The 72,089-nt window shown below is 42.9% G+C and overlaps 1 long non-coding RNA gene across 3 annotated transcripts; it reads left to right on the top strand.

Moving 5' to 3' along the window:
* The first annotated feature begins 31,983 nt into the window (after positions 1 to 31,983).
* LOC134485046 (uncharacterized) lies at positions 31,984 to 55,662 on the top strand. Of its 3 annotated transcripts, XR_010062930.1 has the most exons (3): positions 31,984 to 42,228; positions 44,123 to 44,245; positions 54,483 to 55,662. It is a non-coding gene; the product is annotated as an uncharacterized LOC134485046 (long non-coding RNA). The 3 variants fall into 3 exon arrangements; XR_010062931.1 differs by lacking the exon at positions 54,483 to 55,662 and having other exon boundaries at positions 31,984 to 41,506; positions 44,123 to 46,880; XR_010062929.1 differs by lacking the exon at positions 54,483 to 55,662 and having other exon boundaries at positions 44,123 to 46,880.
* The last annotated feature ends 16,427 nt before the right edge of the window (positions 55,663 to 72,089 follow it).

The following is a 72,089-nucleotide window of genomic DNA, read 5'->3' as shown; positions in this document are numbered from 1 at the left end:
CACTTATTACAAGGCTTTGCTGGTTATTTATTTTGAAGCTTAATGGAGAATGATGTTACTTTTGACAAAATAAGAATTTGTTCCAAATCGCTGGTGATTAATTGCAATATGTGCAAGGAGCAGTTGCCCCTAGAAGATTGCATGAATCCATAGGCCTCTAGACCTCACCTTGTGGGAACCGTTTCCTTTTGGTGGTGATACCGTCCTGGTAAAGGCATGGGGTAACAGGACAACTCTGAAGCCTGGGGTACACATCAGTCATATTGAGTCCTTGTTCGGAAGAGGAGAAATCTAGAAGAGGGAGAAGAATTGGTGGAAGAATCATACAGTACTTAAAAAGTTAAGACAGAAACGATTTTGCAGAAATGGATACCAGAGACAGAGCTAAGCAACACAGAGCAAACTGGGTAGAACAAAGCACAAAGGTACCTGTCCTTGCCTGCCTGCCGCTTATTTTTTGGATGCTGTCTCCAGGCCTCATTTCTCAGGAGATATACTGTCCTGCCCAGGAGAGTTTTCTTGCTTGATTGAGCACAGGAACACTGCTTCATTTGGATATTCCTAATTTCTTGGACCATCCCTTGAATCCTCTTAGCCAGCCACTGATGGGGAAAGACTCGCCCTCTCCTCATGCACAGAGAGATAATTGGTTGTCTTCTGTGTTCTCATTGATGCTTCTGTTCGGCCTGAGGCTGCTTGTTGAATGAAGGAAGAAGACACTCTGGCATGTATGTTTTGTCCAGGTCATCTGTAGTGGCCTGTGAAGAAAGCCAGTCCCAGTGGTTCTTCTGAAAGCTCTATGACTAGAATATAGACAAAGGCATAAATGAGGCCATGGGGTTGACAAGTCCAATGTGTCAATGGTGGGTTGGCTTCCACTCCTCTGCAGTCCAGTCCTAGAGGGACAGCAGCATAATCATTAAGGGTAGGGAATGGAGCCATTACTAGTCTCACTGTCTGAGCCTGGGTATGAAGCCAGGCATCAGAATAGCCTGTCCTTCCAGTAAGCAGTTGGATGCCATGATCCGCTTAGACTTTCTTTGATGTAAAGAATCTTTATGTCTTGTGTTTTGAATGGAACATGTTGCACTACTTCCAAAATTCCAGGGTGTGGCCTGAGAGGTATCATTTCTTCATAGGGATTTGGGAAATGCTCCCAATCTTCTTTGAAGCAGGGGTGCATTATCATGTCTATGACTGATATTTCTGGGTTTGACTGTTATTAAATGCTAAGCAGGTCATCTAGCTCTCTTGACACCCCACAGTGGTCAAGATGCACACCTGCCACAACCTGTCTTTTCAGCTCTTATATGAAAACATAGGTAACTTTTTCAGGTACCATAAAATGTAAGACTAACATTCATATGTGGTTCTTTGGACCATCATAAGTATAACCCAGGAAGAGTTCAGGGGCATCAAAAGTGTTAGCACTGTAGTACAGGTTCAGCATTTGCTCTGGTTTGTCTTGGGTACTAAGGCCAATGTCGATGATTTTGACTTTATTGTTCTTATCCACCATTTTATTTGTTTTGAAGTCCTGTATTTATTCTGTGCCCCTGACAGTAGATCCAGGCTGCTAACATCTGCATAAGTATTTCCCATGCCTTGTCTTTCACTATGTAGCCATACTTTCAGATACATTAATGAAGACATTGAACCTCACACAGCTCCATGACAAGGTATCTACTTGTTTTCGTCTCAATTATTGAAGATGATGTTGGAGTGGTTAACCACAATTGTCATCATTGCCATGGTCATTATTGGATGGCATAAGTGCTTCTTCATCACAAGGACTTGGAGGCCACTGTAGCAGGACATCCACTGTCTTAGCACCTGCTTTTTCCCCACACCTCCACTGTGCTGACTGTCCAAGCCTATTTTGTGCTGTCTTGCCTGTGAACTTCCTGCCTTTGCAGAAGGAAGTAGGATGCCATGGTCTGGTTATAATTTTGTTCAGTTGAAGTGTCCTTAGTTTCCAGCACTTGGAATCCTATATATTCCATTGCTCTTATACTTACAGGGTCTGGCCTGAGGGGGATCAGTTGCTCATAGGGATTTGGGAACTGCTTCTAGCCTTAGTTGAACTAGGGTTGCATCATGACCACAGTGACTTTTGGCCTATATCTAGGGTTGACTGTCATTACGAGGCTAAGTAGGTCCTTCTGACACCACACCAGAGGCACCACAAACTCCTCCTACAACCTGTCTTCTCAACTCTAGAATGAAGAGAGAGTCAAATGGAAACTTTCTGACTGCCATGAAATATAAAACTCCACCTAAGCGTCAAATTTAGTCCTTTGGAACGACATAAAATTTGCCAAAGAAGAGTTCAGGAACACAAAAAGTATAAGTACTGCAGGGCTGGTTCATCATTTACCCTGATTGGAATGGGATACTAAGGCCAAAGTTGGTAATTTTGACTTTCCCATTGATGTACAACACAATATTCTTTGGCTTTAGGTGCCTGTGAAATATTGTGTGCCCATAGCAGTAGCTCATCACAGCTATTATTTACACAATATTTTGCTGGCCTTGCCTTGCTCTAGGTAGCCATACTTTTGGGTGTATTTGTAAAGCTGTTGCCCTTCAACCAGCTCCATGAATAGATGTATTGTTTTGGTCTAAATTACTTGAAGAATCGAGATGATGTTGGGGTGATCAACCATCATCATCACTTCCATGGTCATTGCTGGCTGGCATTATTTCTTCTCTAATACAAGGACTTTGTTGGACACTGTCACAGGAACACCAGTGTGGTAGAAACTCTGTTGTCAAATCAACTCCACATTCTCAGGGCCTCCAAATTGCAGGGCCTCTCCTGGCACAGGACATACACTTTCCCTGTACTTCTACTCTCACAGAGTCTCAACTTTTCAGGACCTGAACTATTGTAGGACCTTCACTGTTGCAGAAAATTGATTCTCTCAGCAACTAGTATGTTGCAGGACCTCAGCTCGCAGAGAAATTCCACTGCTGCAGGACCTGCAATGTCAATGTAAATCTAGAGTCTCAAGACCTCCACTGTTGCAGGAGCTCCAGTTTTTTAGGATGTCCAATTTTGCAGGGCTATCACTGTCAAAGGACCTCCTCTGTCACAGCCTAGACCTTCAGACTTAACTGTAAAACTAGTGGCATTCAAGTAGCACCATGACAAGGTATTATCTTGCCTCAGACTCAATTACTTGCGTAATTGAAATGAATTTGAAATGAAGTTAGAGTGGTCAAAAATCATCATCGTTACGAGCACTTTGATGTGCACTGTAGCAGGACATCCACTGTTCCAGTGTGGCTTCTGTCCCAGTACCTCCACTATCACTGGACCTCCAGTGTCGTAGGACCTTCTCACTAACAGCGGCTGCATTGTCAGGACCCTCAATTTTCAGGACATCTACTGTCACAGTATGTGTACTGTTGCTGGACTTTCATTGCCATTGCACCTAAACTGTCACAAGGTCATCCAATGTCACAGAGCAGTGTCTCAACACCTCTACTCTCCCAGGACCCCACAGTCCCAGGACCTCCAATAACTCAGGAAATCCAAGTTCCATTACCTCAACTGGCACAGCGTGTCCACCCACTGATGTTGGACTTTCACTGTGGTAGCACCTCAACTATCACATGAAGCCCACTATTGAACGACCTCCACTTTTCAGGACATCTATTTCCTCTGAAACTAGAATTGGCAGGACCTCCTCTGTCACAGTACGTCTACTGTCGAAGCAGTTCCACTATCACAGGACCTCTAGTGCTGCAAGGCTTTCACTATTATAGCATTTCTATTGTCGCCACACCTCTACTTGCTCTCCTACACCTGTACTGTCCCATCACCTCCTAGGTCAAAGATCCTGACTCGTGCATCAATTGAAGTTTTTCAAGACCTCCACTGTAGCAGCATATCCACTGTCCCAGCTGCTACTCCACTGGCAAGGGACCTGAAATGTCTTAGGAACTCCACTGTTACAGGACCTCAACTGATGAAGCACCTCAACTGTCACAGTACCTCCACTCTTGCAGTACCTCCAAAAACTCAGCCACTCCACTGTCACAAGTCTTCCAATTTGAAGGAACTCGACTGTTGCAGCACCTCCACAGTTGTCGAAGCACCATTGATATGGCACTTCCCCTGTCCTGGGACCTCCATAGCTTCTACTCTATATTCTGAGGACCTCAACTGTTGAAGCACATCCACTGTCCCAGGACCTCCATTGACAATGGACCTCATTGTGTCAGTAACACCACTTTTGCTTGGTCTGTCCCTATAACCTCTGGGCTGGCACTAGCTGAGGACAGACTTTCTCCCTACTGAGGCATACCAGGAGAGTAGATTGGCTTCTGTGTTCTTATTGCCATTGTTCTTCTCAGTGAGGCTGATTATTTAGTGTATTCAGGCGACACTGGAGGCATGGATGCATGTTTCTCCAGTGTGGGTGTCATCTGGAGTGGCCTGAAGAGAGAAGGGCAGCACCAGGGGCTCTTATGCCTAATCATGGACCAGTTTATGGCCACAGGGAAACAGAAAGCCATTGGAGGATGATGAGACCAGTGTGCTTAGGGTGGGGTAGCTTCCACTTTTCCTTGAGCCCAAAGGGAATGAATCATTATCATCAAGGGTAGGGAATAACTGAACTCAATATGTGAGCCTCTGTTGTTCAGCCTTGCACCTGGAGAACTTGCCAGGACAGTAAGCAACATGATCCCATGGGTTGATTATACATTGTAATATCTTAGGCTCTGGACTCAATATGTTCCAGGTTGTCCACAATTACAGGGTCTTGTGTGATGGAGCTCAGTCCTCATAGGGATTTGAGAAAGCCTTCCGGTCTTCCTTTAACCAGCGGTACATCATCACATCAGTGACTGTCATCCTATATTTCATGTTGAGTATCATTAAGAGGCTAAGCAGGGGGGCTGGGGATTTAGCTCAGTGGTAGAGCGCTTATCTAGGAAGCGCAAGGCCCTGGGTTCGGTCCCCAGCTCCGAAAAAAAAAGAACCAAAAAAAAAAGTGAATAACAATAGTCAGGTGTGATTGAAAGAGGCTAAGCAGGTTATCCATCTCTTCTAACACCCAACAGGTGGCAGAATACAATTGCCACAACAAGTCTTTTCAAATCTAGTATGAATACAGAGTAAAGATCTTAACTTTTTAAGTACCATGTAAAACTAAGGTCCAAATGTCATTTTGTGGACTATCATAAAGTTTGCTGGGCAAGAGTTCAGGAGTTCCAAAAGACAAAGCACCACAGTGCCAGTTCAGCATTGCCCTGGTTCAACTTGTGTTCTAAGGCGAAGGAAAGTCTACGATTTTAACTTATCCATTTATGTCCAACATAATCTTATATGGTTTGAGTTCCCTGTGTACTATACCATGCTCATGGCATTAGCTCACAGTTGCTCTAATTTGCCTAAATATTTGCCTGACTTTATCCTCCTCTACCTTACCCCCATTTTCTGGTGTTTTCATAAAACTGTTTTCCTTCAATGAGCTCTTACTTGGGGAAATAAGATGCTGTTCAGGTGGTCGACCATCATCATTGTCTCTGCCTTGGTCATGAGTGGCTGGCACCATTGCTTCTTTAGAAGCAGTTTGATGGTCATGGGGCTGCCAGGGAGCTGATGGTGTGGTATTGGGACCTTGGCGTTGCTCCTGTGTCCCATGGTCCTTAAGTCTTTGTATTGACAGTGGAAGTATACCTCCTCAGAGATTCTGCTCAGGTCTAGGGTGTTGTAACTCCTCCTTACTATGTGTAAGCATTGTAGTTAAAAACTACAAATATTCCCTAGAAATAACTTAATAAGAATAGAATAAAAATGATGAAAAAGATGTAGTGAAATTACTATATGTGTTAACTCAAAATGAGCAAAATATCTTGTGGATTGCTCTTTGTATTTTTGCTTTCCCAACAGGGTGGACCTGTAGTGCAATAGATCACATATTCAGATGATGTCAGGTGAAATAGTAATTAGCCAAATAAAGGTTACTTCCTCTGATTGGACAATGGAAGGAAAAGGTAGAGCAGAATGCATTGGAAAAGGGAGAGAAAGAAAAATAGAGATGGAGGATGTGGGCAAGAAGTAGATGGAGGAGGAAGAGGTTGAAAATGGAGCAGACCCCTGTGGCCTGGAGGAGCCACAAGTAGCTAGAGATTTCATAATGGGCAATAGAGTGGTGTAGAGGTGTATTTGTCCAATCTAATCGCACATATTGTCGTTATATTATTGAGTTTTCTGTTCCTTGCATGGGCGTTTTTGGTTTGGAGATTTACCCATGTAAATCTGGTTAGTATAAACCTCTGGTATTTTCATTTCAAATGACTAAGGCAAGTCCTGTGAGAGGAACTTTACCCAGCCTTCTGCAGGCCAGCCAGAGGGTGTGGGTGGGATGAGAAATGCAACAGCACTCCAGGCACTTCAGTTAAAATTTGTTTGGTTAAAGTAGCAAACTAACAGCAGGAACCAAGACAAGATGGCTGCATAGAACTAGCCATGTAGGGTGAACCTAACCACTGATACCAGAGCATAGAATGAATTAGCATGGGTTTAATTTAAAACTACATGCAATAGATGACGTCGAGTGTGGTAGTCAACAATCCACTAGGGAGTTAGGATTCTTGTCCTAGGGATGAGAGAATTAGATTCCTGAATGAGCAGAGATGAGTCAAGTGACTCCAGCACATGGGAATCTAAACACAGGGATAGACAGACCCAAATCAGGCTCTGGGTTCTCCTCCTGTAAAAAGAATCAGTATAATGAATGGCTCCAGGCAGAGAGGGAAAGTAAAGGGTGCCTGCTTTTAATAAAGTTTGGTTTAGTTGTTGCTAATTTGGTTTAATTGGATAGAAGAGGACACAATTTTGGCCTCAGTCACCTGGGGAATTCCTCCTGAGGTTCAGAGCTAACTCAGGGAAAATGGGCCCAGATTATCTGGGAGCTCCTGCTGTGCAGGGAGAAGCTGAGCTAACAGAAAAACTACAACCTGCAAAGCAGACAACAGAGATTGGATGAGGATAAAATCCTCTAGGAAAGTCTCAGTGTCTCACAGGATGCTCCTGTTCTCTCAAAAGTGGGTTCAATATCCTGGCCTGGCAGATTAGAAAAGGCCGGAAAGAAAGGTTTCTACTGTGCTTGTTTGGTTTAGTTACTTTGTTGAGAAGTTAATTTTCAAAATGTGTGTGATTTTGAATTTTCTGGTTATTTTACTATTTTTCTGGGAAAGATGTCAAGCTAAAAATCTTTCTGGTTACTGGCTAAAGGACATGCTAGTTTGGGAGAAAGACCTTATGTTTCTGCTTATAGGAAAAGTAATTAGGCCCTGGACTCCTTCCAGAGTTCTCTGGATCAGAAAGGGCAGAGGGAGCCACCCTGATGAACTAGAAAATTCTAGAGAACCAAACAAGAAAGGTAAAGATTCCTTATGCCATCCTTCACAAGGCATGAGCAAAGACTTATGATTGGTTATTATTAAATTTGGCTCATAAAAAGACTATCTTTTCACATGCTCAAACAAAGAGCAATTTCATCTTGAGTAGTCAAGGTATTTTATGTTAAACTGGTTCACAATCGGCTTAGCAATCGAGCCTTAGGATGCAGAGTAACAAGTGCATAGAAGTAGCCATGGAGGCTGCATGAAACTCTGATGCCTGTGTTTAGCCAGACTTAGTGCTGGGTTATTTTAAAATTGCATGTAGCATAATGTGCTTGAAATGAACTAAAATCAAAGTTAGAAAAATAGAATATATATCATGGAAAGATATCAGGGAAAAGGCTAAAAACAAAAATCCCAAGTAAAATCCAAACAAATAACCAATTTTATATTCTGTTCAGCAGAGTCATGAAGCTCTCTAGAAGGAGACAAGAGAGGATGCAGCTGTTGGGCTATCTCAGGCAAACTCTGCACCAGAGCACCTGTTCAAAGAGATTAGGGCATCATTACTGTACCATGGATGTTTACTGGGAGAATTGAATGAATTAACAGCTGAGTTGTGGAATTCTATAGATCTATAAAATAATCTGCAGTGGATAATACAAAGTTATGAAATATCTTCCAGCTTCTTAATCAGAACTATAAATTTTCAATGTAGCCCATGGATGCTGATGGTAACTGTGATTTCAAGGTCATTTCCAATCATCTATGTTAAGTGTTTTGACTCAAGGAAAGTGGCATTGCCATAGATGAAATCAGTTAAAGGCATATTTATTTCTGCTTTGCCAAGTAACTGGACAAAAGTCAGTTCAAAAAGTTGCCATTATTGAGTGTACTTTTTTCCTCTCAGTTACTTCATGTATTTTCTCACTTATTTAAATTTCCATACATCTATACAGTAAAATATGGTCTTATCAACCCTAACTTCTCTCCTCCAAATTCTAAAAGATTCCTCTCAGAATCCCCCTTTTGACTCTATAGCCCTGGTTAGTCTGGGACTGGCTGTGTAAATCAGATTAGTCTAGAACTCACAGAGGTCCACCTGAATCAGATCCTGGGTTAAAAGTCAGCACCACTAAACCACCCCTCTGTGTGTGTGTGTGTGTGTGTGTGTGTGTGTACAGAAATACACATAAACACATTTTTTGTATCTCATTAAGCCCTGTTAGACCTGGTCAGGCTTGCATACTGTGTGTACAGCTGTTCACTGGGAGTCGTACCAATGGCCTTCCCCCAAGGAAGAATGAATTTCTATCAGCTGCTGTTAACTGCAGCTCCTCATTTGATGCAAGGGCTTATAATTTCTTCTCCCACCCATGCATGATGTGCAGACAAATGCCACATCTGTCATTTTACTCGGTTAACATATACTAATAAAATGTTGTGGTGTTTTCAAATTTATATGTATATATATATATATATGTATGTATATATATTGTGCATGTATAATGACACATCGTATATACTCGTAGTGGCTATTCCTGGTTGTGAACTTGACTATAAGTGGAATGAACTACAACCCAGAATTGTAAAGCTCACCTTTGATCCTGATGTTGAGGCTGGGAGATACAAGTTTCTGAACTGCATCTTGGCATGGAGATCATGAGGCAAATTGGCTAGGAATCTCAGGAGCTTAAGGCAAGGAGGTCTCTGAGTTCAAGGTCACCTGGGACAAAGCAAGTCCCAGATCCAGCTGTGGTTGTATGCACCTTTAACCTGGGACACACCTTCTGCTGGGGATTTACATGAGGACATTGGAAGAAGGAAGAGTCTCTCTTTTTCACCTGCCTGTCTGCCTGCCTTGTGGGACTGAGCCACTGCTAGATCCTTGGACTCCCATTCATACCTGCTGCTGATCATGGTTGGGGAGTTGGACTACAGATTGCAAGTCATCAACAAATTGTCTCTCTGTACAGAGATTACCCATAAGTTCTGTGACTCTAAAGAACCCTATATAAGACAATTCTCTTTTATAATATATAATTTCTATTTATATATTAATGTACAATGTAATTTATTATTTTATTCATAATTTTATTACATACATCCATATATTTATATGTAAATAAAACACAGGTTGTATGCCTATGAAACAGTAACACACTGCATACTTGATGACTGCTGCCTTGTCCCTACTCCCTACTGCAGGGGAGAAAATGGACCAGTCTCAGCAATGAAAAAGGTAAACTAAAATGTTAACTACTGGGTGGAAATACAGATGGTGTGCATATAAAATAACATCTTCTTGATTCCTTCTTTAGAAATTTTTCTTCATTTCTTGAAGTCACTTTTTATGATACATTATTATATGATATACTATCTCACAGTTATTATGGTAAGTTATTTTTATTGTTAGTACAAAAGTATACACATAATGTTGTGCTAATTCCAGTAATGTCCGGGTAAGGCTTCATGCACATGACTGCATTGTATAATATTTCCCTATGTGATCCAAAACTCTTTTGTTGTTATATTATGATCTCTAAGCAGAATATTGATGATCCTGAAATTATATACCATACCTAAGATTTTTCTCAAACATTTCATTAGCTTTCCATAGAATGCTATTGTAAGTGCATTTGACTGTTCAGTTCCAGGGTATGAATTCCAGTAGAGTACTTTCTGGATAATATTTCCTTACAAAATGCTGTTAACTGCTTCCTCCAAGAAGTTAATTTCTTGTTTTAAAATTTATAAATTATGTTTAAATGGAAGATAGAGAAGGCAGATGCTGGATTATTTAGTACCAAGCTGGTTTTCTGTCCTGATGTGGGTAAGGGCTGGTCACTTGTTATGTTTCTCATTCCTTTAGATTTGTAGCTGTTTTAGACTTTATAAATAATCATTTTGAGTATTCCAAGTCCATAGGCATTTTCTGACCCAATTGTCCATTTTACAGGAGTATTTTTCTTAGAAGTTTGGAACCATAAAATAGAAATTTTCCTAACTAGTCAAGATTCCAGGGTATATGTGGGTAGGATTTTGCTCATTTCCTGCTGTGTGATTTCATTGTGCTGTTCTGACCTTGTTTTTGCATAGGGTGCTGGCCGGTATAAACTGGAAATGTATGTTAAGTCGTTGTCCAAGGCAGTGTTGCAGATGTGGCCAGTATTTGTTTTAAAGGAATCAGTGAAGGGCATTCTGCACTCGAGCTTTGTGAAAAAGTGTGCAGATGCTCATGGCTGTGGATGCTGTGTGGTGTGAAGAACACTGCAGTTCATTGAATATGGTGTGAGGAATGCTGCTGTGCACTGACTGTGTGGTGTGAGGAATGCTGCTGTGCACTGACTGTGTGGTGTGAGGAATGCTGCTGTGCACTGACTGTGTGGTGTGAGGAATGCTGCTGTGCACTGACTGTGTGGTGTGAGGAATGCGGCTGTGCACTGACTGTGTGGTGTGAGGAATGCTGCTGTGTACTGACTGTGTGGTGTGAGGAATGCGGCTGTGCACTGACTGTGTGGTGTGAGGAATGCGGCTGTGCACTGACTGTGTGGTGTGAGGAATGCGGCTGTGCACTGACTGTGTGGTGTGAGGAATGCTGCTGTGTACTGACTGTGTGGTGTGAGGGATGCTGCTGTGCACTGACTGTGTGGTGTGAGGAATGCTGCTGTGCATTGATGCTGCCTTTTTTCCCCGCTGTTTTTTTTATTAACTTGATTATTTCTTATTTACATTTCGAGTGTTATTCCCTTTCCCGGTTTCCGGGCAAACATCCCCCTCACTCCTCCCCTTCTTTATTGGTGTTCCCCTCCCCATCCTCCCCACATTGCCACCCTCCCCCAACAATCTAGTTCACTGGGGGTTCAGTCTTAGCAGGACCCAGGGCTTCCCCTTCCATTGGTGCTCTTACTAGGATATTCATTGCTACCTATGAGGTCAGAGTCAGGGTCAGTCCATGTATAGTATTTAGGTAGTGGCTTAGTCCCTGGAAGCTCTAGTTGCTTGGCATTGTTGTTCATATGGGGTCTGGAGCCACTTCAAGATCTTCCAATTCTTTCTCTGATTCCTTCAACGGGGGTCCTATTCTCAGTTCAGTGGTTTGCTGCTGGCATTCGCCTCTGTGTTTGCTGTATTCTGGCTGTGTCTCTCAGGAGCGATCTACATCCGGCTGTCAGCCTGCACTTATTTGCTTCATCCATCTTGTCTAACTGGATGGCTGTATATGTATGGGCCACATGTGGGACAGGCTCTGAATGGGTGTTCCTTCTGTGTCTGTTTTAATCTTTGTCTCTCTATTCCCTGTCAAGTGTATTCTTGTTCCCCTTTTAAAGAAGGAGTGAAGCATTCACATTTTGATCATCTGTCTTGAGTTTCATTTGTTCTAGGCATCTAGGGTAATTCAAGCATTTGGGCTAATAGCCACTTCTCAGTGAGTGCATACCATGTGTGTTTTTCTGTGATTGGGTTACCTCACTCAGGATGATATTTTCCAGTTACACCCGTTTGCCTACGAATTTCATAAAGTCATTGTTTTTGATAGCTGAGTGATATTCCATTGTGTAGATGTACCACGTTTTCTGTATCCGTTCCTCTGTAGAAGGGCATCTGGGTTCTTTCCAGCTTCTGGCTATTATAAATAAAGGCTGCGATGAACATAGTGGAGCACGTGTCTTTTTTATATGTTGGGGCATTTTGGGGGTATATGCCCAAGAGAGGTATAGCTGGATCCTCAGGCAGTTCAATGTCCAATTTTCTGAGGAACCTCCAGACTGATTTCCAGAATGATTGTACCAGTGTGCAATCCCACCAACAATGGAGGAGTGTTCCTCTTTCTCCACATCCTCGCCAGCATCTGCTGTCACCTGAGTTTTTGATCTTAGCCATTCTCACTGGTGTGAGGTGAAATCTCGGGGTTGTTTTGATTTGCATTTCCCTTATGACTAAAATGTTGAACATTTCTTTAGGTGTTTCTCAGCCATTCGGCATTCCTCAACTGTGAATTCTTTGTTTAGCTCTGAACCCCATTTTTAATAGGGTTATTTGTCTCCCTGCGGTCTAATTTCTTGAGTTCTTTGTATATTTTGGATATAAGGCCTCTATCTGTTGTAGGATTGGTAAAGATCTTTTCCCAATCTGTTGGTTGCCGTTTTGTCCTAACCACAGTGTCCTTTGCCTTACAGAAGCTTTGCAGTTTTATGAGATCCCATTTGTCGATTCTTGATCTTAGAGCATAAGCCATTGGTGTTTTGTTCAGGAAATTTTTTCCAGTGCCCATGTGTTCCAGATGCTTCCCTAGTTTTTCTTCTATTAGTTTGAGTGTATCTGGTTTGATATGGAGGTCCTTGATCCACTTGGACTTAAGCTTTGTACAGGGTGATAAGCATGGATCGATCTGCATTCTTCTATATGTTGACCTCCAGTTGAACCAGCACCATTTGCTGGAAATGCTATCTTTTTTCCATTGGATGGTTTTGGCTCCCTTGTCAAAAATCAAGTGCCCACAGGTGTGTGGGTTCATTTCTGGGTCTTCAAATCTGTTCCATTGGTGTATCTGTCTGTCTCTGTACCAATACCATGCAGTTTTTATCAGTATTGCTCTGTAATACTGCTTGAGTTCAGGGATAGTGATTCCCCCTGAAGTCCTTTTATTGTTGATGATAATTTAGCTATCCTGGGTTTTTTGTTATTCCAGATGAATTTGAAAATTGTTCTGTCTAACTCTTTGAAGAATTGTATTGGTATTTTGATGGGGATTGCATTGAATCTGTAGATCGCTTTTGGTAAAATGGCTATTTTTACTATATTAATCCTGCCAATCAATGAGCATGGGAGATCTTTCCATCTTCTGTGGTCTTCTTCAATTTCTTTCTTCAGAGTCTTGAAGTTCTTATTGTACAAATCTTTTACTTGCTTGGTTAAAGTCACACCGAGGTACTTTATATTATTTGGGTCTATTATGAAGGGTGTCGTTTCCCTAATTTCTTTCTTGGCTTGTTTCTCTTTTGTGTAGAGGAAGGCTACTGATTTATTTGATTTAATTTTATACCCAGTCACTTTGCTGAAGTTGTTTATCAGCTTTAGTAGTTCTCTGGTGGAACTTTTGGGATCACTTAAATATACTATCATATCATCTGCAAATAGTGATATTTTGACCTCTTCTTTTCCGATCTGTATCCCTTTGATCTCCTTTTGTTGTCTGATTGCTCTGGCTAGAACTTCAAGAACTATATTGAATAAGTAGGGAGAGAGTGGGCAGTCTTGTCTAGTCCCTGATTTTAGTGGGATTGCTTCAAGTTTCTCTCCATTTAGTTTAATGTTAGCAACTGGTTTGCTGTATATGGCTTTTACTATGTTTAGGTATGGGCCTTGAATTCCTATTCTTTCCAGGACTTTTATCATGAAGGGGTGTTGAATTTTGTCAAATGCTTTCTCAGCATCTTATGAAATGATCATGTGGTTTTGTTCTTTCAGTTTGTTTATATAATGGATCACGTTGATGGTTTTCCGTATATTAAACCATCCCTGCATGCCTGGGATGAAGCCTACTTGATCATGGTGGATGATTGTTTTGATGTGCTCTTGGATTCGGTTTGCAGAATTTTATTGAGTATTTTTGCATCGATATTCATAAGGGAAATTGGTCTGAAGTTCTCTTTCTTTGTTGGGACTTTGTGTGGTTTAGGTATAAGAGTAATTGTGGCTTCATAGAAGGAATTCGGTAGTGATCCATCTGTTTCAATTTTTGGAATAGTTTGGATAATATTGGTATGAGGTCTTCTATGAAGGTCTGATAGAATTCTGCACTAAACCCGTCTGGACCTGGGCTCTTTTTGGTTGGGAGACCTTTAATGACTGCTTCTATTTCCTTAGGCGTTATGGGGTTGTTTAACTGGTTTATCTGTTCCTGATTTAACTTCGGTACCTGGTATCTGTCTAGGAAATTGTCCATTTCCTGCAGATTTTCAAGTTTTGTTGAATATAGGCTTTTATAATAACATCTGATGATTTTTAGAATTTCCTCTGAATCTGTAGTTATGTCTCCCTTTTCATTTCTGATTTTGTTAATTTGGACACACTCTCTGTGTCCTCTCGTTAGTCTGGCTAAGGGTTTATCTATCTTGCTGATTTTCTCAAAGAACCAACTTTTGGTTCTGTTGATTCTTTCTATGGTCCTTTTTGTTTCTATTTGGTTGATTTCAGCTCTGAGCTTGATTATTTCCTGCCTTCTACTCCTCCTGGGTGTATTTGCTTCTTTTTGTTCTAGAGCTTTTAGGTGTGCTGTCAAGCTGCTGACATATGCTCTTTCCTGTTTCTTTCTGCAGGCACTCAGCGCTATGAGTTTTCCTCTATACCACAGCTTTCATTGTGTCCCATAAGTTTGGGTATGTTGTACCTTCATTTTCATTAAATTCTAAAAAGTCTTTAATTTCTTTCTTTATTTCTTCCTTGACAAGGTTATCATTGAATAGAGCATTGTTCAATTTCCACGTATATGTGGGCATTCTTCCTTTATTGTTATTGAAGACAAGTTTTATTCCGTGGTGGTCCGATAGCACGCATGGGATTATTTCTATCTTTCTGTACCTGTTGAGGTCCGTTTTTTGACCAATTATATGGTCAGTTTTGGAGGAAGTGCCATGAGGAGCTGAGAAGAAGGTATATCCTTTTGCTTTAGGATAGAATGTTCTATAAATATCTGTTAAGTCCATTTGGCTCATGACTTCTCTTAGTCTGTCTACGTCTCTGTTTAATTTCTGTTTCCATGATCTGTCCATTGATGAGAGTGGGGGTGTTGAAATCTCCTATTATTGTGTGAGGTGCAATGTGTGTTTTGAGCTTTAGTAAGGTTTCTTTTACGTATGTAGGTGCCGTTGTATTTGGGGCCCAGATATTTAGGATTGAGAGTTCATCTTGGTGGATTTTTTTCTTTGATGAATATGAAGTGTCCTTCCTTATCTTTTTTGATGACTTTTAGTTGAAAATTGATTGTATGTGATATTAGAATGGCTACGCCAGCTTGCTTCTTCCGACCATTTGCTTGGAAAGTTGTTTTCCAGCCTTTCACTCTGAGGTAGTTTCTGTCTTTGTCTCTGAGGTGTGTTTCCTGTAGGCAGCAGAATGCAGGGTCCTCGTTGCGTATCCAGTTTGTTAATCTATGCCTTTTTATTGGGGAGTTGAGGCCACTGATGTTGAGAGATATTAATGAATAGTGATTATTGCTTCCTGTTATATTTATATTTGGATATGAGGTTATGTTTTGTGCTTCTCTTTGTTTTGTTGCCAAGACGATTAGTTTCTTGCTTCTTCTAGGGTATAGCATGCCTCCTTATGTTGGGTTTACCATTTCTTATCCTTTGTAGTGCTGGATTTGTAGAAAGATATTGTGTAAATTTGTTTTTGTCCTGGAATATCTTGGTTTCTCAATCTATGTTAAGTGGGAGTTTTGCAGGATACAGTAACCTGGGCTGACATTTGTGTTCTCTTAGGGTCTGTATGACATCTGTCCAGGATCTTCTGGCTTTCATAGTTTCTGGTGAAAAGTCTGGTGTGATTCTGATAGGTCTGCCTTTATGTGTTACTTGACCTTTTTCCCTTACTGCTTTTAATATTCTTTCTTTATTTTGTGCGTTTGGTGTTTTGACTATTATGTGACAGGAGGTGTTTCTTTTCTGGTCCAATCCATTTGGAGTTCTGTAGGCTTCTTGTATGCCTATGGGTATCTGTTTAGGTTAGGGAAGTTTTCTTCTATGATTTTGTTGAAGATATTTACTGGTCCTTTGTGCTGGGAGTCTTCATTCTCTTCTATACCTATTGTCCTTAGGTTTGATCTTCTCATTGAGTCCTGGATTTCCTGTATGTTTTGGACCAGTAGCTTTTTCCGCTTTACATTATCTTTGACAGTTGAGTCAATGATTTCTATGGAATCTTCTGCTCCTGAGATTCTCTCTTCCATCTCTTGTATTCTGTTGGTGAAGCTTGTATCTACAGCTCCTTGTCTCTTCTTTTGGTTTTCTATATCCAGGGTTGTTTCCATGTGTTCTTTCTTGATTGCTTCTATTTCCATTTTTAATTCCTTCAACTGTTTGATTGTGTTTTCCTGGAATTCTTTCAGGGATTTTTGTGACTCCTCTCTATGGGCTTCTACTTGTTTATTTATATTTTCCTGGAATTCTTTCAGGGATTTTTGCGATTCCTCTCTGTAGGCTTCTACTTGTTTATTAATGTTTTCCTGTGTTTCTCTAAGGGAGTTCTTCACGTCTTTCTTGAAGTCCTCCAGCATCATGATCAAATATGATTTTGAAACTAGATCTTGCTTTTCTGGTGTGTTTGGATATTCCATGTTTGTTTTGATGGGAGAATTGGGCTCCGATGGTGCCATGTAGTCTTGTTTTCTGTTGCTTGGGTTCCTGTGCTTGCCTCTCGCCATCAGTTTATCTCTAGTGTTACTTTGTTCTGCTATTTCTGACAGTGGCTAGACTGTCCTATAAGCCTGTGTGTCAGGAGTGCTGTAGACCTGTTTTCCTGTTTTCTTTCAGCCAGTTATGGGGACAGAGTGTTCTGCCTTCGGGCGTGTAGTTTTTCCTATCTATAGGTCTTCAGCTGTTCCTGTGGGCCTGTGTCTGGAGTTCACCAGGCAGGTCACTTGCAGCAGAAAAGTTGGTCTTACATGTGGTCCTGGGGCTCAAGTTTGCTCGTGGGGTGTTGCTTATGAGCTCTCTGCGGCGGCAGCAACCAGGAAGATCTGCGCTGCCCTTTCTGGGAGCTTCCGTGCACCAGGGTTCCAAATGGAGTTTGGTGTTTTCTCTGGCGTCAGAGATATGTGCAGAGTGCAGTCTCTTCTGGTTTCCCAGGCATGTCTGCCTCTCTGAAGGTTTAGCTCTCCCTCCCATGGGATTTGGGTGCAGAGAACTGTTTATCCCGTCTGTCCCTTCAGGTTCTGGTGGTGTCTCAGACGCAGCGGTCCTGCTGAACCTGGGCCCTCCTCTGCGGGAACCCAGAGGCCTTAAACAGTTTCCTATTGGGCCAGGGATGTGGGCAGGGGTGAGCAGTGTTGGTGGTCTCTTCTGCTCTGCAGCCTCAGGAGTGCCAACCTGACCAGGCAGTGAGGTCTCTCTCCCACAGGGTTTGGGAGCAGAGAGCTGCTGCGTTTCGGGATCCGCGGGTTTGGGACTCTCGGTAAACCCTGGAAGTGCCTGGTCCTGGAGGATTTTTGCCTCTGTGTGTCCTGAGTTCACCAGGCAGGTCTCTTGCAGCAGAAAAGTTGGTCTTACCTGTGGTCCCGAGGCTCAAGTTTGCTCGTGGGGTGCTGCCTATGAGCTCTCCGCAGCGGCAGCAAAAAGTGAAGCTGCCTTTTTTCTTTTCTCCCTACACCCTTCTGGTGGCTCAGGTTTGACAACAAGGTGCCCATGACCAACTCCTCATTGTGGATGAATTAGGTCTGGTTGGACTTTCTCAGGAAAGGTATGACTAATTGGTCACTTAAACGCATCAACTAATTGGTTAGTTTTAGTGTACTGAAGTGATAGTTTGCATTTAATTTTGAAATTTGAATTCAAAAAGAGGTGATGTAAAAGCTCTTTGTGAAGGTAAAAGCTTACCTTCACTATAACCCTATTTCTTAGAGCACATGAATCTCATTTTAGGTTCACTCATAAGAATGTATATTAGTATAGAACATTTTATTAAATAATTATATAAATATGTACACATATACTTAGAGCTTGTAAAATCTTTAAATATCTTAATGTTAATGTTATAGAATAGAATATATTTACCTGTTTTATAATTAATTATCATAAGTGATGTGGACAGGACATAATCTTCTGAAAGTCTGGTTTATTTCCCCAAACAGCAACCAGGCTGAGGAACCTAAGCACAAGTATTCTGAACATAGACTCCTCTATGACAGTGAGCGCTGTTTCTTTATATTTTCTTCCTAGGGCAGCAGAACTCATGACTACAACCAGTTCCATGGTTACACTGGAAGTTGCAAATCAAGGCATCCTCTCTCACTGCCTGTCCACCTTTCTTACCCAGCCATTGTCCTCCATGGTGCAGAGAGGTAAGAGCTAGTGACTCAAGCCAGGTTAGCCAACATATAGTAATCCTGTATTGAGATATGGCTCCTCCTAAAAGTTATCAAAATCTGGGGCTGGAAAGATGGTTCAGTATTTTACAACACCAGTGTTAGCTCACAACTGCCTAAACCTCTAATTTCAGGGGATTTGAAACCTTCTTCTAAGTTCTTTGGACACCAGTCAAGCATTCATGTGCACACATGCTGGGCAAACACTCATACACATAAATTATTTTTATAAAGTGAGACCCTAAAAGTCCCATGTAGTAGCTCCTACCACACCTCTTGCTCAGCTTTTCAAGGAAGAAGTTAGTTGAGACTGAGTGCATGATGCTGAGAAATACTTCTGGATCATGATACAGATCAGATCTGATGGTACGGTTTACTAGATATATTCACAGTCTGTTAGGTGCAGTATTGTGAATCCTCTTCTGCCCCTGACTCAGCTTTTATTTTTACTTTTTATTTTTTTCAGTTTTATTTTTATTACGCTACTCAAGTAAATTAATACTAAATTAATGAATCTGGGAAAATGAGAATTAGTTTAAATTAGTAAATAAGAAAATGTGAAATGTTTTTTATTGAAAGCATAGTGTCAAAATTATAGTTTTTAGCAGGGCATTTAAAATACATGCTTTTTAGAAAACCATTTATTTATTTCCTTTACAATCCTGTCTTCCCAGTAACCCACTGTACAAATCTTCCCTCCATCACACTTTTCCTGAAATGGCAAAGCTTGTTTCAGGGTGTCAACTCCCATGAATGCTTTTTAAAAGATTGTAAAACAGATACCTGAGGAAAAAGTATGCCTTTTATGCAGTTTTAAGCATCTGATTGTTTACTTCTTTACATTTCACAAGAACAGACCCCTCTACATAGACCTGAAATTAGGAGCTAAATTTCAGGAGTGACAATGCCAAAAACAGCATGCATCAGTGTATAGAAACAATCTTTTTATTCCTTTGTAGACACAGGAACAGCTGGCTACTTGGCCAGTGAGCCATAAAGCAGTGTCAGGTCTGGTTATATAACCATTCCCCAGTTTTTGTTACCTCCTCTGTGAGGAAGAAACATGCATGAAATTTTGCTAATATCTCTGGTGAGTCCCTGAAGTAGTATAGCTTCCTCTTTTCTTTTCTCAGCCTCTTACCCCTTCCAAGGAAGAGCTTCAGGAAGTTTTACCTACTTGAGCTCCATTGAGTAGAGGCTGGCAAGGGTCTCTAGTGTGACAGTGATATGTGGATCCAGAGGTCCTCAGTGGAATCTAGCACATGCAGCCAGGAGCACCTGAACCCTTCCTCCAAGTCAGTTGCCCCTGCTTCCACTCTGACCAAGAGTGGTCCTGGCCATTGGGAAACCCCAGCAGAGGTGCTGCCCACCACTGTGACTGTCTCCCAGCCCATATGAACAGACCTCCCTCCACCACCTCCTCTACCACAGGTCCACTACACCAGATATTGGTGGCATTTCAGTGGATTTGCCACTCCCCCCTCCTTCTGCAAACAAGGCAGCATCCCAGTCTGCACAGGTGGCTGGGAAAAAAGAGTGAGGAGCAGCAGTGGTGGTCTGAGATATAGAAGGCCTGTCTGGACAAGGAAGCAGAGAGGAAGCACAGGGAGCAGGAGAGGAAAGGGCGACAGATGCACTCTCATTCCCTGAACTTGCTTCCTTCTCATCTTTGACCACACCGACCAAACCAGGAAATCCTTCCACACTGCAGAGGCCCCAAGAAACAGTCATTCTGGTGTTGTAGTCCCTGCAGCAGCCCCCCACTATTGAGCACAGGGATCTGCAGTTCATAACTATCAGAAAAGAGGAGTTGTCCTCTGGGGAGTCTGTCCCCAGACCCATAAAAATAAGATGTCAGGAAGAAGCTGGAGAAGCAACAGCAAATGCACCTTGTGGATATGCTAAGCAAGGAGATCCATGAGTTGCAAAACAAGGGGGACGGTAGTGCAGAGGAGAGTGACTGCCTGTGGACGCTTATGCTGGAGTGGCAGTTCCAGAAGAGACTTCAGGCCATATTTCTTGCGTTTCTCCCAGGTTCATTTCATAAAACTGTTCAAGAAGCACATTTGATGTTTCCATAGTAGAAATGTATAACAACAATGTTTTTGCCCTTCTGGCCTTAGACAGTTCTACAGTGGTGTCTATGGTTAAGTGCCAGGCAGTGAGAACCCAGGAGTGACATTCAGAGGTACACAGGATAACCAGCAGGTGAGGTGCTCCTGGAGCCCAGTGTCCTGAGTGCAGGTCCTCAACCTTACAGCTGCCCACTCCAGCTGTGCCTGGGATGGAGCCAGTGCTACCAACCTAGGAAGCAGCTCAGGGAGTGTGCTTAGTATGTGCCCCATTGCTTCAGTGCATGACAAGGTTAATCTGCAGGAGTAGCAAGGATTTTAGCCAGCTCTCGTTCTGTATCTGAGGAAGAACATGTCTTTAAGAACATCAAGATGCTCACCTCTAGCACATATCAGCTTTATATATCAAAGATATCATAATAAAGCTGTTTAAAACATAAAAAGTTATAAGGTGGCTCAAGGGTAGGATTACTGACCCTGAGTATTATATCTAATTACACACACACACACACACACACACACACACACACACACACACACACACAGAAAGAGCTACAAAAGTTGGAAAAATAAACGAATCTTAAAAATATATAAATAAATGTATAATTATTAAAATCTATATGAGAGTCAATGTTTATCACCCAGCATTGAGGAAGGGGCTTAGAGAAATGAATTATCCCCCTCCAACCTCAAAAAACATACGCACACACACAGTCAATGACATGTGTAATTATACCAGGAAATACCTTTATTTTATAGAATGTCATAATCGAAAGTAAGAACCATCTTTTTTGTTAAGGGTTGCCAATACATTCTTTTTCCAAGGTGTGTGCAGCTGTGCCAGTCTTGTTCATTATGGTATGGAAGAGGCCCCTGACCTGTGAGCCTAGAGGTGAGCAGGGGATCTTTGCTCCATTCTGAGACTGAGAAAGGCAGGATGCCCACTCAAGGGTCCATGGCAGGGAAGGTTTTCAAGCTATGGATAGTCCTGGAAAAGCCTATACCAGGCACACAGTTAGCAGTGATGTGTTTGCAGGGAGTCCAAGGAACCAGCTTTGTACTGATGCAGGTGGGCAAGCATTTATCATCCACCTCCCACTCTGACAGCAATGAGAGTATTGCTTAAGTTTTATTTCATAGATTTGATCCCTGACCAAAATACCAAAAACTCCACCCCAAAAACTGCACCCTTAATGATGTAGCAAATAGAATAGTGGATGCTAGGCCAGGAACCTTTGACTCTTCTAATACCATTGTGTATTTCTGAGCAAGGAAGGAGAGGTGTCAATGGACAGCAGTCTGTTTCCCCACGAGTACTCTACCACTGAGTTGGTAGCCTTAGCCCTCCTCACCTCTAGAAAAAGGGTGTCACTAAGTTGTCCAAGCTGATCTTAAACTCATGATGTAGACCAGGCTAGCCTTGAAGTTCTGATCCCCCTACCTACGGTGTGTCTTGAGTGTCTGGTATTACAGGCCCGTTTCTCTATGGATTAGTAGCCCATGGAAGAGTCCATGATCCCATGACCCTCTAGTTCTCACCCTGTGGAGCTATTGGCCTAAGGGGGAGATGGAGTCCATCTGAAGGTATGGGTCAACAAGACAACTCTATAGAGTGGGGAACTCATCATTCATATTGGGTCCCTGCTGGGAAGAGGAGAAATCAAGAGGAGGGAGGAGATTGGTGTTGGGGAATCCTCCTCTTCCTCATCTTTCTCCTCCTCCTCCTCCTTCTGCTGCTAATGCTGCTGGTGCTATTGCTGTTTCTCCTGTTGGTGCTGTAGCTTCTGCTGTTGTCTTTTCCTTGGCCATGTGTCTGAAATCACCTCCTGTTTATTCTCAGGACATGACAGAATTTCAAGATGGCACTGTGAGAGAAAAAAAGTCAATTTATTCTAAGCAAAAATCTTATGTGGTAGAATACTTAGATTACCATTTGGAGCTTTGATTGCCTTATTATTTTATTAAATCTTTTAGAAATGTTACATATATATATATATATATATATATATATATATATATATATATATATATGTGTGTGTGTAACAATATATATTATTTGCTAGGTCTTAGGAATGAAAAAATCAGTATGCAAAACAATATGCATGCATGCAGGATTCTGACCATCAACAATAACCCACAAACTAGGTTGTTGATACTTATTCAGTGACAAACCTTGTTATTAATTTTAAGGCTTACTGGAGTGGGATGTTACATTTGAAAACATAAGACTCTGTTCTGCAGCACTTGTGATTGATGACCACATGTGCTAGAACCAGTAGCCCATGGATGAGTCCATGAGCCCATGAATCTCTAGTCCTCACCCTGTGGGAGCTATTGGCCTAAGGGGGAGCTGGAGTCCATCTGAAGGGATGGGTCAACAAGAAAACTCTGTAGAGTGGGGAATTCATATTGAGTCCCTGCTGGGAAGAGGAGAAATCAAGAAGAGGGAGAAGGCTTGGTGTTGCGGAAACCTCATAAAAGATCTTAGAGCAGATACAAGGTAAGAATTGTGGGGAAAATGGAAACCAGAGACAAGAGGAAGGACCAGCATAGAGCAAACTAGAAAGGACAAAGCATGAAGGTACCTGGGCTGTGCCTGCTGCTTGTTATCTGGACTCTCCCTGTGGCTCATTTCTGGGGGGAGATTCTGTTCTGCCCCAGGCGAGGTTTCTTTCTCCTTGGCAAGCAGCAACAAAGCTTTATCAGGGCATTTGCTATATTCCTGGTCCACCCCTTAAAACCTCTGTGCCGGACCCTGCTGGAGATGGCCTTATCCTCTAATGGGGCTCTGTGGGAGAGTAGATTATCTTCTTTTATTTCCTTGTTGCTACTCTTCTCACTGAAGATGTTTGTTGTTTGAATGTATGGGACACTCATGGCACATTTGTGATAGTGGTCCTGTGTAGGTGTTAACGGTAGTGGCCTGAGACGACCAGCCGCAGTGGACCTTCTTCCTCCTTTTGGATGAACCTTCTGGCCATAATGAGATACGTGACCTTGGGAGAATGACACCTGCAAGGTGCCTAGGACTGGCAGGCTTCCACTCCTCTTTCTTTGTAATCTAAAAGCAGCAGCAGGGTCAAGGCTAGGAAATGGGGCTGCAATGGGACTCACTTGCTGTGCCTGGGCTGTGCAGCCATACCCCGGGAGAGCCTGCTGTTGTAGGAAGCAATAAGTTGACATTTCCTCATTATATTTTCTTTTTATTAGGGAGTATTTTATTACAGAGGCTTGAAATCCCATGCATTTCATCGCACCAAAATTTCAGGGTCTGGCCTGAGGGGAAGCAGTTCTTCACAACGAACTGTGAACCCCTTCCCGTGTTCTTTGAACCAGGCGTGTTTCATCACCTCGCTGGCTGTTGGTCTATACATTGGATTTACTGTTAGTAATTGACTAAGGAGGTTCTCCAGGTCTTCTGAAACCCCACAGGGGGCAGGATACACCCCTGCAACAACTTGTTTTTGTAATTCTTGGATGATCACAGAATCAAATGGGAGCTTTCCCACTACCATATAATACAAGACCACTCCTATTGTCCACATATCATTCTTCATCCCGTCATACACTAGTCCAAGGAAGCGTTCTGGGAAACCAAAAGAATACGCACCGCAGTGCTGGTTTAGCATTTGTCCAGGTTGTGTTTCGGTGCTAAGCCCAAAGTCGATGACTTTGACCTTTTTGTTTTTACCAATCATTATATTTTCCACTTTCAGGTCTCGGTGAACAATCCCCTTTCCATGGCAGTAGCTCACTGCTGATAATATCTGTTCAAATATTTGCCGGGCCTCATCCTCCTCTATGTGCCCTGACTCTCTGATGTACTGGTAGAGTTGTTGGCCTTCCACCAGCTCCATTATGAGGTATATTCTAGTTTTGTTTTCAATGACTTGTAAGAGAGAAACAATGTTGGGGTGGTTGATCTTTCTCATTATGTTTTCTTCTGTCATGGCTGGCCGGAACCACTGCTTGTTCTTTCGGAGAACTTTGACCGCCACTCGGGTTCCTGTGAGACGGCGGTGGGCCAGGAGGACCTTGGCATAGCTTCCTTTTCCAATAGTCTTCAGTACTTTATATTGGGAATGAAAGGTTCCCTCCTGAGAGATACTGGGATCGGGACTAGAAGGTGGTAACTCCTCCTCAGTCTCTGTAGGCATTTTATCAGTACTAATGCTACCTAAAAATAACAAACAAATGGAATCAAATAATGAAAAAGATGGAGCAATTCAGGAACTAAAATTACACATGTGGAACCTAAAAGAAACAAACGAAACAAAAAGAAAAAAATAATAACAAAGAAAAGACTAGACTAGAAAAATAGAGTAAAATTATGAACAGGGGGAAATATGAAGAATCATAAGTAAAAGCCACCCAAATAACCAACCCCAAAAGAGAAAGCCAAGAGCACACAAATACTAAATGTAATGATGAAAATAAAAATTGTTATACTACAATAGGATTGGGCGGCCAAAGCTGATCAATACTGTGAATGGATTGTTTGAAGAAAAAGGTCAGATAAAAGAAATGAGAGGAGAAAGACTGAGTATAAGACAAAACAAACAAATGTAAAAAGCCAACACTTAAGGGAAAACTCCATTGAATTTCAGGACCTAGTGATCCACAAAAATCCACAACTCTCCAGAGCAAAATACTGAAAATTAAAATTAACCAACCATAAGGAATAAGGCAGTTAAATATCAGTGAACAGTCAACCTTAAACAAAAAAAGAGTCAAGGTGTCACAAAGGGCAAATTTGTATCAAGTCTAAGCCAATGATTGCTTGTACTCAATAAATAGAGAAACAGAAATAATGTAAAAGGATGAAACTGCAGGACATTGAAAATGGAGATAGAGTGAATCATCCGACTGCAGAACCGTACATAATCAAAGCAATAATATAGCATGTGAGAACATAAAAACCACCACCAAAATGAATCCAGCAATCCATAATAAATAAATAAATAAATAAATAAATAAATAAATAAATAAATAAAACAAAACCACAATAAGGAAATAGTCAGTGGTCTTGAGAATATATGGCCTAATTCTATCTCTTAAACACATAGAAAAAATATCAATCCATAAATAAGCAGCCAGCAGTCTACGTAGGCCTTTAATCTGATATTATGGGGTTGACATATCAAATTCCTGGGAGCCACTGGAGACCCAAGACAGGTACTTGGGCAGCTGCAGGCCAGTGAGAGAGCCTGTCTTGAAAATGAGGTTGAGGACCTGCCTCAGGAACAGGAGCCAGGGTGACTTCTAGCCTCTACACTCTTTTGCACTGAGGTGCAGGTAATATAGATACAAGGGGCAAAAGGGGATAGGCACGTGCGTGCACACACAAACACACACACACACAATCCAATACAACCACACACAGCTCACAAGATACAAACAAGTCGCAGAGGGCTCCACTCCACACCTCCTCTCAAAGCACTCAAAGAAATCCAGGCCTGGCAACAGCTTAACATCTGTTGGCTGGGAAGCCTCACAGTCGCTCCTCATGAGGTCACAATAGGACCTGTCATGACATGGTTGGGAAGGGCTTCAAGGCTCTGGCTTCTGTGGGCTATGGAGAGATTTAAGGCTTTTAGAAATCAAAGCCTGTAAGATTTTTACCTCTCCTCAGTTCTCTGTTTTGAATGTTTGCTATGCCTCCTGCTTCAAAGTCGTCATGTCTACACTCAGGGTGTCACTGTTTCATTGAATTCTGAATGATTAGCCTCAAACTGATGGTACACTGTTAAAAAAATAAAAAAAAAACAAAGCTGTGTTTCTAAACTGACCGATCAAGATGACACTGATTTCATAAATCCTAGGAAAGGCTCTAGGTTATCATCAAACACCTGAGACAAAGATGCAGGGATAGGCAGAGCACTTGCCTCCCAAGGGTAAGGAATTCAGTTTCAATCCCTCAAAACCCCCACGAATGTTGGGTGCATCAGCAAAGCCCATAAGCTCAGCATCTGTGGAGTGGGGATGGGTTGGGGCTTGAAGACAGGTGGTCTGACATGCAGGCGTGAGGACCTGTCAGAGGATGGCCTCTGACAGGACAGGGGGTAGTGGTATGCATGGACACCTAGGCACATAAGGGGGTATGCTAATACAGGCAGACACTTCCTATCACACAGAGGTTGGCATGATGTATAGAAAACCATGTCCATCCTGAGTGTAGGGCTCACTTTAAATGTTAAGGTCCAGTGATGGAACAGGCATGTATGAGGACAAGGAGCTCTGTGCAACCTGGGACCAGAAGGAACAGAGTGGCTATGCTGACACAGTTGAAATGAATTCTCAATCACAGTCTGTGACAGCCAGGTCACAGGACCCAGTCTGCTGTGTTATTTGAGAGCAGCCAGTGCAGCCAGAAGCTAACTATTGAGCACTGACTGGCCCAAGCCCAGAAAGGGTCTCTGTTTCTCAGAGTGCTGGGGGCAGTGCAGTGTGTAGCGCTTTCCTTCTGAAGACTCTTCTGGGGTTTGGAGTCCCCTGTAGAGGACTCTCATGGCTGCAGACACTAAGCCTGGGAGGAAAGATCCTCATCTGTAGAGTTCACTGAAAGGCCTGAGAGCAGAAAAGGAAAGAAACAGCAAAATGTGCCACCTCTGTTCACTGTGGTTCAGCTTCTGCCTTTGCAGCTGAGCTCAGGTGCCCTGGAGTCCTCCCTAGCCTGAGTCAGTGATCTCAAGTTTAAGTCCCTACTTCCTGGTTTGTAGTATCAAACAAAGCACAGTTTCAGGCAAGAAAAGCTGTGAACGCCATCTAGACATTGTTGTCTACATTTGAGGGGGACTGTTGAGCCCCAAAGGGAGCAAGGGTTACAAGGTCAGGTATTATAGGAATGGCCAGGGTTAGAATCCAAGTTCCAATCTCCCTTTGCTCTGGGCAGAGGGTAGGACTGGCAATTGGTTCCTGCTGTGTACATGGGGAGAATCAAAGGGTCTTATGGAATCGCTGGCACAGACCTGCCCAAGCATGGCTTAGGGAGCCTCACATCAACTCAATATTTGATGTGTTCCCAGGTTTGTCTACCACCCTCAGCTGTGTGCCATTTTCCCTGCCTCCTGCAAGGGACTCTAAATATCTTCCTATAAAAGGCGATCAAGGAGGAGTTGCACAAGGACAGGTGGGGCTCTGTGGGGAGGTTCACATGGGCTAACACATTAGAGGGCCACAGTCCCAGGACTGATGCTGGATGGACACTCTCCTCTGACATCCAACAGAGAGATCTTCACAGAGATCAAGAGAAGGCTTCTCTGAATAGCTGTGCAGAGCACCTCCGATTCATGGACTTAGGACTGACACCCATAGGATGCTTTTGAGGAGCCGATTGTGATTCAAGGGCTCATCTGCCTGGGTCCATGTGCCTCTAGAGATGAGCCCAGGACTTGGCTGTGGCTGGTTATGGGGTCAGATCAGAGGATGGGAGGGGGCTTGTCCTTGGCTCCTGGGAGTAGAGCAATTTTTCTTTCCCTGCCCCTACATTTTTTGCTTTTCTTTCCTTGGCATAAGGAGGGACTGGAAGAAGTCTGTCTATGGGGAGTGAGGCTGGCTGGGAAACTGCTCGCTGTTCTACATTGTCATGCAGCTGGGGGCTTGGGGTGGTTGGCAGGATAACCTCTGCACCATTCCAGTCTGCTTCTCTCCACTTTATCCATGCATCCCTGTCCCTGCGCTGGGAGACCTGGATACAAAAGTCCAACCTGTAGCTTCCAGTCCAGGGATGGAGTCACTCAGTGAATGGATTCCAGATGGTTATGTGTAAAGCTGCATCGAACAGGGTAGTTACTGAACATGTGGGTACATGGAGGAGGATACTGCATGCACCCACCCACATTTCATATAAAACCAATCCTCATGATCTGGTACTAATTGTTCTTTTTTATACCTTTCACCATTATTGCTATTCACTGTAATGTGAAGGGTGAATTTTCATTGTTTCACTTCTGCAAAAAGACAGAGTTTAGCATTGGAGACTCCCTACAGCCTGGCTGGAAGGGAGGCCTACACCCATGTGTCCTTCTAGGAAAAAGCTCTTTCATAGGATGCCTCCCTGAGTCCCAGGATGTGTGGAGGGCTCTGAGCCCTATCCAGCGTTGACCTCAGTATATTAACGGGAGCAGAGGCTTCTCTCTGATAGAACAGTACCACCCTCCTGCAAGATGTCTATGATGGTTTGTATATGCTTAGCTCAGGGAGTGGCAATATTAGGAGGCGTGGTCTTGTTAAAGTAGGTGTGTCACTGTGGGCATGGGCTTTAAAACACTTTTCCTATCCACATGCAAGCCAGTCTTCCCCAAGCAGCCTTCAGATGAGTATGTAGACCTCTCACTTACTCTGGCACCATGACTGCCTGGATGCTGCCATGCTCCCAGCTTGATGATACTGGACTGAGTCTCTGAACCTGCAATCCTGTGTCCATTAATGTTGTCCTCATAAGAGCTGCATTTGTCATGGTGTGTCTGTTCTCAGCAGTAAACCCCTAACTGAGACAATGTCAATGTTCCCTGCTCCAGCTTCCTGGCTATAGAAGCTTCACACATGACCGGTATTCTCTTGGGATATGGGCCTAATAGGCTCTAGGCTGTCTGCTTGATCTGAGAGTGTTAGGACATCCTGCTCCTAAGGGCATTGTTACTGTTTCCATGCATTACTGTGAAAACATCAGCAGGCTCCTGCTTTCTTACCCCCCTGAACACAATGCTGCCTTTTCTAGGAGTGGATCCAACATATCTCAGAACCTCCTCAGGAACTATGTGTTTCCCAAGGATTACCTGCACTTGCTTACATACCCCTATTCTGTGTCCTGAAAACTTTTCAAAGCCCATTCATCTGAGACTGGTGAGTTCAGGACAGTAGTCCCAAGTGTCTTGTCCTACGCTGACAGTTCATTCTCATGAGGCATCACTTACCCTTGACAGAGGATTTTTCCAAGGGGCATTGGATGTGCAGGAGAATTGTGTGTGCTGACTCCTGTCAGATCAGCACAGGATACCATAAAGGCCCCATTTGCTCTTGATTTTGGAACTCATGGTCTTGGCACTGACTTGTTGTTATTTAGGTCCCTGTCAGTCCCTAATTGAATTTTAGCATGGGAACCCAGGGCAGTTGTCTTCAAAGATATTCCTAGTATGGGCCACATCTTCACCTTGCCAGACATAAAGCACAACAAAACACCAGGCAGGCAGAGAACCCTCAGGGGCTGGAACTGGAATGTTCAAACACTCTGGCTTGACCTTGGCCAGCACAGATTCAGAGAACATCTTCTATGTAGGAAGATCTCCTTCCCTCTCTCAGAGTTTAGGACATCTAGAGTTAGGCTAAGGTGCTGGCACAATGTGAGCAGAGGCAGCACTCTGGGCTTGTTCAGTGTCAAAGCCTCCCTGCCACCCCTGTATTACAGTCACAACAGCCCATCTCATGAGAATTCTAGGGCTGCTGATATCCTGGATGAATAATCCATGTGCTGCTGCTAGTTTCTTTGCTTCCACATGGACAACTGAGAGAAGGGATTGATTAAGTGTAGGTGAGGAAGCCCTGCAAATATCTACTTGGTGTTACCAAAGACAATGGGTTCTGACTGGCAAGATCTTTGAATTAGATTTTGAAAAATGCCACCTAGGAACAGTTAGTAGGTACTCTCAGGAAGGTGCAGCGTGGTGGGCACTATGGGACAGGATCCCTGAGGCTGCTGCAGAGGGACAGGGTCGTTGGGGCAGGTAAAACTGAGTAGGAAACGTGAGCCAGGAACAACCGGGCAGGGACCCTGGTTCAGTTACAACAGAGCAGGAATCCTGGGGGAGATGCAAGGGGGCATGAGTCCTGGGGAAGGGATCTTGTAGTTGTGGCCCTGTGGCATGTGCAACTGGCAGGGACCCTGGGGCAGGTGCACTGTGACGTGCACCCAGGCTGGAATGTTCAGACAGGTGTGTGTTTGCTTCATGCAGCTGCTGTCTGAAGTAGAGAACACTGGCATCTGCCCCAGAGGGGATTTTGGGAACTCCTTCCAAGAATCCCTTAGCTCCTAACTGAGAAGCTATACATTCCACAGATGGACCTTTATTGAGATGAGCAGATTCTAAGGGAGATGCCTTGAATGAACAGCCAAAGAAAGCAGAAATGAAGAACAAGCAATTGCAGCAGACATGTTCAGTGTGTTTTCAACCTGAAAAGTAGGACTGGAAGAAACTGATTAAGTCAAATCACTTCTCTGTCTGTCCATCCATCCACCCACCTATCCACCCATCCATCCATCCATCCATCCATCCATCCATCCATCCATCCATCCATCCATCCATCCATCCATCCATCCATCCATTTCCCTGAGGGAAGTCAGCTTTTATTTCTGAGAAGGTCAAAACAGCGCTCCCTTGTGGTGACAATGAGGATTGCAGGCAGTGAGATAAGTGGATATTTATTTATTTATTTATTTATTTATTTATTTATTTATTTATTTATTTATTTATTTCATGATCTGCGATAGACTGCCACTTGTGGCCAGTCCCCATCTGCATCAGCTGTACCATAAACCCAGTCTCAGTGTGACACAGAAAAAGCCTAATTGGAAAGTATGTCCTCTCTCTAAGCGACACTGTATAATAACATACTCTGGACTGCAGGTCAGTCAAGGCCTGTGTTTAGGAGACTTGTAGACATTGAATGTCTGTGAGTCTGGACTTAGACTCTGTGGAGGGCTCAGGTCACCTGACTGTCCTGAAGCTTTCCACTGTGATTTATTTCCCTCCTACAGAGCCAGACACCTGAGCAACTGCATTTCCTGGTTATCCCCTAATCCTCTTACACTGTGTAGAGTGTTCAATCTCAGGGAGGGCCTGGGAATCTGAGAGACACCACTGAGCCCCCTGGGCCTGGCTGACTCAACTTGAGGCTACTCTGTGTGTCTTCATTTTGCTCACCATCCAGAGACCTCAAAAGGCAGCAGTGAGCTTGCTGAGAGGCAAGGAGCCCCCATATTGGCCCAAAAGCAACTGTCCTCTTTTACAGGTTCATCCACAGAGCATGTAATTTTGATTGATGCAACATCGGGAAGAATGAATGACATCATCTCCCAAGGGCAAGTGCTGTGCGAGTGGACACTGAGGAGCTGCAGGGATCAGACCCCCTTTCCAGCCTCTCTTGTTCTTCCTTGTGATGGTTCCTGCAGATCTGAAAGATCCAGGCAGTACATGACATGGGTTTGAATATAATCTCATTACACTTTATTCCCTGCTCTGAATCTAAGACCAGGTAATTCCTACGTTTGTATGTTTATTCATTTATTCATTTGATATATGTGTGTGTGTGTGTGTATGTGTGTGTGTGTGTGTGTGTGTGTGTGTGTGTGTGTGTCTGTATACATATATACAATGTCGCTGTCTTTAGAAATACCAGAGAGGGCATCAAATCTCATCAGAGATATTTGTGAGCCACAATGTGGTTGCAGGCATTTAAACTCAGGACTTCTGGAAGAGCAATCAGTTCTCTTAACACTGAGCAATCTTTCCAATTTCCAGTCTAACTTTCTTAATTCCAGTACTGTATTCTTTATTTAGGTTACATCCTGATCCCAGCCACTCTCCCTCCTCCTTTCCCAGTGCCACCTTACAAATCCTTCTCATCATAATGCTCTCCCTTCTCTTTGTAGAAGGGCAGACTCCCTAGGTACCACCCTGCCCTGGGGCATCTACTCCCAACAGTATGAGGCACCCCCTGTCCCACAGATTTACAATCAGGCTGCCCAGGTATGGGGAAGGGTTCCCATGGCAGGCAAGAGAGACTGAGACAGTCCTGGATCTAGTTGTCAGATGACCCACATGGAGACCAACTGCAGATAGCTACACCTGGCCCTGGGGTTGGTTGCACAGGCTCTAGCATACTCCATGGTCCAAGGTATCTGACTATAGGGGACTTCTTGTAGTGTTTTTAACCCCTCTAGTCTGCTCACCACTCTCCCCCACTCTTCCACAAGACTTCCCAAGCTCCATCTGAGGACTGACTGTGGCCTTCAGCTGCTGAGTGAAGCCTCTCCAGAGACAGGTGTGCTACTTTTCTGTCTGCAAGTAAATCAGAGTAACGTAAGTACTGTCAGAGGTTGTCTCTGTCACATGAGATGGATCTCACTTTGGGGCAGTCATTGATTGGTTGGTCCCTCAATATCTGCTTTACCTTTATCTCTGCACACTAATTGGCAAAACAGATTTTGAGTTGAAGGTGTTGTGAGTGCATTGATGTCCTCTTCCTCTTCTAGAAGTTCTTTCTTGCTACAGGAGGTGGCCATTTCCATCTTCTGCTCCAGTAGGAATCTAAGCTAGAGTCACCCCCATAGACTCCCCCATCCTCTCCCTTACCAGGCATCCAGCAAGTCACCAGAGATCCCTGGACACTCCTGCCCAGACAATTTGTAATCTCACTCCTAGCCCTCTTCCAAACCCCTCTCCCTAGACCTGACCAGCATTTCCATCTCCTTTCCTGCCTCTTCTCTTACCCTGTTCCATCATTTCATCCTTCTTAGACTATTTTGTTTCTCCTTCTTGTGAGATCCACATCTCCTCACTCAGGCCCTCCTTCTTCCTTCATGCCTATCAACCTGTTATCCTGCACTTTATGGTTAATGTCCACTTATATGACATACATTTTTCTGTGGTTCTGGGTTACCTCACTCAGGATAACATTCTCAAGTTCATCCATTTGCCTACAAAATTCATAATGTATTTATTCTTAATAGCTGACGAGTATTCCATTGTGTAGATATACAATATTTCCTGTATCCATTCTTCAGTAGGGGGACATACAGGTTGTTTTCAGTTCTTGGACATTACAGATAAAACCACTATTAACATAGTTCATCAAGCGTCCTTGTGGGATGGTGGGTCACCATTTGATTATATGTCCCAGGGTTGTTTTGCTAAGTCCAGATGAAAACTGATTCCCAGTTTTCTGAGAAACTGCCAATATGATTTCGAAAATGGATGTACAAGTTTTCAATCCAAGCAGCAATGGAGGAGTGTTCCCACTATTCCACATCCTCATCAGTATGTGCTGGATGTCACTTTAGATTTTTATTTTATCCATACTGATGCACATAAGTTGGAATCCCAGGGTGCTTTTGATTTGGATATACCTGATGACCAAGGATGGTGACCAGTTCTTTAAGGGGCTCTTGGCCATTCAAAGTTCTGCTGATGAATTTATCTCTGCACCACATTATTAGGTTAGGATATTTGGTCTCTTGTAGTTTCAATTGTTATTTATGTAATTTTAATATTAGCCTTTTGTGCACTATAGGGTTGGTGAAGATCCTCTTCCAACCTGTATGCAGACATTTCTATTAAGTGTTTTGTTTTACTTACAGAAGCTTTTCAGTTTCATCAAGTTTCATTTATTAATTGTTGATCTCAATATCTGAGCGCCATTGGTGTTCTGCTCAGGAAGTTGTCTCCTGTACCAATGTGCTCAAGCCTATTTCTCACTTTTTCTTGTATCAGATTTGATGTATAAAGTTTTATTTTGAGGTCTTTGATCCACTTGGACATGTGTTTTGCACAGGTTTATAGATAAGGCTCATTGCATTCTTCCCTATGCCTATATCCAATTAAACCAGCACCACCTGTTCAAGATGCTTTCTTATTTTTTGTCATATGATTTTGCCCACTTTATTGACAATAAGCATCCATACTTGTGTGGGTTTATTTCAGGGTCTTGGATTTCATTTTATTGATCAGCCTGCCTGTTCCTATACCAATACTGTAGTTTTATTGCTATAGTTCTGTAGGACAGCAGTAAATGAGAGATGGTGATTCCTCCCGAAATTCTGTTATTGTTCGGGAATGTTTTAGCTATCCTGGGTTTATTAAATCTTTCACTTGAAGTTGAGAATTTCACGTTAAGGTCTGTAAAGACTTGTTTTGGTATTTTAATGGGTATTGCATTCACTTTCTGATATCTTTCAAATGCTATTTTCAGAGATTTAAAATTTTTGTCATACAGATCTTTCACTTTCTTAGAGTTACACTAAGACATTTATATTATTTGTTGCTATTGTAAAGAGCAATGTTTCCCTAATTTATTTGTCAGCCCCTTCATTGTTTGTTTAAAAGAATGGTACTGATTTTTTTTAGTTAATGTTGTATCCACCCACTTTACTGAAGGTATTTATCAAATGTAGGAGTTCTGTGATAGAATTTTTGGGGGCTCTTGTACATACTATGATATCATCACAAATGCCAATATGATATCTTCTTCCCTTCCAATGCATATCTCGTTTTTCACATTTAGTTGTCTTATTCCTCTAGCCTGAACTTCAAGAACTATATTGAAATGTTAGGGGGAGGGTGGCCAGCCATGCCCTGCCCCAGAGTTTATGGGAATTATTTTAAGTTTCTCTCTATTTAGTTTGACGTTGGCTAGTGGACTGCTGTATATTACTTTGTGTTCATGTATTCTTCTGTATCCTTCTCTCTCTGTAAGGTTCACATGATGGACTGTCACGTTTTGCCAAAGGCCTTTTCAGAATCTACTGAGATGATAATGAGATTTTTTTAAATTAATCAATTTATTCATTTAATTTCAAATGATATCCCCCTTCCTTGTTGCCCCTCCGCAATCACCCATTCCATCCTCCCCATGCCCCTCAGCTTGGCGTCTATGAGGGAGCTCCTCCACTCTCTCCCCTACTCCCGCCTGACCACTCTAACATCCCCCTATGCTGGCACATCAAACCTCCACAGGACCAGGGGCCTCCTCTCCCATTGATGTCAGTGAAAGCCATGTATCTGGAGCCATGGTTCCCTCCATGTGTATTCTTTAGTTTTTGCTTTGTTCTTCGGAGCTCTGGGTGTCCAGTAAACTGATAATGTTTTTCTTATGGGGCTGAATTCCCTCAGGTCCTTCAGTCCTTCACCTAGCTCTTCCAGTGGGGTCCCCAGGCACAGTCTGATTGTTGGCTGTATCTACAGCTGTATGGGTCAAGTGCTGGTACAACCTCTCAGGGAATAGCAATAGCAGGTTTCTGTCAGTAAGCACATCTTGACATCAGTAACAGTGTCTCAGTTTGGTATCTGCTCATGGGATGGAATCCTAGGTGGAATAGTTTCTGTATGGCCTTTCCTTTAGTGTCTGTTACATTTTTATTGCTGTCTGTACTTTGGACTTGAACATATCTACGTAAAAATTTTGAGATGATTCTGTGGCCCCATCGCCGATTTGGGGCTGTGTCTATCTAGTGGAGGTGTCTATACAGGTTGTAGGTCCCCCTTGTTGCATACTTCAGATAAAGTTAACCATTTCCATCCTGGGGGACTCTCACTTCCCTAACATCTGGGACATTGTAGTGGCTACACCCTGTTCATCATTCCCCACTTCTACATACTTTTAATCAATTTCCTGAAACTCTAATTCTCTCATGTCTTTTCTATCACCTGATCCTGTCCTCCCCACAACCCTGCATATTTATTTATCTTCCCCTTCTCTCTTGCTCCCAGGTCCCTGCCTTTCTCTACCTCCTGTGATTATTTTGTTCCCTGTACTGTGTGGGAATGAACATCCACACTTTGGTCTTCCTTCTTCTTAAGCTCCATATGGTTTGTGAGCTTTATTGTGGCATATTGAGCTTTTGGGGGTAATAATAACTTATCAGTTTGTACACAGCTTGTGTGTTCTTTTGTGTCTGGGTTACCTCTCTCAAGTTGATAGATTCTAGATCTATTAATTTCCCTGAAATTTTGTGAAGTCATTGTTTATAATAACTTGGTATACTCTAATGTGCAAATGCATCTCAATTTCTATATCCATTCTTCCATTGAGGTACATGTGTCTTAGTTACAACGTGTGGATATTATAAATAAGATTTATATAAACATAAGGGAGCATGGGGACTTGTTATATGTTGGAGCATCTTTGAGGATTTATGTCTAGTAGTGTTATAGCTAGTTGTTCATGTAGAACTATTTTTAATTTTCCGAGGAAGCACTGCATTGATTTCTAAAGTGATTTTACCAGCTTGTAGTTCTACCAGCAGTAGAGGAGTGTTGCTCTTTCTCCACATCTTTGCCAGCATCTCCTGTCGCCTGTGGTTTTGATCTTAGTCATTGGTGTGCTGTGGATTGTGAGGGTCATTTTGACTTACACATCCCTGATGAGGAAGGATGTTGAACACTTTTTAAGTGCCTCTCATCCTTTCAAGGCTCCTTAGTTGAGAATTCTTTGTTTAGCTCTGTACACCATTTGAAAAATATTGTTTTTGGATTTTTGGAGACTAACTTCTGAATTTTTGTCTATTTTTTATATTAGCTCTCTATCAAATGTAGGATCAATAGAGACCTTTTTCCAATCTCAGGATTGCCATTTTCTCCTAATGACTAAGACCTTTGCCTTACAGATACTTTTCAATTTTATGAGGTCCCATTTGTCGAATGGTGATTTTAGAACATAAGCCATTGGCATTCTAATCAAGAAATTTCCCCTGTGCCAATGTGTTTGAGTCTCTTCCCCATGGTATATTCAGCGTATCTGGTTTTGTATGGAGGTTCTTCATCAACTTGGAATTGAACATTGTACAAGGAGTGGAGAATAGGTAAATTTGCACTCTTTTCATGCTCACCGACAGTTCAACCAACACCTTTGGTTGAAAATGCTGTTTTGTTATGCTGGATGGATTTGGCTTCTTTGTCACAGATTAATTGCCCATCTGTGTGTAGGGTTATTTTCTGGGTTGTACATTGTATTACCTTGATCTACCTTCCTGTCCCTGTATAAATAACTGCGTTTTTTAAAATTATTTCTCTGTAGTACAGGTTGAAGTCAGGCATGCTGATTCTCCCAGATTTCTTTTATGGTTGAGAATATTTTCCCTATCCTGTGTTTTCTGTCATTCTAGATGAATTTGAGAATTGCTCTAATTCTATGATGAATTGAGTTGGAATTTTGATGGGGATTGCATTGAATCTATAGACTGCCTTTGGTAAGATGGCCATTTTACTATGTTTATCCTGCTGATCCAAGAGCATGGGAGATCTTTCCATCTTCTGCGGTCTTCTCCAATTTCTTTCATCAGAGACTTGTCCCTGTTGTACAGATCTTTCACTTGCTTGGTTAGAGTCACGCTGACGTATTTTATAGTATATCTGTCTAATGTGAAGGGTGCTGTTTCCCTAATTTTTCTCAGCCCATTATTTCTTTGAGTAGGGGAATACTGCTGATTTGGTAGAGTGAATTTTCTATCCAGCTACTTTGCTTAAGTTGTTTATCAGCTGGAGGAGTTCTGGTACAGTTTTTTCTGGTCACATGTTTATACTATCATTTCATCCACAAATAGTGATATCTTAACTTCCTCCTTCCCAATTTCTATCCCTTTGCTCTCTTTTTGTTATCTAATTGCTCTGTCTATAAATTCTCGTAATATATTGTATAGATAGGGGCAGAGTGGGCAGGCTTGCCTTGTTCCTGATATTATTGGGATTGCTTCAAGTTTCTCTACATTTTGTTTGGTATTGGCTGTTAGTTGTATATGGTTACATATTTACGTAAGTATAAATGTGTATGAACAAATATATATATAAACATATATATATATATATATTCAGTTTATATGTCCTCTGCCCTTGTAACACTGAATTACAGTAATCAGGGTTGTTCTGGTTCTCAATATTATATGGGGGAAAGTTTGTGGAAATGGTGTACTTTTAAACTACCCCCATAGTTAAGCTTGTTTACATGGCAAAAACATTTAAATTCTGATGCTTAATGAAATTGAGCACCCTTGGTTTGTTATTTTCTTTCTTCCTTATAAGTGTGGGTATGTTGTACCACCATATACATCTGTGTATATAGGTGCGTGTGGAGGCTTGCCCTGATGTTGACAGAAATTATCCTCTAATTACTCTCCCTTGCTCAATGAAAGAGAGTCTCTCAATGGCTAAGCTGGCTGCCTGTTCTTCCTAGCATTTATGTAATCTTCAGTTGATCACTGAGCCATCAGTACTGCACATATTTATTTTTGAAAGTCACAGTCAAGAGTTTATTTTGCCCCTTTTCTGCATGGAATTCTTTATTGGTTTATTACTCTTTTGATATATTTTAAGTTGTACTCATACCTTTTTGGCAAGGTTGGTTATAGGGTTATGCCACAAATCCTGCCCTTTTCTTTGAACTGACATGTAGTTGATGAGCAAAGATTGGATTTTAAAGTTCTGCTCAGACCGTAGAGTAGGTATAGTTTGTTTCAGCCACAATACATAAAATAACTGAAATAATGTGCAAAAATGAACAGCTCCCACTGAAACATTAAAATTTAGATGAAAATTTAGTTAGACTAGTTAGTTGTATTTTTATGCATAATCTTTTGTGTTCTCCTCTTGTCCAGCCAAGATGCACACTTATCTGGCAGTTCTGGAGATCATGAAAACCTGATGTTTAAAGAGCGTCCACACAACTTCTCAAAAAGTCATGATATGTCTGACAAAGTGGAAGCTTCTCGTAAAGTAACAGAGCTTGAGAATGAACTGAACACTAAGTGAGAAGAGAGAGGTCACCTGTACTCAAGCAGGTCTCACCTTGGCAGTCGATTTGTGGGGTGGGCCTGAAGAGGAAGGAACAAATGTCCTTCTAAGTGATGTTTAATTTCTTTTTCTGAAATGGTTGCAATTGAGAGATGTTCCACATCCAAGAAATTTTGTCTTACTTTACCAAGAAAAATCCTGCCTAGTTCTTAGAGATCTGACAAAGGTGAAGTTACCCGTTCTTGTTAGCATTGGCACTCTTGGACCCAGAAGGCAGAATGAAGGGCTTTAAAGATGACAGGGTGTTTCCTCTACCCTACCTTTTCCATTGTCATTCCAAGGGCAGTAGGCCTAGACATTATCTTTTTGTTCTTTCTAAAACCTCCATTTTCCTACCAGACAGTGATCGCCGAAAATTTCAGAGCACTACTGTGTCTCTGGAATGCTGATTCTCCCAGAATTTCTTTTATTGTTGAGAATATTTTCCCTATCCTGTGTTTTTTGTCATTCTAGATGAATTTGAGAATTGCTCTTGTCTGCAGGAGACAGGCCTCTCAGCCTAGGGCATTCCTGTGTCATTGGGGACCCTGTATGCAGGAGACAGGTCTCTTAGGGCAGGTGAAATGTTGCCTGTACGTTCTTTAATTTGCATGAGTTGGCTGCAAGGAGTTGTTAATGTAAGGCGCACAACACATCATTCATCTAAAATGTGAGCCTCCTGATCCAATGTAAATGTTTGAGATTGAATATCTAATTCATAATTTAATTTCCAAAATTCTAGAGAAAGGTTTCAGATTTGATGCTAGGGATTTTATTTTTATCAATTCAAATCACCAGAATACTAATCATTAGTGGAAAGCAAAGGTGACAGTTCTATTAGAGTTAACTAATACTTCAGTGGTTCCAAAGGCTGTAGAGCTCTCAGAGCATTATACAGCATTCTTGCAAGCAGGAGCAAAGACGTCCGAGATAAATGGGAGCTCATGGGTGGCTGTCAAACACAGCTATCTCAGAAGTTGTAAATTTAGTAAAGAGATTTATAAACTCTGTCAGGAAAGGAAGAAGCGTGTTGCTGTGCCCCCTGTGACTTAAGTGCTATAAGAACACTTGTGTCAGTTGAGTCTGCATCTCTTTCTCAGCGTAACAGATTTATTTAATTTTAATTCCTGAATTTTGCATCCTCACTCATCAGTTGAGCTATGGGAGAAAGGCCTGTTTGCTTATTTTGTGTGAAAGGTGACTTTATGATTTCAACACATTTTCTTTTTCAGAATCTCTAATATGGTTTCAGAAGAACTTTCTGTTCCATAGAAATCTGTGCATCAGGGAAATAATCACAATTTTAAATAAAACGGAAGCATTTGAAACCCAAAAATTCTTTTTAATAAGAGCTGTACGATCAATTGTTGAAATACAACCATTAGTATTTTTTACGTTTATCAAGTTTCCTACTTGAAAGCATGTCTTTGTTTTTTCCTCTGTAAGAGAATAGAATGTCCCAGAGAGCTGATGAAGGATTTGCACACTTGTCTTGCCCAGGAAGTGCATTCTCCTTGTGTCTGCAGCACATAGGGAGCCTTTGATAGCATAAAAAGAAGCCTTTGATACCTCCCAAAGAAGAGCAGGTACCTGCTGTCCCTAGTGCATGGGAAGACAGATGCACTCAAGAACCTGCAAGCATCTGAAAACACTGCATGTGTGTTTGTGAGACCTGTAGTGAAGTAGACTTGGCCATCCCTGGACAGTGAGGTCAGATGTGAATAAGTGTTGCAAGAGCACATTGAATAGCATACACTACTGTTGGGAAATGTTTTCCTAAGGCCTGGACTCCCCAAGCTACACACTGATAAGCCCATTGCCTTAAAGGTCTTCTGGTCATTCACGTTTCAAATGTAAGTGGCTGCTCAGTACTGATGGAAGGAAGGTATGTTTTATTATCATGGCACAGGATACACTGATCCGTTCCAACAGGCTGAAGGGTCAGTGGGATGTTGTGTCCCCTCACCCTCATGACTACTGTGCTTTAGCACGGGGAGCAGGACAGTGTCCAAATCTCAGGGTTTGGGTGAAATGTAATGATGGAGTTGGGAAGTTGCTGGTCAAAGGATGTAAAGTTCAGATGAACAGGGAATGACTTTGAGTACTGTTACCTGTAGCCTATGACACTCAGCAGTGTCCTATAAATAATGCAAAGGAACTTTAAGAAAGGGGAAGCATGTTTGAGGGTTTAAAAAGCTTGTGGGGAACTTTTTTGGAAGAACAGAACTTATATGTTGGATTTAGTGTTTGTATTTCTATATTTTAATTTATTTTTTTTAATCTGTAGAGACATCCCTTAGAAACTTGATTTGGTGCTGACCCAGGACCATGTCTTCTTGTGCTCCCTGTCCTGTGTGGGATTTGTGGCTCAGGCCTACTGTGGCCCCTGGTCTCTGTACCACTTCATTTTCTGCCAAATCCTACATGAGTCTTCCTTTGCCCATTCCCAGGTAATAAAGTGATTTCAGAAACAGTTATACTCATGAATTTATTATACAATTAAGCAGAATAGGGTGGTTGATTGACTTGGCAGAAGAAATTTTCATCTCCTAAAGTGTCAGGTGATTGTGTTTGTATAAGAATTTTTTTCAACCTGTTCACTCACAGCGCTGGGAGGTAAGTGCCAGTCTTGAGATTGCCTAAACGCTTTAAACAGTATGTAGATAGTACTGCCCCTACTCGCCCTGTGATCCCAGGCAGTCACATACAGAACAGGATGGGGGATCAGGAGACATCAGCAGACCACAGGTGTGGATAAATGTTAAAGTGTGAGAAATGAACACAGAACCTGCGGGGCCTGATTGAAGGACCCTATAAGACATTGTCTGTGTGGTAGACTCTCCTGAGATGGTAGAGTGGAAGGGGAAGGGCCTCCTCCATTACAAGTCTCAGGGCGCAGGATCGCCAGTGGGCTGGGAAAGTGATGCCTCTAGGTGAGATGGGTATTCAATGCCACAGTAAATTGATTTGTATTTTACAAGCACTGTAAATGCGAAGGATATTGAAAGGTAGCCTGGAAAACTTCAGTGTATGGGCATAGAGCTCATGCGCACGCATGAGGGGCCAATGAACAATACCCGGCCCTCCTCTCTCGGACTTAGCCACGCCCTTCATTAGATCCTGAGGGGATTTTTCAGAACAGAGGTTATGGCAGTTTCACCATCCAATTCCAGTGAGTATGAGGGGAGCCCATGGAGTTTGAAACCACTCCTTTCTGCTCTCAGGGATGTGGGGAAAATAAGAGAATTTGGGTTGGCTTAGTAGCACTATTTTGTGAGTCTTAGCTTGAGTTCCCTCGGGATGGAGACCAACTGCTTCTTTTCCGAATCTTAGGGAAGTTGACCCGTTTTCTCCCAACTGTCCTTATGGCTCCTTCCTCCATCTCCCGCTTGGGGCTTCTCTGGACTCTCATTTGCTGCATCAGCACATGAAGTTTCCCTGACTTGGCACCTCCTTATGCTGAACATCAGCAGACTCCATACTGAGCAGGATTTGGGAGTACAGCTGTTAATACCAATAATTATGTAACCGTACTCGTTGCCCTCTTAGAGAACACCGCAGAAAAATAGATTGATAAAAGTGAACAAAAATATAAACATCATGTGTGGTAATGGCTCCCAAGCAGAGAATCTGAACCTTACAGCAGCCCCACCTAAGATTTATGAACAGGAAACCGGGAAGGGGAATGACATTTGAAGTGTAAGTAAAGAAATGTATCTAATAAAAAATTGAAAAACAAAAACAGACAAATAAACAAAGAAGTCTATGTTGTGAACATAATCAGAAAGATGATCTGATCTGCCTCTTTTGTTTGTGTGTGTGTGTGTGTGTTTTACCTTGACTTCCGTAGTCAATGGAATTCAGATAACTGTAGGAATGCATTTTATGGTTTAGAGGCACTGATAGGATCATTCCTTTACTTATGCTCCCCCTACTAGTTTTCTTACACATATCTCATCAAGATTTAAGCTGTTATGCATCCATAAATCTTAATGCTTACTAAATCATTTTAACTTTCCTATTCTTTTCATCTTCTTAATATTCCTGGTACCTAAATAATACAATCCTGTAAAAGGTGATTCAAATTTAGCTGGTAGACTGATACGCCTCTTAAAACACATGACTTAGGAAACAAGCTAACCTACATTATGGCTGATTGGTGCATGGGAAAACAGATTAATTCTAAATTAAATATATTAGACTATTTAAAATAGTCCTGCTTTAATATTTGTAATCATATCAAACTTTAAATATAGGATTATAAAGCCTGTGATTTGACTGTACTATACTGCATTCTCCATATAGATTTCTACATAAATTACTGAAAATTTCTTGGCAAAAACTTATTATGTGAGCACCTTTAAAACTAATACCACTGGGGCTTTTCCATTTAATGGGGATATGAACCGTATGTTTAAATACAGGTAAAAGTAGATTTACACTTAGCAGCCAACTAAGTAACCTGGATGTAGTCACTTATATTCAATTGAGTAGTTGCTTGTAGAAGGGAGCACAAACTGCAGATCAGGTATTTCAAGGAGCTCTCTTGGTATAAACTTAGCCCTAGCTAATTTGGCCATAGGGAATTCATGGTCCTTCTGATACTTGATCAGTCCAAGCCAAACTTCCTACACAAAAGGTCAGGATGCAGTTCCTCCTGTCTCTATGTCTTTTTTTTATTAACTTGAGTATTTCTTATTTACATTTCGATTGTTATTCCCTTTCCCGGTTTCCAAGCCAACATCCCCCCAAGCCCTCCCACTCCCCTTATCTATGGGTGTTCCCCTCCCCATCCTCCACCATTACCACCCTCCCCACAACAATCACATTCACTGGGGGGTTTAGTCTTGGCAGGACCAAGGGCTTCCCTTTCCACTGGTGCTCTTACTAGGCTATTCATTGCTACCTATGAGGTTGGAGCCCAGGGTCAGTCCATGTATAGTCTTTGGGAATTGGCTTAGTCCCTGGAAGCTCTGGTTGCTTGGCATTGTTGTTCATATGGGGTCTCGAGCCCCTTCGAGCTCTTTTAGTCCTTTCTCTGATCTTATCTGCCTCTTAAAATTCAGTTTTTAGCAGGTGTGCTTCCTGGCCAAAGGAGTCAGATGAGTGCATGAGCAGCCCCTTCGAGGACAAGGCTTGGATTCCCAGGAGCAGACAAGGAACTCTGTGGGCATACTCCAAGGAAACTGGTGAGAACCACAGCCAGCATTTTGGATCTTTGCAAATTTGCCTAAGTGTACATTGAAAGAAGAAACCTCTATTCTGGCAACTAGTGCTACATTCCTTAAGGAGAGCACAGCTCTGCCTGCTTCAAGCTCAAGCTTAGCTATCGGGAAGCTTCCCCCTGGGACTGGACCTTGGCACCTAACTCAGGACCACTTTACCTCACCTTGAGAGATAGACTTCCATCCACCCCAAGATAGACAAGACTTCCATCCACCCCACGACAGAGCTGGGGTTAGAGCAGCGACTTTCAGGCTCTGGAGCACACCAAGAATGCACACTCTAGTGTTTGTGGGCTGCAGGCAGAACTGAGCAGAGGTTTCTGTTGGCTTCCGTTTGGAGGACTGGGGTCCAAGAGTTGGCTCCAGTTCTCCTCCGTTTGTAGGTAGCTGGTTCCTCTTGGTGCCCTGTGGTCTCTCTCTGCACCCTTCAAGTGTCTGTGACTTTAGGGTCCCTTTCATAAAGACAGCAATGTCATTACAAGAGAGCCCACCTTTCAGGTTTCCTTGAATGGATCACGTGGAAGGCATTGTCACCTACTAAGTGTCAGGGACTTCATCCTTCACCATATTAATTGGGTTACAACTTGTCCAAGTGAAGGTAGTGAAGAGAGACTCATAGGGTCAGAGCAAACCTGACAGAACTATCTCACCATGCCCCATTCTAATTGGACCAGACTTTGTAAATGTGTCCCAGGTCTTTCTGGCACTGCTGTCCATCATTGTTCTCACAGTATAGCTCTGTCATTTACGGGGGAAAACTGAACAAAAGGCATCTCATCAGAAAGGAAGAACAAGGCAGTAGACTTGTAGATGGAATCCTGTTATAAATGGCAGAGACCCTAAGGAATCTGCTAAAGTTTAGCACTGAACAGTGAATTATACAAGACCAATGAATATAAGCTCTGTCAGCAGAAATAAAGCATTTCTATATCCTAGCAGTAAACAAAACAAAATAGGGGAAAATTTTTATGTCGTACACCAACTTTTATAAAAACCAAAAATATTTTGTAAATAATTTGGCCAAACACACACTAAACTTTTAACTATAGCTTCTATTTTTGTTTGAAATCTAGGAAGTAATTAAATTTCATCAAAATATTGCAGAATAACTCATAATCAACTGAATACATTTAGAAATCAACAGTATATAACTTGTAGGTTTTCATTACTCAGTATATAACTCAGAGGTTTTCAAACTCATATCGTAGGTTCTCTTTACCAATCCGAGTTTAGAAGTGCAGATAATGCTGTCTCCATGTAGTCACACATACTCTGTGAGAAGATTTAGAGAGTTAATTCTCTAACAGGAGGGTCTGCATCCCAATCTGGAGACAGAATTCCCTTCAAGAGGGTCTGAATCTCCTGCAGGTATGAGTAGCCCCCTCAGAGGAAGGACTGAATCTCCTGCAGGAGAGAATGACAAAAATGAGAGGATCCATAGGAGGAGGGACTTAATTTATTCTCTGATGGGACTGGAGCACCAGCAGGAATTTGACTCTGTAGTCTGCTAGATTATTTTCAGTATGATGTTCTGAGTTCCCTGAATCCACAGCTGGAGCACTGAGCCACCACCAGGAACACTGCACCTGGACCAGTTGTCAAAGGGAATTAAATACGAATTTCACTTCTTTGGCTATTAAAATCCCACCATGCTCTAGCTTCCTTCCAATATCCACCCTTCATTGACCACCATCTCAGCTTCTCAATAAATCCTTCCTCTCCTTGATTTTCCAAGACTACCTACGTCTTATGAGCACCTACACACACACACACACACACACACACACACACACACACACACACACACACACACTCACACACCTGGCTTTGAAGGGATGAGATTTTGATTTTTAAGGCTGAAATGTTTCTATGACTTTCTCTGTCAACCCTGCTACCCTGCTTCCCAGGTACTTTCCACGGCACCTTACTGACCGAAAGATAAAAGAGTCTCGAGTATCAAGCTTGCATCCCTGGTAGTCCTCAGGTCTGGAGCTGATGGGCTCAGAGCCATGGGGTGTGTGTGGGTAGCCGGCCAGGCCTTGCTGAGGCTGACTTGTCTTGTCTCTGCAGTATGTGAAGGAGTCTTCACAACCTGACTGTTGACTTTCTCCTTGCTGAGACTGTTTCTACCATTTCTTGTTCTCTGTTCATTAATGGTGTTTCAGTGTGGGCAGGTAAATGCTGTTTTGAATCATTTTTTTTTTGGATCCTGGCTGCTGGTTAAAGAAAAAAAGGTAGTTGAATTGGAAACAGAAAATGCTGTTCTGTCCCTGAGATTGGCATAGGTAATCTCTGTCCTGTAGACTGATTGACTGATGAGACACATGTGAGTGTTTGCTTTGCATGGGCTACTGCAGTTGCAAAAGATTAAAAGAACGGTAGCTATCCTTTGATGGTTGGTCCCCTCCAGTGTGGTGCACATTTAATGAGTCATCCACTAGTGGAACATATATTAATCCTAAATTTTTCATCCTCGTGCTCAGAAGTATTTAAGGAATAATCCATTAATGATACATCCAACAGTTGGGTCTGGACAACTTTGTTGTACTGTTTATGCATGATGAATTCATCCAAATTAATTTTAACCAATCTATAGATATAGTAGTCACCTCCAACACCCAAAGACTTGGTCTAAATACGTGCAAACTCAGGTGATGAGATATGGTTTCTCAGACACCCCCACAGCATGCCACAGTGCAGGGTGCATGCTGAACAGTTCAGGTTCAGACGTTTCCAGTTTGGCTGGGTGTTCAGTGTGCCCTTCACCTTCTCACAGGCTCTTCTGACACTCTTCTTACACAACCTCCACTGACACTCCAGTTGTTTATTTTCCTTGGATTTTTGTTTTGAAGTGTAGTGCTCTTTTTTCAGGGTCCCAGTTCTTGACGGCATTGGATCCCCTGCAGATAAACAGTCTGCCTTGTCTTAAATTGGTACGTGTGTGTGTGTGTGTGTGTGTGTGTGTGTGTGTGTGTGCGCGCGTGCGTGTGTGTAGTCACATATTTCGTGATCCTACCCATAGCTGACCCACTCAGAACACATTCAGGATTTGGGAACAAGAAATAAAAATAAAGGAGTAAAATGCTGGGTGCAAGGCAGTTGGGAGCAGAGCATCAGGAGGAAGAGTCCAGAGTCCCGGGAGGCAGGGTGTGAAAGTACAGCAGCAGCTTAAAGGGGCTGCCAGTTCTTAGGGTGTGGGGATCAGGTGTGTTAGGAGCACAGGGAGAAGTTGAATGTGATGAGCTTTCAAGTTTAACTACTGTCTGATCTCTGCAGTGCCATCCCTGGAAAAGTGATATAAGTAGTCCCTCGTGCCCTGGTCAAATCACAGACACTTTCACTGTCAGATCCCAGTGTGTTGGGGACCCCTACCCTGGGAAGTCCTCAGGGGTGTAAGGAGCATGCACTGGTTTCCTTTGTGGTGTACTCACCATGAGTGAGGAAATATTTGTCTGCACCTCTTCTGGAAGCAGAGAGAGTAAACATGGGTGACACTCCTGATAGCCTGTCTGTATAAAGTTTTGGCTTCAGTGGTGTTAGCTCTCTGGCTCAAAGATCTAATCTAACAAGTCCTAATATTGCACCGACCAGGGAAATATGAAAGCAATTAACTGAAATACATACTCTGCTATTCTGAATTTGAAACAGGCTTCAACCTGACACTCTTCCTCCTTACCCTCCCCAGACTTCTTACTTTTGTCTACATACATTCCTAGTGGCGTCTCTGAGGACCCAATTCTGACTTGTGACTGGGCCTGGGTCATGCTCATGGGTTGGGGAAGTAACAGATGACTATACTGGGGCCCCTGTATCCATGTAACAAATGAAGTTCCACAGCTCATGATTATAACTCTGGATACAGAACCCATTGCAAGAGAACCTCAGCTGAAATCACGGAACTCACGAGGGACTAAAGACCATTGACTTACAACATGATGTTCATCTTTCTAAACCCCTCAACATTTCACCAAATAACCGGTTATCTAGAGTACACCAGCACACACTGAGAAGTATAGAGAGAAAGAATTTCATGTCTATGTTCCTCTGCCCATGAGAAAGAAGTTTCAGGACAGTAAACAGGTTTTGAGGGTAAGTTTCTCTTTTATAAACACCATTCTCTCTCTCTCTCTCTCTCTCTCTCTCTCTCTCTCTCTCTCTCTCTCTCATCAGTTTTAAATTATTTATTTTTATTTCACATGCATTTGTGTTTTACCTGCATGTGCATCTGTGTGTGGCTGTCAGATATCTTAGGAATTTTGCTCTGAGGGGGCAATTCCAGTTAAAACAGTCAGAACAAAGAGGAAATGCAACATCAACAGTAGCAATCAGGACCCTCTCCCTAGTACCCTGTGGATATACCTGCCCTTGGGGCTCCAGTCTTCTTTGTGAATGCATGCCATGCATGCACTGAACTACAGCTTTGATGCTGGTGTCCTATGGCTACAACGGTACCTGCATCTTGCCTTGTCTAAAGAATACCTGCATCCAGCCCTGTCTCCAGGCAAGCATGCTGAGGAAGAAATATTAGCCACATGTAAACAACATGGGATTTGTAAGTACACAAAGAATATGATTTCCTATGAAATCTGCATTATAAAAGGAGGGTAGCGTGAAGGAGAGAGATGCTATAGACTAGGACTCCAGTTACACAGTGGTTTCCATATGGATTTGTCAGACATGACTAGCAAGGGTGTTGGGAACCTGTATAGAGTTGGACAAACACAAATGCTTTTCTGTAATGGGATCCAAGAGGAAAACAGGATCAGATGAAAGCTCCTAATCCAAAGATGACCTCTCTTCAGTGAGAAGGCCAGAGTTATGTGTGGCTTCCATCTCAAGATCTCCGGTGGAATGTGTGAGTCAGGTGTCCTTTTGCCTGCTGTTCTCCAGTGCTTTTAACAAGAAGGCTTCCTCCTTCAAATTGGCAAGCTTGAGGGTGGCGAGCTCTGTCCCTGCTGTGGTTGGATTATGGTCATCCAACAAGTGTGTAGATGAGTATATGTGCACTGTGTGTATTATGTAGTGCCCACAAAATCCAAAGAGGGTAAGATATTCTAGATCTTGAGTTGCACATGCCTGTGAGCTGACTTGGAAGTGTTGAAAATAAGTGAAGGTCCTCTGCAAAGGCAGCCAGTACTCTGAAATCCTGAGCTTTCTCTCTAGTTCCGGCTCTGTAGGTTTTCTCGTGTCCTGTTGATTACTGTCTGCTTCACTAGCCTGTTCCACAGGAATCAGTCTTATGATTGTGTAGCATCACAACACCAAAAATACTTTAATCTCTGACTGGATGCCCTGACTGATTTTTACACAGGATAAAAGTCAGCTACATTTGTGTTTGATTATTAACAGTGCCTCTGGAACTAAACTCAGATCATCAGCTATTCCTTTCACCTCTGAACCATCTCAAAACTCACACTGTATATTCTGATCTGTCCTCAGTGTACCATGTATTGCTATAATCACCAGCATTTTTAAAGCAAGAAAAAGGAGGTTTATAAAATCTTCAGATTTTAAAATTTACATTCACACATAGCTTGTGCTACACATCATTAATCCCACCTTTCAGGAGAGAGAAGGTCTCCTTACTGTCCAAACCACCCTTGTGTACAGGGTGAATTTTAGGACAGCTTCAGATTGTGGTGACACTCTGTCTCAAATTAAGCACACAACAGCAACAACCCAACCACACTCACACAGAAACACATGCATGGAACACACACACACACACACACACACACACACACACACACACACGCACGCACGCACACACACGCACACACACACATCACTTTCCAGCATTCAGTGGAACTGTATTTTAACCTCACCTACCTCAGTCCTTCCAGTCTGTAGGCTTCTCTTAAAGCCTTAGGAATTGGCAACTGACATCAGGCCAGTTTCTTCTTGCTGGTGGGGAAATTGGGTTGTGTTGATTTCTTATTCTGTACTCCCTTAGCTGACCTCCCCAGGCCCTGGGAAGATTCCATTCACCTCCTTCAGAGTACTTTAGTGTTTTAAAGTCATACTCAACAAAGTAAGAAACCATTTGGTTTGATTGCAGCATTTAGGATTGTGTTGAGTATGTACCAGCAGAATGTACACTGTTTATGAAGTAGGTCTGTGAGTAAGGGCTAGGTGTAATTTTATCTGCTGAGTGAGTGAGTGTTTGCTCCATATCGTTACCCATTTTGGCTTCTGTCGTATATTTATTCCTATAGACTAAAGGGTTTGAGTTTGTGTTGGCTTCTTCTGTGATTTCAGTATCTAGCACCTCTGGACTTATCCTATAAGTATTACCAGATTAACAGCGCTGTTGATTTTCCATGGAGATGCTTGTTTACATTTTTACTTAATCCACATCTCATGTTCAAGAGAAGGGAGAGCAGCTCACTGGCTTTGCAGCAACACACATTGACCCAGGGTGAAGGTTCTCTCTGTTACTGATTCGAATTCCTGAATCACCATGACATTTTGGATGAGCTATCCTCCACTGTCTCTGTCATTTGAGTACTCCTTTGCCAGTTGTTGACCCTGTTTGGGAAGATTCAGGAGGTGTGCCCTTGCTGGAGAAAGAATGCCAGTGGGGCTGGGCTTTGAGGTTTTAGTGCTCTGCACCACTCCCTGTGCACTCTCTGCTTTGTACTTGTGATTCCAGATGTGAGTCCTCTGCTTCCTGCTCCTTCCACTGTGCCCTGTAGTCATGGAACTTAACCTATGGTAACAGGTGGTCTGTGAAATAGGATCACTAATCGCCTACATGTTTTATAGTTTGCTGTGCTCATGGCATTTCTGTCACAGAAATACAAAGGTAACTAATGCAGAAGGTGATGTAATAGAGCGGATTCTTGCTGTGTGATACCAGACCATGCCACTTTGTGCTTGTTACTTGTTTTGGAAAATATGCAAGAATTCAGAACTTTGAACTAGAAGTGGCCCAGTGCTCTAAGAAGAGTTTAATGGGGTATACTGGCAGGAGCTTGGGAGTCAGGAGTGCCAAGACCTATCCAGAATGTGGAAGCCCAGGACAAGGGGATTCAGAAGGCAATAATATTTGTAACTGGTCTGGGATAATTAGTATGATGCTTTTACAAAAATGTGGCTTCCTTCTGCCCACATCATAAAAACCTACCTGAGGCTAAATTAAAAAGTAATAAACAAATTTCTTCAATGAAAATTTGAAGAGAGCCCAGTATGGCCTCTGTTATACTGAGGTTATAGGACTTCAATGAAAAAGAGCAAATGGGGCAAATAGAAATGCAAAATGTATAGTTTACAGAGAAAAAGACACTGGGAAGTTTAATATTATAGCCAATGCCTAGGACAGAAGAGAGCCTGCAATTACTTAGGAGATTAGAACTTTAATAAGAGGCCATGTCCCCTCAGGTGATGACATCACTCAATTAACCTCGTAATCTGTGGTAGAAAGTGACTTACTTAGGGTTTTCCTGCTATTAACAGACACCATGAGCAATGCAAATCTTATAAGAAGAACACTGCTTTGGGTTTGGCTTACAATTTCAGCAGTTTGGTTCAGTATCATCAAGGTGGGAACATGCAGCATCTAGGCAGACATGGTACAGGAGGAGCTGGGTGTTCTACATCATCATCTGAAGGCCGCTACTAGAAATCTGATTTTCATGCAGCTAGGACAAAAACATAAGGGTCACATCAACAGTGACACACTTCCTCAATCAAGGCTACACCTATGCAATGAGGGCTCATCTGCAAATAGTCCCACTCCCTGGGCTGAGCTTATTCAAATCAACACAGGAATATTAGGCATTTTCAGTTCCTGAAATCACCTGTGATCAGAAGCTGCTGCTACTGTGGGTCATAGGGCCCAGGGCTTTCCAGAATTCAGGCATCTTCTCATGTACTCTCATCAGTCACTGGGAGTAAGGAAGCTCAGCAAAGGACTGCTGTGTGGGCTGAGACAGCTGAGAAAGTGTGCTTGGGAAGGTGTGTCAATCTTCATTTCCACATGGAGATAGCATGGGGGTTACCTGACCTTACCTGAGCAGTTTCCATGTTTGGTACCCCTGGACCATATTCATTGTCAGGTAGGAAAGTGTTATTTGGCACCCAATGTCATGTTGTGCTTATCATGTACCCAAAGTTGATAGATGACTTAAGAATGTAGGCTTGAAAGGTATCCAGTTTCTAATCTGGGAAGGAGACCAGCAGGCCTGAGAGGAACAGGCCTCATGTGCAGAGGGATGTACCATCTGTACATGGTTGGGAGAAGCTCAGAGAAGGTTAGTCAAAGCTGTCTATCCAGTAGAGGTTAGTTAACTGTGAAACTATCACTAACAGTAAAGGAAACTTTGAACTCTGAGGAAGAGAAGGTTTGTTGCCATTGTTTGTGGACCATGCTTCAGAGGTGATGAGACACAGAGAAACTGTGTCTTGGGTTCATGCCACGAAGCTTGCTAGCTGAGCACTTCACATCTTAAGTTGTGTATGCCGTCAGGTCCCTTACACAAAGGTGATCTAGTGACAGTGTCTTGCTTTATTTGTAGCAATCACATGAATTTAAATTTCCTACTTGTTCTTGTTCTTAAAAACTCACTGATTAGTTTTAGCTGAGATTCCTGGGACACTTTTCTCTCACATGCTGTAAGTTTGAAAGATTTGGTGATTAACATAAATAACTATTCATAGGTGAACACAGGGCCAACACTGACCTCACCTTGCTATCTGGAACTGTTATTCCTGAGCCAAGGGTCTCAAGGGTCTCTGCCTCAGAAAGAAATGTGTAAAAGTGATCTCATAATCTATTCACATTCCTTGTGTCATCCAGAATATCTGCTAGAATGAGAGGATCCTTCCCTTCTCAGGACAATGTAGAAAATGATTCCCCAGGAGGAAAGAAAGGGCCACTACCCGCCTCTGTGGGGCAGTCCCTGGTGTTCACTGTAATGTCACCCAACAGTCCCACCTTGAATCTCCTGTTCCACTTAAGCATGGATCCTCCCTTTTATTCTGGGAGATAAACAGGAATCTCCAGCTGGGAACAGTGGTCCAAACATGAGGTTAAGTGAAGGCAGTTAGAATGGGGTATATACATTAAGGGTCTCTGATTGAATGATTCTGAACTTAATGTACTTCCTACTAGAGTCATCTGTAACTGATATGTAAGCTTTGTATTAAAATGTACCTTTACGTCCAAGATTTCATGGTAGGTCAATGCCCTACACTCTCTTAAAGATAATTTAAGAACTGCATGAAGAAGAGAAAATACTGATCAGAAAATGTTCCTCGATGTACAAGACTGGTTTACTTGTGCAAGTCTCTGTGCTCAACTCAAAGAGCACACAATATGCATTAGAAAGTAGATGATAAGAACTCTCTCTCTCTCTCTCTCTCTCTCTCTCTGTCTCTCTCTCTCTACCTCACTTTTGATCTATCACTCTCTCATGGGTGTGTGTGTCTCTGTGTGTGTGTGCATGTGTTTGTGAATCTGTGTCTGTGTGTCTGTCTGTCTGTCTGTCTCTCTCTTTCCTGTGTGTATGTGTGTGTGTGTGTGTGTGTGTGTGTGAGAAGGTGAGCTGAGGGTCTGCATGCCGAGTTGGAACAAGGATCCCATGTTGATTGACTCCCACCTTGACAAGTATCATGTTGTTGGGATGACCAGCATGTGACTATTGGGACAAGATAGAAGTGTTTACAAAGCCAACAGTTTTGACCGATTTATGCAAATTAGGGCAGATTTGAGAGTACACTTAAGAGTTTTAAACTTTGTTTGAAAAAACAAAAAACAGTGATCTTGGAATAGTTTCTTTGGAGTATACCGCCAAAGGCCAAATTTTATCTGATTGTTGGTGAGCACCTGTAGGTTTTTGTGTTCCTCATGTAGTATCCCTTAGGTTTGGGTCAGACAATGTAAACCTTATCATTTCCACTGTTTTTAACATCTCAAATGATGTCCCACGTTCTAGGTGCCAATCCACAAATGCCCACTCCTACATCTTCTCCCTCCACCCTCCATTGTGCCACTATGATGCTGCTCCTCAACTCACCCAACTTTTCGAAACCCACCACTCCAGCCTCCTCCTACGTTCGAGCATCACATCTCCACAGGACCAAGGGCCTTCCATCCCATTGGTTTCAAATAATGCCATCCTCTGATATATATTGGTTGGTGGTCTATTTTCTGGAAGCTCTGGGTCATCAGCCAGCATATATTGTTCTTCCTCTATTGCAGGACCTCCTCTGTCACAGGACATCCACTGTTTAAGCACCACCACTACCTCAGGAAGTCCACTGTCTGTGTGTCAACTCCACTGTTACAGGACCACAAGTGTCTCAGCACTTCAACTATCACAGCACTTCTACTGTTCAGGAGCTCAAGAGTCTCAGCATCTCAAGTGTCACAGGACCTCCTTTGTCCAAGAACTGGACTGTCCAAGCAACACTACTATTGCAGGACTTCCACTGTAGGAGCACTACAACTGTCTCAGGACACCCACTGTCCTATAACCTCCACTATCCCAGGAATTCCACTGTTGTAGCACCACCCGTAGCAACTAAAGTGTTTCAGGACATCAACTGAAGCAAGATCTCCCATGATTCTGCAACTTCACTGCCACAGGATCTCTACAGTGACAGGAATACCCCTGTATCAGCAATTCCAATTTTGCAGGACCTCCACTGTAGCAGAACCTTCAATTGTGCAGCAGCTCCCCTGTAGGTAGATTGACCTCCACGATCTCAGTGCCTCCACTTTCAAAGGACCTTCACTGTCACAGAACCGGCGCTATTTCAGTGCCTCCACTGTCACAGGACCTACCTCTTCACAGGATCTGCACTGTTGCAGCAACTGTAATTTCAATTTTTCAAAGTCATTGCTGGTTATTAGATTTGAGGCTGAATGAAATGTGATGCTACTTTGACAGCATAAGAATTTGTTCTATAGCTCTTGTGATAAATGCCGTGTGTGCTAGGACCAGTAACCTATGGAAGACTTCATGAGCTCATACCACTCTCCACCTCACTTTGTGGAAGCTGGTGTTTTTAGAGTGTGATAAACTTCAGGTGAATGGATTCATTCAGCTGCACCACGCTCTATAGTGTGCTACACAGCAGTCATATTGAGTCCTTGCTGGGAAGAGAAGAAATCCAGAAGAGGGAGAAGGCTTGGGTTGGGGGAAGAATCATAAAATACTTAGAGGATATAAGAAGGTAAGAATTGTGGGGAACTGGAAAACAGAGCCAGAGGAAGAATGAGCACAGAGCAAACTGGGAAGGACAAAGTACAAAGGCACGTGGGTTTTGCCATCTGCGTGTTCTCTGGACAATCTCCCTTGGCCTCATTTCTGGGAGAAAACTCTTCCTCCACCCCCTTGTAATGTTTCATTCTTGAAGGAAAGCAGCAACACAACTTCATCAGTGAATTTCGCCATTGTAATTGGTTCATCCTTTAATGCCTCTGGGAAATCCCTAGCTGGGGAATGTCCTGCTCTCTGCTGAGAGACAGCAGGAAAGTAGGTTGTCCTCTGTTTTCTCGTTGCTACAGCTCTTCTAAGTGTGGATGATTGTTGAGTGAAGACACAGGACACTTCTGGTGTGTATGTATGCTTTGTTCACTGTGGGTGTTGTCGGGAGTGTCCTGAAAAGAAGAAGGGCATGCCCAATGGCTCTTTGCTTCCTCTTTGACTAGCCTTATGATCATAGAGATACACTAGGCCATTGGAAGATGAGGAGAACAATGTGTCTATGTTGTGTTCACTTCTATTCCTATTTAGTCCTAGAGGGAAATCAGCAAGGGTAGAGAATGGGACCGTAACTGGACAAAGCTGCTGAGCCTGTGTTGTGAAGCAATTCCTGTGTATAACTTGCTGTTACATTAAGCAATAGGATGCCATGTTCTGGTTATACCTTTTTGATGCAATGAATCTATAATATTTTACCTAAAACCTCAATATATTACGTTTCTTCCTCTTTTGGAGTATCTGGTATGGGAGGGATCACTTCTTCATAAGGATTTGTGAACCTCTTCCAGTTTTCATTGACCAGGGGTACATCATCACCTCTGAGACTGTCAGCCCATAGTTTGGATTGACTTTTATTAAGAGGCTAAGCTGCCTCTTCTGACACCCCACAGTGAGCAGGGTACACACCTGCTACAACCTGTCTTCTGAACTGTTGTATGACAACAGAGTCAAATACAACAGTGAAATATAAGCCTACTCCCAAGATCCATACGTTGTTGTTGTTTATTTTTTTACACCATCATAAAGTTGTCCTAGGAAGAGATCAGGTGCACCAATAAGGTAAGCACCATGCTGCCAGTTCAGCATTTGCCCAGGTTTGTCTTGAGTTGAAGGCCAAAGTCGATGCTTTTGACTTTTCTGTTCTTCTCTAACAAAATATTATCTGGTTTAAGGTCGCTGTGAACTTATACAGTGCCCATAGCCATAGATAAAGCCTGCTAATATTTGCCTAAATATTTCCTTGGCTCCTTCCTCCTCTCGGTGGAAAGACTTTCAGATGTATTTGTAAAGCTTTAAAATTTCAACCAGTTTCACGTTAAGTTATTAGAATTGTCTCAGACTCAATTGGAGAAGCAAGATGATGTTGGGGTGGACGAAAAACTTCATTATATTTGCCATGGTCATGTTTGGCTGGCACCATTGCTTCTTCTTTGCATGCACTTTGATAACCCCTGTATCAGAACTTCCACTGTCCCAGCACCTGAACTATCCCAAGACCTCCACAGTCAAAGGACCAATATTGTGGTAGGGCGTCTGTGGTCAGGCAACTCCTCTGTCTCAGACCCTCCAAATTGCAAGACCTTTATGGGCACTGGAAGTCACTGTCCCTAAACTTCCACTGTTGGAGTACCTCAACTATAACTAGGACCTCCACTATTGTACAACCCCCTTGTCATAGCATGTCTATTGTTACAAAGTAGTCCACTGTCAAAGGACCTCCAGGGTCTCAGCCTCTCCACTGTTACAGGATCTCTACTGTCTTAGGACCGCTGCTGTTGGTGGACCTCCTGTCTCTCAGCAACTTCAGTTTGTTGGAGCTCTCCTATCAGAGGACATTTACATTTGCTGTACTTCCAGTGTCACAGCTGTTATAAGAACCTCCGTTCTCACAGGACCTCCAGTGCGTCAGTACCTCCACTGTCCAAGGACTTTTATATTGTAGGACCTCTACTGTCCTACAGAATGTCCCCTGTCGCTAGATTTCCACTGTCACAACACCGCAACCATTACAAGAACTGCAATTTTGGCATGACCTCCAGTGTTCCAGCCCCTCCAGTGTCATAGGACCTCCAATATCACAGGACGTCCACTGTCTCACCAAGGCCAATTTAAAGGACCTCTACTATAACAGGATATCCACTGTAGCTGGACTTACACTTTTGCAGTACCTCAACTGTTGCAGGACCAACAAGGTTGCAGGACATAGACCCTCTCAGCAGCTAGAATTTGCAGGACCTCTACTGGCACAAAAATTCCACAGTTGCTGGAGCTCCACTGTCACTGCAAATGCACTGTCTCATGATATTCACTGTTGCTGGACCAGTAGTGTGGCATCACATCCATTTTTGCCAAGCCCCTCCACTGACGCAAGACTTCCACTTTTGTAGCACCTTCACTGTCCAAGCAAACCAACTCCTGCAGGATCTCCATTGTCTCAGGGCATTCACTAATGCCAGCTCTCCAATGTTGTAGGATATCCACTTTCACAACAGCTAGAATCTTGCAGGACCTCTACTGGCAAAGACAGTCCACTGCTGCTGGCTCTCTACGGTCAGTGCCAATGCATCGATTCATGACCTCCTTTGTCACAGGACCTCCACTTTTGTAGGACCTTCACTGTCCAGGCAAACTGCAGGATCTCCAGTGTCTCAGGACATTTACTGGTGCAGAGCCTCCCTTTATTCCAGACTTCAACTATTCCAAGGTCATCTACACTGTCTTAGGACCTCCAATATTGCAGGACCTCAAATGTCCCAGGACCTCAGGTGACATAGCACCTCCATTGTCCCAACACCCTTACTGTCTCAGAACCTCAATTTTCCCACGACCTGTTCAGTTGCATGACCTCCAAAGTTGGAAGAACTGCACGGTATGAGAGCCTCAACTGTTGCAGGACCTCCAATGTTGTAGGAACACAATATTCCTACACTGGACCTACACTGTCCATCACCTTCACTTTCCTAGCACCTCCACTGTCACAGGACCTACACTGTTTCAGGAACTCCATTGTCTGAGCACCTGCATGTCTCAGGACCTCGAATGATCCAGAACCTCTAATGGTGCAGGACCTCCACTGTCACCAGACTTCCACTGTCTCAGGACATCCACTCTATCACCAACTAGACTTTTGCAGAACTTCTACTGGAACAGGATCTCCATTGTGGCTGGTCTTACATTGTCTAAGGCCTCCACTATCACAGACTTTCAGATGAATTTGTAAAGCTGTAGAACTTCAAAGAGCTCCATGAGAAGGTATAGACGTGTCTCAGACTCAATTCCTTGGTGTAGCAATATGATGTTGGGGTGGATTAATATCTTCATTATATTTTCCATGGTCTGGTCTGGGTGGCATCCTTGCTGCTTCTTTCCATGCATTTTGATAACCATTGTAGCAGTACTTCCACTGTCCCAGGACCTGCACTACCCTAAGAACTCCCTTGTCACAGGACATCCAGTGTGGTAGTACCTCGGCTGTCAGGAAACTCCACAGACTCAGTACCTCCAAACTGCAAGATCTCTACTGGCACAGGAATTCTACTGTCCCTGAACATCCACTGTCACAGCACTTCAACTGTTTCAAGGACCTCTATTGTCGCAAGACCTCCTATATCACGGTTATAAGGACCTGCATTGTCAAAAGACCTCCATTGTCTCAGCCCTTCCACTTTCTCAGGACCTCCAAGCTGCAGGAACTCTACAGGCACAGGTTATCCATTGACACTGCTTTTCCACTGTTGCAGGACCTCAACTGTTATAAGGACCTCCACTGTGGCAGGACCTTCAGTGTCTCATCAACTTCACGGTGAGCAACACCAATGTGCAATACCTCTACTAGCACAGTATATGCACAGTATCTATACTTAGACTGTTGCAGTACCTTAACTGTTGCAGGACCTCCAATTTAGAACATGCACTGTTTTAGCAGCCAGACTTTTGCAGAACCTCTACTGGCACAATAATTCCTCTGTTGTTGGACCTCCACCGTCATTTCAATGGCACTGACTCATGACATCCACTGTTGCAGGAATCCAATGTTGAAGGATGTTCACTGTTGCAGGGCATTCCCTGTCAATGGACCTCTGTTGATGCAGGATCTCCACTTTCACTGTTCTAGCAAACCAACTATTGCAGAACCTACAGTGTTGGAACAACTGCATTGTATCAGGACATTTACTGTTGCATGACCTCTATTGTGGAAACACCCCCATTTTTACCAGATCTCAGCTGTCCCAGGCCCATCTCCACTGACTGAGGACCTCCAATAATGCAGGACATCCAATATTTCAGGACCTCAAATGTGCCACGACCTCAACTGATGAAGGATCTCCAATATCGCAGCACCAAAACAGTCACAGGACCTCCATTGTCCCATCACCTTTACTGTCCCAGCACCTCCACTGTCACATGACCTACAATGGTGCATAAACTCCAATGTCCGAGCAACTGCACTGTCTCAGGACCTCGATTGTTCCAGAACCTCCAGTGGGGCAGGACCTCCACTGTCACCAGATCTCCACTGTCTTAGAACATCCATTCTATCACCAACTCGACTTGTGTAGAACCTCTCCTGGCACAGCATCTCCATTGTGCCTGGTCTGACATTGTCTCAAAACTTCAGCTATCACAGGAATTCCACTGTAGCAGGACCTCCTCTGTCTAAAGACAACCCCTATTGCAGGACATCCATTCTTGCAACACCTGCATTGTCTCAGGACCTCCACTGTACCAATCCCATCTCCAATGTCTCAGGACGCCCACTCTTTCAGGACCTCCACTGTTGCATGATCTTGAATGTAAAAGGACCTTCGCTATCTCAGTGCCTCCACTGTTGCACGAACTGCAATGTCTCTCAGTGCCTCCACTCTTGAAGGACCTACAATGTCACGGGTGCTGCACTGTTTTATCAACACCACTATCACTTATTACAAGGCTTTGCTGGTTATTTTGAAGCTTAATGGAGAATGATGTTACTTTTGACAAAATAAGAATTTGTTTCAAACCGCTTGTGATTAATTGCCATATGTGCAAGGATCAGTTGCCCCTAGAAGATTGCATGAATCCATAGGCCTCTAGACCTCACCTTGTGGGAACCGTTTCCTTTTGGTGGTGATACCGTCCTGGTAAAGGCATGGGGTAACAGGACAACTCTGAAGTCTGGGGTACACATCAGTCATATTGAGTCCTTGTTCGGAAGAGGAGAAATCTAGAAAAGGGAGAAGAATTGGCGGAAGAATCATACAGTACTTAAAAAGTTAAGACAGAAACGATTTTGCAGAAATGGATACCAGAGACAGAGCTAAGCAACACAGAGCAAACTGGGTAGAACAAAGCACAAAGGTACCTGTCCTTGCCTGCCTGCCGCTTATTTTTTGGATGCTGTCTCCAGCCCTCATTTCTCAGGAGAGATACTGTCCTGCCCAGGAGAGTTTTCTTGCTTGATTGAGCACAGGAACACTGCTTCATATGGATATTCCTAATTTCTTGGACCATCCCTTGAATCCTCTTAGCCAGCCACTGATGGGGAAAGACTCGCCCTCTCCTCATGCACAGAGAGATAATAGGTTGTCTTCTGTGTTCTCATTGATGCTTCTGTTCGGCCTGAGGCTGCTTGTTGAATGAAGGAAGAAGACACTCTGGCATGTATGTTTTGTCCAGGTCATCTGTAGTGGCCTGTGAAGAAAGCCAGTCCCAGTGGTTCTTCTGAAAGCTCTATGACTAGAATATAGACAAAGGCATAAATGAGGCCATGGGGTTGACAAGTCCAATGTGTCAATGGTGGGTTGGCTTCCACTCCTCTGCAGTCCAGTCCTAGTGGGACAGCAGCATAATCATTAAGGGTAGGGAATGGAGCCATTACTAGACTCACTGTCTGAGCCTGGGTATGAAGCCAGGCATCAGAATAGCCTGTCCTTCCAATAAGCAGTTGGATGCCATGATCCGCTTAGACTTTCTTTGATGTAAAGAATCTTTATGTCTTGTGTTTTGAATGGAACATGTTGCACTACTTCCAAACTTCCAGGGTGTGGCCTGAGAGGTATCATTTCTTCATAGGGATTCGGGAAACGCTCCCAATCTTCTTTGAAGCAGGGGTGCTTTATCATGTCTATGACTGATATTTCTGGGTTTGACTGTTATTAAATGCTAAGCAGGTCATCTAGCTCTCTTGACACCCCACAGTGGTCAAGATGCACACCTGCCACAACCTGTCTTTTCAGCTCTTATATGAAAACAGAGGTAAATTTTTCAGGTACCATAAAATGTAAGACTAACTTTCATATGTGGTTCTTTGGACCATCATAAGTATAACCCAGGAAGAGTTCAGGGGCATCAAAAGTGTTAGCACCGTAGTACAGGTTCAGCATTTGCTCTGGTTTGTCTTGGGTACTAAGGCCAATGTCGATGATTTTGACTTTATTGTTCTTATCCACCATTTTATTTGTTTTGAAGTCCTGTATTTATTCTGTGCCCCTGACAGTAGATCCAGGCTGCTAATATCTGCATAAGTATTTCCCATGCCTTGTCTTTCACTATGTAGCCATACTTTCAGATACATTAATGAAGACATTGAACCTCACACAGCTCCATGACAAGGTATCTACTTGTTTTCGTCTCAATTATTGAAGATGATGTTGGAGTGGTTAACCACAATTGTCATCATTGCCGTGGTCATTATTGGATGGCATAAGTGCTTCTTCCTCTTAAGGACTTGGAGGCCACTATAGCAGGACATCCACTGTCTTAGCACCTGCTTTTTCCCCACACCTCCACTGTGCTGACTGTCCAAGCCTATTTTGTGCTGTCTTGCCTGTGAACTTCCTGCCTTTGCAGAAGGAAGTAGGATGCCATGGTCTGGTTATAATTTTGTTCAGTTGAAGTGTCCTTAGTTTCCAGCACTTGGAATCCTATATATTCCATTGCTCTTATACTTACAGGGTCTGGCCTGAGGGGGATCAGTTGCTCATAGGGATTTGGGAACTGCGTATAGCCTTAGTTGAACTAGGGTTGCATCATGACCACAGTGACTTTTGGCCTATATCTAGGGTTGACTGTCATTAGGAGGCTAAGTAGGTCCTTCTGACACCACACCAGAGGCACCACACACTCCTGCTACAACCTGTCCTCTCAACTCTAGAATGAAGTGAGAGTCAAATGGAAACTTTCTGACTGCCATGAAATATAAAACTCCACCTAAGCGTCATATTTAGTTCTTTGGAACGTCATAAAATTTGCCAAAGAAGAGTTCAGGAACACAAAAAGTATAAGTACTGCAGTGCTGGTTCATCATTTACCCTGATTGGAATGGGATACTAAGGCCAAAGTTGGTAATTTTGACTTTCCCATTGATGTACAACACAATATTCTTTGGCTTTAGGTGCCTGTGAAATATTGTGTGCCCATAGCAGTAGCTCATCACAGCTATTATTTACACAATATTTTGCTGGTCTTGCCTTGCTCTAGGTAGCCATACTTTTGGGAGTATTTGTAAAGCTGTTGCCCTTCAACCAGCTCCATGAATAGATGTATTGTTTTGGTCTAAATTACTTGAAGAATCGAGATGATGTTGGGGTGATCAACCATCATCATCACTTCCATGGTCATTGCTGGCTGGCATTATTTCTTCTCTAATACAAGGACTTTGTTGGACACTGTCACAGGAACACCAGTGTGGTAGAAACTCTGTTGTCAAATCAACTCCACATTCTCAGGGCCTCCAAATTGCAGGGCCTCTCCTGGCACAGGACATACACTTTCCCTGTACTTCTACTCTCACAGAGTCTCAACTTTTCAGGACCTGAACTATTGTAGGACCTTCACTGTTGCAGAAAATTGATTCTCTCAGCAACTAGTATGTTGCAGGACCTCAGCTCGCAGAGAAATTCCACTGCTGCAGGACCTGCAATGTCAATGTAAATCTAGAGTCTCAAGACCTCCACTGTTGCAGGAGCTCCAGTGTTGTAGGATGTCCAATTTTGCAGGGGTATCACTGTCAAAGGACCTCCTCTGTCACAGCCTAGACCTTCAGACTTAACTGTAAAACTAGTGGCATTCAAGTAGCACCATGACAAGGTATTATCTTGCCTCAGACTCAATTACTTGCGTAATTGAAATGAATTTGAAATGAAGTTAGAGTGGTCAAAAATCATCATCGTTACGAGCACTTTGATGTGCACTGTAGCAGGACATCCACTGTTCCAGTGTGGCTTCTGTCCCAGTACCTCCACTATCACTGGACCTCCAGTGTCGTAGGACCTTCTCACTAACAGCGGCTGCATTGTCAGGACCCTCAATTTTCAGGACATCTACTGTCACAGTATGTGTACTGTTGCTGGACTTTCATTGTCATTGCACCTAAACTGTCACAAGGTCATCCAATGTCACAGAGCAGTGTCTCAACACCTCTACTCTCCCAGGACCCCACAGTCACAGGACCTCCAATAACTCAGGAAATCCAAGTTCCATTACCTCAACTGGCACAGCGTGTCCACACACTGATGTTGGACTTTCACTGTGGTAGCACCTCAACTATCACATGAAGCCCACTATTGAACGACCTCCACTTTTCAGGACATCTATTTCCTCTGAAACTAGAATTGGCAGGACCTCCTCTGTCACAGTACGTCTACTGTCGAAGCAGTTCCACTATCACAGGACCTCTAGTGCTGCAAGGCTTTCACTATTATAGCATTTCTATTGTCGCCACAACTCTACTGGCTCTCCTACACCTGTACTGTCCCATCACCTCCTAGGTCAAAGATCCTGACTCGTGCATCAATTGAAGTTTTTCAAGACCTCCACTGTAGCAGCATATCCACTGTCCCAGCTGCTACTCCACTGTCAAGGGACCTGAAATGTCTTAGGAACTCCACTGTTACAGGACCTCAACTGATGAAGCACCTCAACTGTCACAGTACCTCCACTCTTGCAGTACCTCCAAAAACTCAGCCACTCCACTGTCACAAGTCTTCCAATTTGAAGGAACTCGACTGTTGCAGCACCTCCACAGTTGTCGAAGCACCATTGATATGGCACTTCCCCTGTCCTGGGACCTCCATAGCTTCTACTCTATATTCTGAGGACCTCAACTGTTGAAGCACATCCACTGTCCCAGGACCTCCATTGACAATGGACCTCATTGTGTCAGGAACACCACTTTTGCTTGGTCTGTCCCTATAACCTCTGGGCTGGCACTAGCTGAGGACAGACTTTCTCCCTACTGAGGCATACCAGGAGAGTAGATTGGCTTCTGTGTTCTTATTGCCATTGTTCTTCTCAGTGAGGCTGATTATTTAGTGTATTCAGGCGACACTGGAGGCATGGATGCATGTTTCTCCAGTGTGGGTGTCATCTGGAGTGGCCTGAAGAGAGAAGGGCAGCACCAGGGGCTCTTATGCCTAATCATGGACCAGTTTATGGCCACAGGGAAACAGAAAGCCATTGGAGGATGATGAGACCAGTGTGCTTAGGGTGGGGTAGCTTCCACTATTCCTTGAGCCCAAAGGGAATGAATCATTATCATCAAGGGTAGGGAATAACTGAACTCAATGTGTGAGCCTCGGTTGTTCAGCCTTGCACCTGGAGAACTTGCCAGGACAGTAAGCAACATGATCCCATGGGTTGATTATACATTGTAATATCTTAGGCTCTGGACTCAATATGTTCCATGTCGTCCACAATTACAGGGTCTTGTGTGATGGACCTCAGTCCTCATAGGGATTTGAGAAAGCCTTCCGGTCTTCCTTTAACCAGCGGTACATCATCACATCAGTGACTGTCATCCTATATTTCTTTTTTTTTTTTTTTAGCATGCAGTGTCTACTCTTTTTTTTTTTTTTTTTGATTTTTTTTTTATTAACTTGAGTATTTCTTATATACATTTCGAGTGTTATTCCCTTTCCCGGTTTCCGGGCAAACATCCCCCTCCCCCCTCCCCTACCTTATGGGTGTTCCCCTCCCAACCCTCCCCCCATTGCCGCCCTCCCCCCATAGACTAGTTCACTGGGGGTTCAGTCTTAGCAGGACCCAGGGCTTCCCCTTCCACTGGTGCTCTTACTAGGATATTCATTGCTACCTATGGGGTCAGAGTCCAGGGTCAGTCCATGTATAGTCTTTAGGTAGTGGCTTAGTCCCTGGAAGCTCTGGTTGCTTGGCATTGTTGTACTTTTGGGGTCTCGAGCCCCTTCAAGCTCTTCCAGTTCTTTCTCTGATTCCTTCAATAGGGGACCTATTCTCAGTTCAGTGGTTTGCTGCTGGCATTCGCCTCTATATTTGCTGTATTCTGGCTGTCTCTCTCAGGAGCGATCTACATCCGGCTCCTGTCGGTCTGCACTTCTTTGCTTCATCCATCTTGTCTAATTGGGTGGCTGTATATGTATGGGCCACATGTGGGGCAGGCTCTGAATGGGTGTTCCTTCAGTCTCTGTTTTAATCTTTGCCTCTCCCTTCCCTGCCAAGAGTATTCTTTTTCCTCATTTAAAGAAGGAGTGAAGCATTCACATTTTGATCATCCGTCTTGAGTTTCGTTTGTTCTAGGGATCTAGGGTAATTCAAGCATTTGGGCTAATAGCCACTTATCAATGAGTGCATACCATGTATGTCTTTCTGTGATTGGGTTAGCTCACTCAGGATGATATTATCCAGTTCCAACCATTTGCCTACGAATTTCATAAACTCGTTGTTTTTGATAGCTGAGTAATATTCCATTGTGTAGATGTACCACAATTTCTGTATCCATTCCTCTGTTGAAGGGCATCTGGGTTCTTTCCATTTTCTGGCTATTATAAATAAGGCTGCGATGAACATAGTGGAGCACGTGTCTCTTTTATATGTTGAGGCATCTTTTGGGTATATGCCCAAGAGAGGTATAGCTGGATCCTCAGGCAGTTCAATGTCCAATTTTCTGAGGAACCTCCAGACTGATTTCCAGAATGGTTTTACCAGTCTGCAATCCCACCAACAATGGAGGAGTGTTCCTCTTTCTCCACATCCTCGCCAGCATCTGCTGTCACCTGAGTTTTTGATCTTAGCCAATCGCACTGGTGTGAGGTGAAATCTCAGGGTTGTTTTGATTTGCATTTCCCTTATGACTAAAGATGTTGAACATTTCTTTAGGTGTTTCTCCGCCATTCGGCATTCCTCAGCTGTGAATTCTTTGTTTAGCTCTGAACCCCATTTTTTAATAGGGTTATTTGTTTCCCTGCGGTCTAACTTCTTGAGTTCTTTGTATATTTTGGAAATAAGGCCTCTATCTGTTGTAGGATTGGTAAAGATCTTTTCCCAATCTGTTGGTTGCCGTTTTGTCCTAACCACAGTGTCCTTTGCCTTACAAAAGCTTTGCAGTTTTATGAGATCCCATTTGTCGATTCTTGATCTTAGAGCATAAGCCATTGGTGTTTTGTTCAGGAAATTTTTTCCAGTGCCCATGTGTTCCAGATGCTTCCCTAGTTTTTCTTCTATTAGTTTGAGTGTGTCTGGTTTGATGTGGAGGTCCTTGATCCACTTGGACTTAAGCTTTGTACAGGGTGATAAGGATGGATCGATCTGCATTCTTCTACATGTTGCCCTCCAGTTGAACCAGCACCATTTGCTGAAAATGCTATCTTTTTTCCATTGGATGGTTTTGGCTCCTTTGTCAAAAATCAAGTGACCATAGGTGTGTGGGTTCATTTCTGGGTCTTCAATTCTATTCCATTGGTCTATCTGTCTCTGTACCAATACCATGCAGTTTTTATCACTATTGCTCTGTAATACTGCTTGAGTTCAGGGATAGTGATTCCCCCTGAAGTCCTTTTATTGTTGAGGATAGCTTTAGCTATCCTGGGTTTTTTGTTATTCCAGATGAATTTGCAAATTGTTCTGTCTAACTCTTTGAAGAATTGGATTGGTATTTTGATGGGAATTGCATTGAATCTGTAGATTGCTTTTGGTAAAATGGCCATTTTTACCATATTAATCCTGCCAATCCATGAGCATGGGAGATCTTTCCATCTTCTGAGGTCTTCTTCAATTTCTTTCCTCAGTGTCTTGAAGTTCTTATTGTACAGATCTTTTACTTGCTTGGTTAAAGTCACACCGAGGTACTTTATATTATTTGGGTCTATTATGAAGGGTGTCGTTTCCCTAATTTCTTTCTCGGCTTGTTTCTCTTTTGTATAGAGGAAGGCAACTGATTTATTTGAGTTAATTTTATACCCAGCCACTTTGCTGAAGTTGTTTATCAGCTTTAGTAGTTCTCTGGTGGAACTTTTGGGATCACTTAAATATACTATCATGTCATCTGCAAATAGTGATATTTTGACCTCTTCTTTTCCGATCTGTATCCCTTTGATCTCCTTTTGTTGTCTGATTGCTCTGGCTAGAACTTCAAGAACTATATTGAATAAGTAGGGAGAGAGTGGGCAGCCTTGTCTAGTCCCTGATTTTAGTGGGATTGCTTCAAGTTTCTCTCCATTTAGTTTAATGTTAGCAACTGGTTTGCTGTATATGGCTTTTACTATGTTTAGGTATGGGCCTTGAATTCCTATTCTTTCCAGGACTTTTATCATGAAGGGGTGTTGAATTTTGTCAAATGCTTTCTCAGCATCTAATGAAATGATCATGTGGTTCTGTTCTTTCAGTTTGTTTATATAATGGATCACGTTGATGGTTTTCCGTATATTAAACCATCCCTGCATGCCTGGGATGAAGCCTACTTGATCATGTGGATGATTGTTTTGATGTGCTCTTGAATTCGGTTTGCCAGAATTTTATTGAGTATTTTTGCGTCGATATTCATAAGGGAAATTGGTCTGAAGTTCTCTTTCTTTGTTGGGACTTTGTGTGGTTTAGGTATAAGAGTAATTGTGGCTTCGTAGAAGGAATTCGGTAGGGCTCCATCTGTTTCAATTTTGTGGACTAGTTTGGATAATATTGGTATGAGGTCTTCTATGAAGGTTTGATAGAATTCTGCACTAAACCCGTCTGGACCTGGGCTCTTTTTGGTTGGGAGACCTTTAATGACTGCTTCTATTTCCTTAGGAGTTATGGGGTTGTTTAACTGGTTTATCTGTTCCTGATTTAACTTCGATACCTGGTATCTGTCTAGGAAATTGTCCATTTCCTGAAGATTTTCAAATTTTGTTGAATATAGGTTTTTATAGTAAGATCTGATGATTTTTTGAATTTCCTCCGAATCTGTAGTTATGTCTCCCTTTTCATTTCTGATTTTGTTAATTTGGACACACTCTCTGTGTCCTCTCGTTAGTCTGGCTAAGGGTTTATCTATCTTGTTGATTTTCTCAAAGAACCAACTTTTGGTTCTGTTGATTCTTTCTATGGTCCTTTTTGTTTCTACTTGGTTGATTTCAGCTCTGAGTTTGATTATTTCCTGCCTTCTACTCCTCCTGGGTGTATTTGCTTCTTTTTGTTCTAGAGCTTTTAGGTGTGCTGTCAAGCTGCTGACATATGCTCTTTCCTGTTTCTTTCTGCAGGCACTCAGCGCTATGAGTTTTCCTCTATACCACAGCTTTCATTGTGTCCCATAAGTTTGAGTATGTTGTATCTTCATTTTCATTAAATTCTAAAAAGTTTTTAATTTCTTTCTTTATTTCTTCCTTGACCAGGTTATCATTGAGTAGAGCATTGTTCAATTTCCACGTATATGTGGGCATTCTTCCCTTATTGTTATTGAAGACCAGTTTTAGGCCGTGGTGGTCCGATAGCACGCATGGGATTATTTCTATCTTTCTGTACCTGTTGAGGCACGTTTTTTGACCAATTATATGGTCAATTTTGGAGAAAGTACCATGAGGAGCTGAGAAGAAGGTATATCCTTTTGCTTTAGGATAGAATGTTCTATAAATATCCGTTAAGTCCATTTGGCTCATGACTTCTCTTAGTCTGTCTACATCACTGTTTAATTTCTGTTTCCATGATCTGTCCATTGATGAGAGTGGGGTGTTGAAATCTCCCACTATTATTGTGTGAGGTGCAATGTGTGTTTTGAGCTTTAGTAAGGTTTCTTTTACGTATGTAGGTGCCCTTTTATTTGGGGCATAGATATTTAGGATTGAGAGTTCATCTTGGTTGATTTTTCCTTTGATGAATATGAAGTGTCCTTCCTTATCTTTTTTGATGACTTTTAGTTGGAAATTGATTTTATTTGATATTAGAATGGCTACTCCAGCTTGCTTCTTCTGACCATTTGCTTGGAAAGTTGTTTTCCAGCCTTTCACTCTGAGGTAGTGTCTGTCTTTGTCTCTGAGGTGTGTTTCCTGTAGGCAGCAGAATGCAGGGTCCTCGTTGCGTATCCAGTTTGTTAATCTATGTCTTTTTATTGGGGAGTTGAGGCCATTGATATTGAGAGATATTAAGGAATAGTGATTATTGCTTCCCGTTATATTCATATTTGGATGTGAGGTTATGTTTGTGTGCTTTCATTCTCTTTGTTTTGTTGCCAAGACGATTAGTTTCTTGCTTCTTCTAGGGTATAGCTTGCCTCCTTATGTTGGGCTTTACCATTTATTATCCTTTGTAGTGCTGGATTTGTAGAAAGATATTGTGTAAATTTGGTTTTGTCATGGAATATCTTGGTTTCTCCATCAATGTTAATTGAGAGTTTTGCTGGATACAGTAATCTGGGTTGGCATTTGTGTTCTCTTAGGGTCTGTATAACATCAGTCCAGGATCTTCTGGCCTTCATAGTTTCTGGCGAGAAGTCTGGTGTGATTCTGATAGGTCTCCCTTTATATGTTACTTGACCTTTTTCCCTTACTGCTTTTAATATTCTTTCTTTATTTTGTGCGTTTGGTGTTTTGACAATTATGTGACGGGAGGTGTTTCTTTTCTGGTCCAATCTATTTGGAGTTCTGTAGGCTTCTTGTATGTCTATGGGTATCTCTTTTTTTAGGTTAGGGAAGTTTTCTTCTATGATTTTGTTGAAGATATTTACTGGTCCTTTGAGCTGGGAGTCTTCACTCTCTTCTATACCTATTATCCTTAGGTTTGATCTTCTCATTGAGTCCTGGATTTCCTGTATGTTTTGGACCAGTAGCTTTTTCCGCTTTACATTATCTTTGACAGTTGAGTCAATTATTTCTATGGAATCTTCTGCTCCTGAGATTCTCTCTTCCATCTCTTGTATTCTGTTGGTGAAGCTTGTATCTACAGCTCCTTGTCTCTTCTTTTGGTTTTCTATATCCAGGGTTGTTTCCATGTGTTCTTTCTTGATTGCTTCTATTTCCATTTTTAATTCCTTCAACTGTTTGATTGTGTTTTCCTGGAATTCTTTCAGGGATTTTTGCGATTCCTCTCTGTAGGCTTTTACTTGTTTATTAATGTTTTCCTGTGCTTCCCTAAGTGTGTTCAAGTCTTTCTTGAAGTCCTCCAGCATCATGATCAAATATGATTTTGAAACTAGATCTTGCTTTTCTGGTGTGTTTGGATATTCCATGTTTGTTTTGGTGGGAGAATTGGGCTCCGATGATGGCATGTAGTCTTGGTTTCTGTTGCTTGGGTTCCTGCGCTTGCCTCTCGCCATCAGATTATCTCTAGTGTTACTTTGTTCTGCTATTTCTGACAGTGGCTAGACTGTCCTATAAGCCTGTGTGTCAGGAGTGCTGTAGACCTGTTTTCCTCTCTTTCAGTCAGTTATGGGGACAGAGTGTTCTGCTTTCGGGCGTGTAGTTTTTCCTCTCTACAGGTCTTCAGCTGTTCCTGTGGGCCTGTGTCTTGAGTTCACCAGGCAGCTTTCTTGCAGCAGAAAATTTGGTCTTACCTGTGGTCCTGAGGCTCAGGTTTGCTCGTGGGGTGCTGTCCAGGGGCTCTCTGCAGCGGCAGCAACCAGGAAGACCTGTGCCGCCCCTTCCGGGAGCTTCAGTGCACCAGGGTTCCAGATGGTCTTTGGCTTTTTCCTCTGGCGTCCGAGATGTGTGTGCAGGGAGCAGTCTCTTCTGGTTTCCCAGGCCTGTCTGCCTCTCTGAAGGTTTAGCTCTCCCTCCCACGGGATTTGGGTGCAGAGAACTGTTTATCCGGTCTGTTTCCTTCAGGGTCCGGTGGTGTCTCTGGCAGGGGTCCTGCCGCTCCTGGGCCCTCCCCCACGGGAGCCCAGAGGCCTTATACAATTTCCTCTTGGGCCAGGGATGTGGGCAGGGGTGAGCAGTGTTGGTGGTCTCTTCTGCTCTGCAGCCTCAGGAGTGCCCACCTGACCAGGCGGTTGGGTCTCTCTCTCACCGGGTCTGGGAGCAGAGAGCTGCTGCGGGCCGGGATCCGCGGGTGTGGGACTTCCGGTAAACCCAGAACGTGCCCGGTTCTAGAGAAATTCTGCTTCCGTGTGTCCCAAGCTCACCAGGCAGCTTTCTTGCAGCAGAAAATTTGGTCTTACCTGTGGTCCCGAGGCTCAAGTTCGCTCGTGGGGTGCTGCCCAGGGGCTCTCTGCAGCGGCAGCAACCAGGAAGACCTGTGCCGCCCCTTCCGGGAGCTTCAGTGCACCAGGGTTCCAGATGGTCTTTGGCTTTTTCCTCTGGCGTCCGAGATGTGTGTGCAGGGAGCTGTCTCTTCTGGTTTCCCAGGCCTGTCTGCCTCTCTGAAGGTTTAGCTCTCCCTCCCACGGGATTTGGGTGCAG

The sequence above is a fragment of the Rattus norvegicus genome, chromosome 1 (assembly GCF_036323735.1).
Source record: "Rattus norvegicus strain BN/NHsdMcwi chromosome 1, GRCr8, whole genome shotgun sequence".
Classification (NCBI taxonomy): Eukaryota; Metazoa; Chordata; class Mammalia; order Rodentia; family Muridae; genus Rattus; species Rattus norvegicus.
The sequence above is the reverse complement of the archived record's forward strand: the minus strand, read 5'-3'. Positions and strand labels throughout refer to the sequence as shown.